Here is a 69,870-nt window from a genome sequence, read left to right as displayed (position 1 = left end):
TATTGTTCCCACCATGAAGTTAATTATCTTCCAATCTCAGCATGTGTGAAAGTGTTTTATTCCTCTGATACCATATCAGTTTGCCAACAATAACAATTTGTAACTTATTAATGAGCAATACATCACGTCTTCGAACGTTTTTGTGTATTTTTAATGTTGTGGAATGCAAATGGCCAAAGTTAGTTCCTGTTATCACTTATAGCTGTAACTATAAATTCCATAGGCATTAAATAAATGTCTTCTTACGGAAATACATTTTTTCTTTGTTAAATAACAGCATATTATCTCATCTCATTATCTCTAGCCACTTTATCCTGTTCTACAGGGTCGCAGGCAAGCTGGAGCCTATCCCAGCTGACTACGGGCAAAAGGCGGGGTACACCCTGGACAAGTTGCCAGGTCATCACAGGGCTGACACATAGATACAGACAACCATTCACACTCACGGTCAATTTAGAGTCACCAGTTAACCTAATCTGCATGTCTTTGGATTGTGGAGGAAACCAGAGCACCCGGAGGAAACCCACGCGGACAGCATGCAAACTCCGCACAGAAAGGCCCTCGTCAGCCACGGGGCTCAAACCCGGACCTTCTTGCTGTGAGGCGACAGCGCTAACTGCTACACCACCGTGCCGCCGCTTTAGATGATGGCTCTGTAAATAATAAGTATGAGCACAAACCTGTGATTTGCTTTACAGAGCTACAGTTATAGAAAATGAATCGACATATTCTGACTAATCAAAATTGAAAATTCAACAGTGTTGTGATATCAACTGTCTTTTTTAGTTGACCAGATATCATTTAAAGATTTTGAACCCTGACTAGGCCCTGGATCCTCCACACCACTGACCAGGATAAAACATCTAAAACTTATCAAAGCATCATAAAATCTAAGGGATATTTCATTTTCATGATGATACTTTTTGGGAAATCCATCCTTCAGAAATATCCCATGCTAACTTTAAGGCCCGGTCCCACAATACCTATAACTATAACTACAACTACAGTGGTGCTTGAAAGTTTGTGAACCCTTTAGAATTTTCTATATTTCTGCATAAATATGACCTAAAACATCATCGGATTTTCACACAAGTCCTAAAGGTAGATAAAGAGAACCCAGTTAAACAAATGAGACAAAAATATTATACTTGGTCATTTATTTATTTATTGAGGAAAATGATCCAATATTACATGTCTGTGAGTGGCAAAAGTATGTGAACCTCTAGGATTAGCAGTTAATTTGAAGGTGAAATTAGAGTCAGGTGTTTTCAATCAATGGGATGACAATCAGGTGTGAGTGGGCAGCCTGTTTTATTTAAAGAACAGGGATCTATCAAAGTCTGATCTTCACAACACATGTTTGTGGAAGTGTATCATGGCACGAACAAAGGAGATTTCTGAGGACCTCAGAAAAAGTGTTGCTGATGCTCATCAGGCTGGAAAACATTACAAAACCATCTCTAAAGAGTTTGGACTCCACCAATCCACAGACAGACAGACTGTGTACAAATGGAGGAAACTCAAGACCATTGTTACCCTCCCCAGGAGTGGGCGACCAACAAAGATCACTCCAAGAGCAAGGCGTGTAATAGTCGGCGAGGTCACAAAGGACCCCAGGGTAACTTCTAAGCAACTGAAGGCCTCTCTCACATTGGCTAATGTTAATGTTCATGAGTCCACCATCAGGAAAACACTGAACAACAATGGTTTGCATGGCAGGGTTGCAAGGAGAAAGCCACTGCTCTCCAAAAAGAACGTTGCTGCTTGTCTACAGTCTGCTAAAGATCATGTGGACAAGCCAGAAGGCTATTGGACAAATGTTTTGTGGACGGATGAGACCAAAATAGAACTTTTTGGTTTAAATGAGAAGCGTTATGTTTGGAGAAAGGAAAACACTGCATTCCAGCATAAGAACCTTATCCCATCTGTGAAACATGGTGGTGGTAGTATCATGGTTTGGGCCTGTTTTGCTGCATCTGGGCCAGGATGGCTTGCCATCATTGATGGAACAATGAATTCTGAATTATACCAGCGAATTCTAAAGGAAAATGTCAGGACATCTGTCCATGAACTGAATCTCAAGAGAAGGTGGGCCATGCAGCAAGACAACGGCCCTAAGCACACAAGTCGTTCTACCAAAGAATGGTTAAAGAAGAATAAAGTTAATGTTTTGGAATGGCCAAGTCAAAGTCCTGACTTTAATCCAATCAAAATGTTGTGGAAGGACCTGAAGTGAGTAGTTCATGTGAGGAAACCCACCAACATCCCAGAGTTGAAGCTGTTCTGTATGGAGGAATGGGCTAAAATTCCTCCAAGCCGGTGTGCAGGACTGATCAACAGTTACCGCAAACATTTAGTTGCAGTTATCGCTGCACAAGGGGGTCACACCAGATACTGAAAGCAAAGGTTCACATACTTTTGCCACTCACAGATATGTAATATTGGATAATTTTCTTCAATAAATAAATGAGCAAGTATAATATTTCTGTCTCATTTGTTTAACTGGGTTCTCTTTCTCTACTTTTAGGACTTGTGTGAAAATCTGATGATGTTTTAGGTCATATTTATGCAGAAATATAGAAAATTCTAAAGGGTTCACAAACTTTCAAGCACCACTGTATAATGATAATTGTAAATAAATCAGTCCCCTGCAGTTTATGTGGTTGGTGGTTACACCAGACTGATAATGATATCTATAGCCCTGGCCTGGGTTTATCAGTATCAGTGAGATTGCTTCTGGAGCAATTTTTCCAGGCCTGGACTTGATCCGATAAAACATCTATTCAATCAGGTAATGGTTTACATGTGGTGTTGTCTAAGCATGTGCTGTTTTTTCCGGGCATGCATGTACATCCTTGTTGCATCATGGAGGAGAAGCTGATAATAGAAGTGCCAAAGAATCCCATGGGAAGACAATTCCCGAACAAGACAGTGGAATTCTCCCAGGTTCTTTCTGTGCTGCAGGATTTCATGCACCCAGATTCTCCTTTTTTTCTTCTTTCAGCTTTGCCTTCTATGAAAAATGTGCATCAAAAGCAGCTCTTCCTCACTGTCACTGTCAGCCATTGTGTGCTGCTGAGTGGACTGGGTGTGTACACAAACAGCATACAACCGCTACATTTTCCCGCACAAACCAACAACTATGTACAGTTGTGGTCAGAAGTTTACATACAGTGACTTGAATGTCATCTTGGATATGAATGTCATGACAATATTTGGGCTTTCAGTAATTTCTTTGAACTGTTCTTTTTCTGTGGCAGAATGATCGTACAGCATGCATCTTTAATTAATAAAAAAAAACACTAGAATTTGGTGCACAAGTTTTTAATTTTCTTCAGGTTTTCTGAAATCAACACAGGGTCAAAATTAAACATACAGAGTCAGAAATTTACATACACTCACTTAGATTATTAATTCAGAGGTGCTGAAACTTCCAGAATGTCTCTTATCTTGACTACAGCTGGTAGCTTCTCTGTGCCTTCATAAAAAGGGTTTGTTTACAGCACTCATTGGATTGACCAATGCACAATACAATGGGAAAGTCCAAGGAGCTCGGTGCAGATCTGAGAAAGAGGATCACAGATGTACACAACTCTGGAATGTCTCTTGGAGCCATTTCTAAAAAACTGCAAATTCCAAGATCAGTTCAAACAATTCTATGCAAGTTATTGTGAGGTGTAGTCACTTTGCCAAGCCACTTTGCTTCAAGAAAACCCAAACTGTCACCCTCAGCTGAAAGGAAATTGGTTTGGATGGTCAGGAACAATCTGGGAACCACCATGGCACAGCCCTGCCATGAACTGGAAGCTGATGGATCACTGTCTACAGTTCAGTGAGTTTTACATCACCATGGACAAAGAGGCTGCTATCCAAGAAATAACCTTCAACTGACACCTTCAAGCTTAACTAAAGTTTGAAGCTGACCACACAGACAAAGAAAAAGCCTTCTGGAGGAAAGCTGTATGGTCAGATGATACAAAGATTGAGTTGTTTGGCCACAATGACCACCATGTACAGAGAGACACTGTAGCAACTGGTGGTGGTGGTAGGATCATCATGCTCTGGGGCTGTTTTGCTGCCATTGCAACTGGTTCATTGCACAAAGTGGAAGGAAGAAGGAGGATGACCTCAGAATTCTTCAGCATAAACCATCAGAAACTTGAACATGATTTGGGACTTGGGAGTTACAACAGGACAATGAACCCAAACACCCATCAGAGCTGGTTGTGGAGGATAAAGCAGGCTAATATTAGATTAGATTAGATTAGATTAGATTAGATTAGATTAGATTAGATTAGATTAGATTAGATTAGATTAGATTAGATTAGATTAGATTCAACTTTGTCATTGCACATGTCACAGGTACAAGGCAACGAAATGCAGCCACTTTGCTTCAAGAAAACCCAAACTGTCACCCTCAGCTGAAAGGAAATTAAACGAGGAAATTAAACATTAAGGAAATTAAACATTAAGCTTAAAACAAGTCCTGACTTCAACCTTGTTGAAAATATATGGACCGTGCTTATAAGTCGAGTCCGTGCCAAGAAAAAAAAAGCTAATTTAATTGAACTCTACCAATTCTACCATGAAGAGTCGTGAAATATCTAACCAGAATTCTGCCAGAAGCTTGTTCATGGTAAACGAAAATGTTTGGTCAAGGTGAATCTTGCGAAGAGACATTTTACCCAAATATTAGGTGTGCTGTATGTATAATTTTGATCCTTTGTTGATTTCAGAAAACCCAAAGAAAATTAAAACTTGTGCACCAAATTCTAGTGTTTTTTTTTTTTATTAAAGATGTATGATGTACATTCTGCCACAGAAAAAGAACAGTTCAAAGAAATTACTGAAAGCCCAAATATCACCATGACATTCATATGCAAGATGACATTCATGTCACTGTATGTAAACTTCTGACCACAACTGTATATTTATTTCAGAGTGGCAGGACTAAGCGATATTATAGTCAGGATTATAGTTATAGTCAACATTGTAGTTATAGGTATCGTTATAGTTATCGGTGTTATGGGACCGGGCCCTGACCATAAAGATCACAATGTATCTCATCTCACCTCATTATCTCTAGCCGCTTTATCCTGTTCTACAGGGTCGCAGGCAAGCTGGAGCCTATCCCAGCTGACTACGGGCGAAAGGCGGGGTACACCCTGGACAAGTCGCCAGGTCATCACAGGGTTGACACATAGACACACAACCATTCACACTCACATTCACACCTACAGTCAATTTAGAGTCACCAGTTAACCTAACCTGCATGTCTTTGGACTGTGGGGGAAACCGGAGCACCCGGAGGAAACCCACGCGGACACTGGGAGAACATGCAAACTCCGCACAGAAAGGCCCTCGTCAGCCACGGGGCTTGAACCCGGACCTTCTTGCTGTGAGGCGACAGCGCTAACCACTACACCACCGTGCCGCCCACTTTCTGCAATATAATGACAGGAAATTAGGATTCATTTTGTTGTCCAAAGTATTTAACTACGATTAAATATACATTGTGATGGGCGGCACGGTGGTGTAGTGGTTAGCACTGTTGCCTCACAGCAAGAAGGTCCGGGTTTGAGCCTCATGGCCGGTGAGGGCCTTTCTGTGAGGAGTTTGCATGTTCTCCCCGTGTCCGCGTGGGTTTCCTCCGGGTGCTCCGGTTTCCCCCACAGTCCAAAGACATGCAGGTTAGGTTAACTGGTGACTCTAAATTGACCGTAGGTGTGAATGTGAGTGTGAATGGTTGTCTGTGTCTATGTGTCAGCCCTGTGATGACCTGGCGACTTGTCCAGAGTGTACCCCGCCTCTCGCCCGTAGTCAGCTGGGATAGGCTCCAGCTTGCCTGCGACCCTGTAGAAGGATAAAGCGGCTAGAGATAATGAGATGAGATGAGATGTATTTGCTTGCAACCTTTTTGTAATAGAATTACTGTCCCTTTCTGAGTTTCCCAGATTTGTAATCAAACTCTTATTTTCAGAAAATGTAGAGTACCACAAACCACAAACTGTCCTTGGAAGAATGAGAATAGACAGTTTGATTGTGGTAGGAAGAACGTACACTTTAAATATCATGCACACCACCAGGAGCAGCTTAAGGTTAGAGAAGGAAGGCCTACAGTGGTGACACTGTTTTTTTTTTAATGTGCCCTGGACTGCGGTCTAGACTCTACCATGAGGTGTTGATGTGTTATGTGCTACTCTGTCTTAATAAATTCCGTTTGCTGATCACAGCAAGTGCCCTGATGTGGCCCCTCCCCCCATGTTTAAATTAAAAATAAAACTTCATAACAATTTATTCAGTTTAAAAGTTACGATATTGCAAAAAAAAATAGGCTTACCTGGGCACAGAAGTTGGCACTGACACCAGATATCCGCTTGTGATGTAGCTTTCTCACTGGTACACCATTTACGTTAGTAACACAGAACTATCAAATAAAGTCTTCTAATTCTAAAAAAAATGAGAAAAAAATCCCCAGGTGCTAAAGCACAGCTCCTCATTGCTCTCTCTCTCTCTGTGTGTGTGTGTGTGTGTGTGTGTGTTTTCACTGCTTCAGATGGCTTAAATACAGAGAAAGAATTTCACTATGCTGTAATGAATACTTGAAAAATGAAGGTTTCTAATTCTAAAAATTTGATCAGACATTTTCTGTAATCATGTGATTTTTACTGACAACAAAACATATGAATCAACAGACTTCACTTTTATGAAGTTTAAATCTCACTCGGCTAGGTAACGCATACGCAGTACTGACACAGATACTAGTAAACAATGGTCATTGTCATCGCAACACGATTCTTGCCATCTAAAAAGATCCCTCTTCTCAGTGAATAAAAACAAACAAAAGCATGTTACAGAAAAATACAAGGAGAAATGTAATTTTTTTGGGGAAAAAAAACAGTTTGAATACCTGGTGATAGGCAGCAAAACAGCCTCCTAGCTGGGTATGTCTGCTCACTATTTACGTGTGTGTGTGTGTGTGTGTGTTCACTGCTTCAATGATCGGACTTATTTTTTACAGCCAAATGCTTGACACTCTGGCATCTTTTGGGTTGTTTACAACAATTAAGAAGCGATGTATCCACTAGATCTCAGCCTCGGTAAGTCATGTGGAGTGTAAGCTACATCACAATCTTGGATTCTCATGTAATTTGTACTCAGACTGCGATATACAGTACTGTATGAACCTCAGAAAGAGTAACATGGCAGTGCCCAGGGACATTTTATTTTAAAAGAAAAACAATCTGCATACAGTATCTAGGTACAAATATGAACAAATGAATAATCGAACATGTCTTGTATGGATGTCAGTATAAAGGAGTTTATTTTTTGGGTTTTGTTTGGCTTTAACCTGACCATATGAACAGCAGAGTCATAATTTTTGCAATATTAGCTCCAATGTTGGTGGCACGGTGGTGTAGTGGTTAGCGCTGTCGCCTCACAGCAAGAAGGTCCGCGTTCGAGCCCCGTGGCCGGCGAGGGCCTTTCTGTGTGGAGTTTGCATGGTGTCCGCGTGGGTTTCCTCCGGGTGCTCCGGTTTCCCCCACAGTCCAAAGACATGCAGGTTAGGTTAACTGGTGACTCTAAATTGACCGTAGGTGTGAATGAGAGTGTGAATGGTTGTCTGTGTCTATGTGTCAGCCCTGTGATGACCTGGCGACTTGTCCAGGGTGTACCCCGCCTTTCACCCGTAGTCAGCTGGGATAGGCTCCAGCTTGCCTGCAACCCTGTAGAACAGGATAAAGCGGCTAGAGATAATGAGATGAGATGAGATCCAATGTCTGTAGTGAAGCCACCACAAGTCAAGGACATCTGCTGGCTGGCTGCAGTATAATGTGTAGCTCCGCCCATCCCCATGCATTTCAATGACAAAATAGCCTATTTTCTATGTCACTTTTCTCATCTAAAATGTCATTTCATCTATAGTGTCGAATTCAAACAGTTAGTTTTTCCTATGCTGATATCTGTACTTTTTAATTTTCCTGCAGAAATTAGTTTTTAAAAAGTTATTCTGATATATCATAAGAAGGCATGGATACACTTGGGAATTAAGTGATTGACAGTCTTGGCGATGTGCTTCACCTTTGTATTGGGAGAAAGGGGTGGGCCTACCAAATGGATAGGTGAACCAGACTTCGACTCTCACCGACTCTGGCCCCAGGTAGCAGTGGAAAGTCCCTACTGTGGAAACTCTGGCTCCAAATTTGACAACATGGCAGAGGAATTTTGGCTTTATTTCTATAAAACGGAAGAGCAAAGAGCAATGCATTCCATGTTTTGTTTTTTGTTTTTTACAATCGTTGGTATGAGCAATAAGTTTGCAAGTTTCCCCAAGAAACAATACACCACTGTGTGATATTTCAGCTAATATTTAGCTGGGTTTTTACAGCTTTTAAAATCATCCCCAACAAACTGAAAGTGGTCGAATAAATAAATAAATAACAAATCAACGACTATTATGCTCATGGGTTGCACAATATTTTATTGTTTAGCATACTGCCTCTCCGTTTCCTCTTCGCAGTTTATCTGTGTCATGCTTTCTCAACACAAAAAGTGAAAAACTATCACAGCTCTTTTTAACAATTTCAGCTAAATGTTGTAGTGATTATAATTACGTCTTCCCTAAATGTGATTGTTTGCTGCCGTTTGTACACCTCACTGTTAAAGAGTAGAAAATGCAATCGCAATGCCAAACAATATAGGATCTTATAAAAACTCATACACAGTCAGCAGAGTCCACCCTGCTTAATGACCAAGATCACACAGTTTATGAAGAAAACAGGAAACAGTTGTGCACTGCAAAGGAAATGTTGCGCTCCTCTTGTTCAAGGATGAGGTATTCAGATTGCAGTTGCACCAGAGTGATGTCCACATTCTGGTGTTGACATGAATGACTGTCATAATGCTACCAACTCAAGAACCAATAAACCATTTTACACATAAACAGCTGTTCCTGGAAACAGACATCAGCAGATCATCTTTACAAGATGAAGACCGTTGATGGTTAATATCATGTCTAAGTCATTGTTTATTACTTAGATTTGTGAAATGTTCAGCTAGGAGCCAAGGGGAAATGTCATGAGATCTGGAGACAAACAAGACAACAATGAAAATCGTGTTTATAGTTGAGGTTGAGGTTGCAGCATGATTTTACTCATACAGATTAATAACCAAGTTGTATAAAAAGTGATGAAGGTTAGGGTTGGCATCATGGGGTCAGTATTAGGGTAAGGTCTGGGTTTTTTTTTTCCTTTCTCTTACAAATTAGTCTCAGCCTAAGTCATTTGTCAGGTGGCATAGTAGTTAGCACTGTCACCTCACAGCAAGAAGGCTCTGGGTTCGATCCCAGTGGCTGGTGGGGGCCTTTCTGTGTGGAGTTTGCATGTTCTCTGTGTGTCTGTGTGAGTTTCCTCCGGGTGATCTGGTTTCCCCCACAGTCCAAAGACATGTGGTTAGGTTAACATGGAGTAGCCATGGCCTGAAGGTTGGGCTGAAGTGCCCTTGAGCAAGACATCTAACCCCCAACTGCTCCTTGGGTGCTGTAGCATCACTGCCTGCTGCTCTGCGTATGTGTGTGCTCATTGCTCACTTATATGTGCATGTGTGTTCATTGCTTAAGATGGGTCAAATGCAGAGGGGAAATTTCACTGTGCCTAAGTCTGTGCTTGCGTGTACTTGCCTTTGTACACTTTTCTGGCCACAAGCTTCAGAATATTAAAGGTTGCACTCTGACTGGCTCTCCATAATTCCATGTATATGCAATTCCATGTGTCAGTTTCCTCATCACTAATAACTTCATGTGTTTAAAGTTGTTAGTGATGAGTAAACCAGATAATCTCACATTTGCCAATAGGTTATAGGAAATGGTCTATATTTGGTCATTCTTTGAAAACAAGTGGTTCTTGACCTTTCTTGACAAAATGGACCAGACTCTATCAAATATATCAAACACTGATTTTATCAACAATAAACAATATAGGAAAAGATGGGAGGGGACTGTCTCTTGCAAATATTCATCTCATTATCTCTAGCCGCTTTATCCTTCTACAGGGTTGCAGGCAAGCTGGAGCCTATCCCAGCTGACTACGGGCGAAAGGCGGGGTACACCCTGGACAAATTGCCAGGTCATCACAGGGCTGACACATAGACACAGACAATCATTCACACTCACATTCACACCTACGGTCAATTTAGAGTCACCAGTTAACCTAACCTGCATGTCTTTGGACTGTGGGGGAAACCGGAGCACCCGGAGGAAACCCACGCGGACATGGGGAGAACATGCAAACTCTGCACAGAAAGGCCCTCGCCGGCCACAGGGCTCGAACCCGGCCCTTCTTGCTGTGAGGCGACAGCGCTAACCACTACACCACCGTGCTGCCCCCTTGCAAATATTGACTTTACATTAATTTCACTCCCTCTTGAAGACTCCGAGGTAAAACTGAAATAAAAATTGGACAATAAGTTAAAGCCATAGTGTGAATCACACTGAGAATCGTTTATACAATAAAAAGAGAGAAAGTACATTTCTGATGGGTTTTTTTTTATTAATTTGGAAATTTCCTAAATTCAGGCATTTTGTTACACAAATGTACACAGTTTTATTGTAGACAGACCTTTTCTTTCCTGCCTTTTTAGTTTTTCAGCAGAATCATATAAAAAGACCTACTCAACTGGAACAAACCCTGAAATTTGAAAGATAAAAGATTTAAAAAAAGATGCATAAAAGTGAATTTTAATTATTTTAAATGAAGTTTTAAATTGCCATATTTTAGACTTAAGATGTCTTTTGTTTATCTCTTATGCCTGAGAACACAGGATTTCTCAGATACCAAAACATTTCTCAGATCTCAGAAAAATAGCGCACCTGTTGGGAATGTGATGGCTTTTTGTTTGGAGACAGTGAGTGGACTGGCCACAGTTAGCATAGTTTCCTGTCTGTTAGCGCAAAGAGGTTTTAGTGGCCTCCTTCTCTTTCATAATGACACAGAGCTGGCCTTAACCCGAGTGTATTGGGGACGTCCAGTCCTTCTCACTTCTTTTTCCTAATTCCTCATTTTCTCCAACTGTGACCATGCCACAAAAGATCCATAGAAGCAGAACTATTTCTGAGGAAATTAATCCTATTTTGTGTAGTGATATCAACACATACACACAAATATTTTTATATATGGATAAGTAAATCACAGAACTATATAATCTACACAATAAATAGATTTTAATTATCAGTTAAATGGAGGCTGCAAACCTCCAAACATAATTAAAATAATATTCAAAAAAGTGTTTTAGCTTTGCTAAGGAATGAAAAGGTGTGTTAGTTGGCAAAGCCAACACAAATGACACAAATTTGCCATTTCCTGTGAATCAGACTTCACAAAAGGGAACATAACTCCATGCTGTATTTGCCATAATAAAAAGCTTCTTCATGATTGATGAGGGATCACCCACAGTGCATGATGGGAACCTCCAGTATATTCATACACAAAGAGAGTACGAAACAAAAATATCATGGTTTAATGTATAACTGAGTATTGATAGATATTTCATCTCTAAGTAATTGGTTTCCAGTATAATTCCAGTACATTCCAGTATACATAGACTGTCAGTAAAAATACTCTTATACTTATGGCCAGCAATCAAGCAGCTTTGTTATTTTGGTTTTAGCAAGTCATGGGGAAAATGCAACTCTTAATAATACAACACAGTTTCTGTCGTATTTAAATGTCCAGAAAGCACCATAAATCTCCCTGACATCCAGAAAAGCAAGAAAACAACTCAAGGTATAAATTTCCAGCAACTGTACCTGTTGCATACAAGCTGCATTTTCTTTTGCGGTATTCTTTTTCAGAAGCTTATCTCTGTGGCTTGTGTTTTTACCATCAGCCACATCAAAGGTGTGTCATTGTCCATGTGAGCATGCATATGTGAAACTGCTTGTTGTGGAATAGGTTGACCTAAGCATAGCTATGTGTGTTTTTATCTATAACAAAGCACACTTCCTGTAAGGCCCATTACTTCCTGTCATGGTCCAGTATAAGTGGTCACATCTGCTCCAACAGACAACCTAACCAGAAAAGAAAAAGGTTGCACTGTTTTAGTCATTTCTCATCTTTTCATTTCAGGACCATATCATATTCCAGTGTTATTGTGACACCTTCAGCACTGGTAAATGCATTTGTACTACAGGAATGAAGTCAGAATTATGATACTTATCCATCCATCCATTATCTGTAGCCACTTATCCTGTACAGGGTCGCAGGCAAGCTGGAGCCTATCCCAGCTAACTAATGGGCGAGAGGCGGGGTATACCCTGGACAAGTCACCAGATCATCGCAGGGCTGACACATAGAGACAAACAACCATTCACACCTACGGTCAATTTAGAGCCACCAATTAGCTGCATGTCTTTGGACTGTCGGGGAAACCAGAGCACCCAGAGGAAACCCACGCAGACATGAGGAGAACATGCAAACTCCACACAGAAAGGTCCTTGTCGGCCGCTGGACTCAAACCCAGAACCTTCTTGCTGTGAGGCAACATTGCTAACCACTACACCACCATGCCGCCCTTGATATTTAGAATAATAAAAAAAGATGACATTAGATCCTATGTTTGTAGCCCAGATTAAAAAAAAATCAATAAATTAGTCAGAGCTATGATATTCCTAACCTGTGAAACACTTCAATTGTTATAAACCCAGCTATTCGGAATTGATCATATATAGTACCAGTCAAAAGTTTGTACATGCCTACTCATTCATAGGTTTTTCTGTATGTTGACTATTTTCTACATTGCAGAACAATACCGAAGACATCGAAACTGTGAAATAACATATGGAACATATATGGAATTATGTGGTCAACAAAAAAGTGTTAAAAAAAACAAAATATGTTTCATATTTTAGATTCTTGTCAGTAATAGAGGTAGAGTAGGAGTCCATTTATGTCCCCCAAGGTACAATCTACACTAATGTGCCCCCTAGGGCTCATTATTGGACTTCAAGATAACTATGTGTACCTTTTTAGGGCCAAAAAGCAGTATATAAAGGGTACAAATAAGTACCTTAGAGGGTATTACCCCAGTAACAAGCCATTGTACCCCTAAAGGTACAATTATGTACTTTATTTTCTGACAGTGTAGCCAGCATTTACTTTGATGACGCTTTGTACATTGGCATTATCTTAACCAGCTTTATGAGGTAGTCACCTAGAATGCGTTTCAATTAACAGGTGTCTCATCAAAGTTAATTGGTGCCATTTTTTTGCATTCTTAACGCATTTGTGATCATCAAACAGTAAATAGTAAATAATAAAAATACAGTAAATAACTAAGGCATCTTGCTTCTCTGTAGCTAATGTGAGATTGGGGAAGGGGGGTGCCAGTCCTACCCATCCCTTGCAGTGGCTTGTGCAACAGATTAGGTACTTTTGAACTGTAGGAGGAAAACTACATAGACAGATGCAAACTCCATACAGAAAGGCCCCTGTCATCTGTGAGGTTCAAACCTGGAACCTTCTTGCTGTGAGGCGACAGTGCTAACCACTGCACCACCATGTAGCTCATCCACCCAGTCATTATCCATAACTGCTTATGCTGTGCAGGGTCACGGGATTATGGGCAAGAGGCAGGGTACACCCTGAACAAGTCACTAGATCATCACAGTGCTGACACATAGAGACAAGCAATCATTCACACTCATGGTCAATTTAGAGCCACCAATTAACCTAACCTGCATGTCTTTGTACTGTGGAGGAAACCGGAGCGCATCCACACAGACAACATGCGAACTCCACACAGAAAGGCCCCTGTCAGCCATGAGGTTCAAACCTGGAACCTTCTTGCTGTGAGGCAACAGTGCTAACCAATACACCACCATGCAGTTTAGTTGTATTAAATAGCCCTATTTGACAACTGTCATAATCTATATTATGTCAAGAACCACTCAACTAAGTAATGAGAAACAACAGTCCATCATTACTTTAAGACATGGAGTGTCTTTTAATGAATAAAAATTATATATATATATATATATATATATATATATATATATATATATATATATATATATATATATATATATATATATTGAATTAGAAGTTGTATCCAAACTTTTGACTGGCACTGTAGTCAGAGCTCTTTGTGTAGTAAGCTACAGTATCTGAATATATTTCCTTTTTATCCTCCGGTTTCCTTTTTATCATCTCATGATTCATTCATTCATTCATCTTCATTAACCACTTTATCCTGGTCTTGGCCTTGTGGATCCACAGCCTGTCCCAGGAACACTGGGAATGACGGAGAGACATCCTTGATGGGACACCAGTTCATTCCAAGGCACCATGCACACACATTCACAGACAGAGGCAATTTAGAGTGGCCAATCTAACTAAGTGCATATTTTTCGGAGGCTTTTAATCCTAAACTTGGGATTCTGTCTGTGGAGCTTTATATGTTCTTCCTGTGTCCCTGTGGGTTTCCTTAGGGTTCTCCTGTTTCCTCCCACCTTGCAAAATCACAGTTTGGTAAAGCTAAGTTAAATTGTTTTAGGTGTAAATGTGTATGTGAATATGTCTGTGCTTGGTGCCCTGCAGTGGACTGGTGTCCTATCTTACTGTAGTCTAGCCTCATGCCCAGCCTGGGATCCATCAGGGGAACAACCCTGACTAGGGTAAGGATGAATGAATGAATGAATGAATATTTCAGAGTATCAATGATTAACGATACCTTAAATCCACATCACAAATGGTTAAGTTGTTCCAGACCTGCAGCAGGCCCAAAGAATGTCCTGGACCCAGATAGTATCGATGACAAACCTGCTTTAACACATATCATCAAAAATTATACATGAATTGTGCTCCTTGTGCATCTTCATGACATAAACTCTGTTCCTTTTCTTTAAAAATATACTTTAAATATATATTTTAAAAATGATTTAAAAAAATACAGTAGCTTGAATTGCATTTTAATTCATCCATTCATTATCTACACTGTTAGAAATAGGGCTACAGTAGGAGTCCATTTCTGTCCCCCAGTGTACAATTTACACTTATGCACCCCCGAGGGCTCATTATTAGACTTCAAGGTAACTATGAGTACCTTTTTAAGACCAAAAAAGTACATATATGGTCCCAAGCAGTATATAAATGGGACAAATAAGTACTGTAGAGGGTACTGTCCCAGTGACCCCTAAAGGTACAATAATGTACTTTTTTTCTGAGAGTGTATACTGCTTATCCTTCAGGGTCATGGAGGAAGCTGGAGCCAATCCCAGCTGTCTTTGAGTAAGAAGAGGGGTACACCCTGGGCAGGTCGCCAATATATCACAGAGACAACCATTCATGTTCACATGTATGGGCATGATATTTAGAATAGCCAGTTGATCTAGTTTGCATATCTTTGGACTGTGGGAAGAAACCCACACAAGCACAGGGAGAAAATAAAAACTCCATACAGAAAGGTCTCAGTCGGCTACAAGGTTCAAATCCAGAACCTTCCTGCTGTGAGGTGACAGTGCTAACCACTACACCAACGTGCTGCCTATATTTTCATTCATTATGCACATAAACAATAGTGAAGCAAAAATTATAAAAACACAAAATTTGTTTTACGATTTTACAGTAGGGGCGGCACGGTGGTGTAGTGGTTAGCGCTGTCACCTCACAGCAAGAAGGTCCGGGTTCGAGCCCCGTGGCCGGCGAGGGCGTTTCTGTGCAGAGTTTGCATGTTCTCCCCATGTCCGCGTGGGTTTCCTCCGGGTGCTCCGGTTTCCCCCACAGTCCAAAGACATGCAGGTTAGGTTAACTGGTGACTCTAAATTGACCGTAGGTGTGAGTGTGAATGGTTGTCTGTGTCTATGTGTCAGCCCTGTGATGACCTGGCGACTTGTCCAGGGTGTACCCTGCCTTTCGCCCGTAGTCAGCTGGGATAGGCTCCAGCTTGCCTGCGACCCTGTAGAACAGGATAAAGCGGCTACAGATAATGAGATGAGATGAGAGATTTTACAGTAAGAATAATGATCAGTAGTCAACCACATTTGTTTACAGCAAGTGTTCACAAAAAGGTCATAACTGTAATGTTCATGCTTCTATCTCCTGTGAAGATGATATAAAAGTAGTAGCGCAATCTAACTAAAATATGAATAATAGATACTTTTAAAGATTAAATCCACCAAATTCTGAAGTTATATCTGTGTTATTACTTGTTTTATTTCATTTCGGATGATCTTCCTTCCCAGGTGCATGCTTGTCATACAGTAAATGGATCCTGGTCATGTGGGTAATTTCACCTCCCATATAAAAAGGTTTACATTAAGGGTAGATACAGTTGTGGTCAGAAGTTTACATACAGTGACATGAATGTCATCTTGGATATGAATGTCATGACAATGGGCGTTCAGTAATTTCTTTGAACTGTTCTTTTTCTGTAGCAGAATGTACAGTATACATCTTGAATTAAAAAAAAACACTAGAATTTGGTGCATAAGTTTTAATTTTCTTTGGGCTTTCTGAAACCAACACAGGGTCAAAATTATACATACATGGTCAAAAATATACATACAGCACACCTAATATTTGGGTAAAATGTCTCTTTGCAAGATTCACCTTGACCAAACATGTTTGTTTAGCATGAACAAGCTTCTGGCAGAATTCTGGTTGGATATTTCACGAGTCTTCATGGTAGAATTGGTAGAGTTCAATTAATTTTTTTTTCTTGGCATAGACTCGACTTATAAGCAAGGTCCATATATTTTCAATAGGGTTGAAGTCAGGACTTGCTTTAAGCTTAATGTTAGCCTGCTTTTTCCACCATAACCAGCTCTGATTTGTGTTAGGGTTCATTATCCTGTTGTAACTCCCAAGTCCCAAATCATGTTCAAGTTTCTGATGGTTTATGCTGAAGACTTCTAAGGTAGTCCTCCTTCTTCATTATTCCATCCACATTGTGCAATGAACCAGTTCCAATGGCAGCAAAACAGCCCCAGAGCATGATGAACCCACCACCACCAGCAGTTGGTACAGTGTTCCTTTGTACATGGTGGTCACTGTGGCCAAACAATCTTTGTATCATCTGACCATACAGCTATCCTCCAGAAGGCTTTTTCTTTGTCTATGTGGTCAGCTTCAAACTTCAGTTAAGCTTGAAGGTGTCAATTTTGGAGCAGGGGGTTATTTCTTGGAGAGCAGCCTCTTAGTCCATGGTGATGTAAAACTTACTGAACTGTAGACAGTGATCCATCAGCTTCCAATTCTTGGCAGGTCTGTGTCATAGTGATTCCCAGGTTGTTCCTGACCATCCAAACCAATTTCCTTTCAGCTGAGGGTGACAGTTTGGGCTTTCTTGAAGCAAAGCGGCTTGGCAAAGTGACTACACCTCCCAATAACTTGCATACAATTGTTTGAACTGATCTTGGAATTTGCAGTTGTTTAGAAATGGCTCCAAGAGACATTCCGGAGTTGTGTACATCTGCGATCCTCTTTCTCAGATCTGCACTGAGCTCCTTGGACTTTCCCATTGTATTACTTGTTGGTCAATCCAATGAGTGCTGTAAACAAACCCTTTTTATGAAGGCACAGAGAAGCTACCAGCTGTAGTCAGTCATGATCACTAACAGGAAGTTAAGAGACATCGGCCTTGGCAAAATAAAAGACATTTTGGAAGTTTCAGCACCTCTGAATTGATAATCTAAGTGAGTATAGGTAAATTATTTACCCTGTATGTATAATTTTGGCCCTGTGTTGATTTCAGAAAACCCAAAGAAAATTAATACTTGTGCACCAAATTCTAGTGTTTTTTATTAAAGATGTATGCTGTACATTCATTCTGCCACAGAAAAAGAACAGTTCAAAGAAATTACTGAAAGCCCAAATATTTTATGACATTCATATCCAAGATGACATTCATGTCGCTGTATGTAAACTTCTGACCACAATTGTAATCTATCATGTCATTGTATAGCTTGCTTTAAAGTAAAGACATACAAATGTTTCCAGTGCTTTATAAACTCAGAGCTAAACTTGGGCCACTTTCGGGAGTGGTAGGATTAAAAGTTTGTCTGTTTGATTGGAATCAGAGGGACTTTAGGTTTTTGGACAAGCTGAGTTGTGTGCCTCTAAAAAACATTTCTGAAGAATGAGTAAGACTCTCATGTTCGTCACAGCGTACTGTGTATATGTTGACTGACAACCACAACATAACACATATTCACACAGTGGCATGTATTCTCATCCCACAGTCGGGTACTGTTAGGCCTACAGCTCCATAGCTCCAAAAAGGTTCCTCTTTCTATCTGTGCATTGCATAAGTCATGTCAATATGACTCACAGAAACTGTGTTTTGTTCATCTGTAGCATGGAGCATATTAACCCTGTCCTACGGTATACGCCTTCTTTCACCAGGGGATAATGAGGACAAATGTAGGCTATTGATTCAGGGTTAGAATGAACACTTTGCATAGTCGGTTACTGTGTGAGTCTGCTCTGAGTTGAGCTTGTCATAAGATGCTACACAATTAAATTTTTAATTTAAATCTATATATACACGTTCACCAGCCACTTAAATAGGAACACATGTACCCCTGCTCATTCATACAATTATCCAATCAGCCAGTCACGTGGCTCATAAAATCATTCAGATACAGGTCAAGAGCTTCAGTTAATGTTCATGTCAAACATCAGAATTTGGGGGGGGGAGTGATTCCAGTAACTTTGATCATTGCTTGGTTGATGATATCAGCGGGGCTTGTGTGAGTATTTCAGAAACTGCTGATCTCCTGGGATTTTCAGACACAACAGTCTCTAGAGTTTACACACAAGGGTGAAAAACAAAAATACAAAAATACCCACTGAGTGATAACACTTTATTTTGAAGAAAGGTCAGAGGAATATGTTTCAAGCTGACAGGAGGGCTACAGTAACTCAAATGACCACTCTTTACAGCCATTGTGAGCAGAAAAGCATATCAGAACACACAATACATCAACCCTTGAGGATGATCAGCCAAAACTGCACAAGGTTCCACTCCTGTCAGCCAAGCACAGGCATCTGAGTCTCCAGTGGGTACAGGTTCACCCAAACTGAACAGTTAATACTGGAAAAACATAATCTCAGGAAGGAATCCCCATGCATCTATTAATACTATTGCTACTAAGCAACTATGCTTTATAAATATAGAACCATAACAGTTACTTCAGTTTCTCTTGTCTCTGTGTGGGGAATCTAAAAGATTGTGTCGAATCTTACAACAGAGTTTCAATATTATAGCAGGTTCTAAATAGATAATACTTTAGGAAATGAAGAACCCCTAATTAACCCTTGTAGAAGCTCGGACCTGGGTAAAGTGGTGTTTGTACATATCAAAATAGATTTTGCAGTACTGATTAACAAGTTAATTAGTTAATTAGTTTAACTAATGAACTTCTTAATTAGTACTGCAAAATCTTTGGATTGCCTTGTTCAATTTTGTAATGAACAAGGGAATCCAAAATTGTGTACTGAGATCTCATCTCATTATCTCTAGCCACTTTATCCTGTTCTACAGGGTCGCAGGCAAGCTGGAGCCTATCCCAGCTGACTACGGGCGAAAGGCGGGGTACACCCTGGACAAGTCGCCAGGTCATCATAGGGCTGACACATAGACACAGACAACCATTCACACTCATGGTTAATTTAGAGTCACCAGTTAACCTAACCTGCATGTCTTTGGACTGTGGGGGAAACCGGAGCACCTGGAGGAAACCCACACAGACAACATGCAAACTCCACACAGAAAGGCCCTCATCGGCCACGGGGCTCGAACCCGGACCTTCTTGCTGTGAGGTAACAGCGCTAACCACTACACCACCGTGCTACCCCTGTATCCTTGTTCATTACACTAGTCATTAGGTATCTAAGCCATGGGGAAGCCATGGCCTAATGGTTAGAGAAGCAGCTTTAGGACCAAAATGACACGGGTTTGATTCCCTGGACTAGCAGGAATGGTTGAAGTGCCCTTGAGCAAGGCGCCAAGCCCCCAACTGCTCTGGGTATGTTATACTGTACACTACTCTGGATAACGGTATCTTGCTAAATGCCTGTCATGTAATCTATTGGTTACCAACTAGCATCGAAGTTACTTCAGGTTTTGTTAAAGCTTTTCTTAATCTGACTAAATCTGTTGTAATCTGGAAATTTAGCAACCCAAGTGGTGGAAATGTACCAATTCAGGAGAGATCATGTTTCTCACACAAGGGATCCATCTAGTGGCCAAGTGGACAAAAAGGAGGACTTAAAATAAATACACAAGGTATTTCACCTTAAAAGCTTCTTTTTAGTCATTTAATTAGTATTTCCATTGGTGTAGATTTTATAGCTCAATATACAAAAAAGTACAGTTTTCTTTTAAAACAGGTGTTAAGTGTAAATACAATTTGTTATGTTATAACGAGACATGTTTGTTTTTCTTCTTCCCCTCCTCTCTACCACCTATCTTGCTCACAGGCGAGTCGACCAATAGGGATGTCGCTGGGTGCTTGCTGCTCCCTGGTCCACCAATAGGAATTGCTGTTTTCAGGAAAGAGGCGGGTCTTCGCAGATAAAGAGCCCCTTAGAGGCGTGTGTAGTTGTATTGTTACTGGAGTTTGTTTTTACTATTTTCTGTGTGTTACTCTGATGTACGTGTGTTTAAGCCTCGTTTTGTTGCTGGGTACCTTTTTGTTCTCTTTCCCCGCACTTTGGGCACACCTAAAGGATAAATAAATACATTTATAAGGGATAAAATTAGCTCATAAGTTTAAAGTCTTTAATTTTCTGTAAAGCTGTTTTGCGACCGTGTGTTGTTAAAAGTGCTGTACAAATAAACTGATTTTACTTGACTTGAATTTACTCATTTCTATGACTATATTTGTGTAACAATAGTCAGGAGTACCACCTGCTATAATTTTGGTTTGGTTAGGTTAGGCTAGGCAGGAGGGTAGGTTTTGTTTTGTTTTCCACTGTCTGTAGTCCTATGCAGGGTTGGGTCATTTTAAAATGACATGTTCATGTTAGCTCCACCCTAAGAACAAGTATTATTAATTTCCTCATTCAGATTTTACTCCTCCACTCACTTTATATACTATTTGTCTTTACTGATCAATGTGTACATAATCCCTTTCTTATAATATGGGTGGGGGGGTGTCAAGCATTTATTTAAAGGTGCTCTGTGTAGGATTTAGTGGCATCTAGTGGTGAGGTTGCAGATTGCAACCAACTGAATACCCATCCTTTACCTCTACCGTTCCAAGCGTGAACCTACAATGGCATCCGGTGCAATAATGTATCATTGTCAAAAAAAATCAAAGTCCTTCCCACGCTATGTGGCGCATAGGGCGGCGCCGATCTCTGTGTCCGCAGCCCTCGGCCTCTCACATAGCTAGGGTTACAGTGGAGGGCTAGTCCTCTGGTAACTGCAAGAGTTTGACTCCCCACTCGCATCTGTATTGCAGCGTGCCTTGCCAGACAGCAGTAGGTACCATTTTTATGATGGTCTTTGGTATGACCCAACCGTGAGTAGAACTCACGATCTCCCAATCGGAGATTTAATGCATCATTGTGGTCCAGTTTTATTGGAGAAATTTATTGGGGTGAGGTTTGGCTATTGCTGCAGATTTTTTTTTTTTTTGAGTGAGAAAGTCAAAGAGATGTATACTTCACAGGTTTTAAACAACTAATCATCCATCTGTCCATTATCTAAGGGAAAGGGGGGCATTAGACCCCACTACATGCATTGAAAATGCATAGAATTTATCACCAGAATGTCAGACAGTATTGCAGATTACTCAGGAGCCAATTGGAATGTGTGATAATTGTACTCAGGAAAATGAAATAGAAATTGAAAGTTGGACTCTTCTGCTATGGGCTTATTGCGCCACATATGTGGGGAATAGGCTCTACTGTTAAAAAAAAGTTAATTTGTTGGAAAATTATTGCACTTTTATCACTGGATTTGATCCCAGTTAATTTGCAATGATACGTTTGTTTGTGGCGGCACGGTGTAGTGGTTAGCGCTGTCGCCTCACAGCAAGAAGGTCCGGGTTCGAGCCTCGTGGCCGGCGAGGGCCTTTCTGTGTGGAGTTTGCATGTTCTCCCCGTGTCCGCGTGGGTTTCCTCCGGGTGCTCCGGTTTCCCCCACAGTCCAAAGACATGCAGGTTAGGTTAACTGGTGACTCTAAATTGACCGTAGGTGTGAATGTGAGTGTGAATGGTTGTCTGTGTCTATGTGTCAGCCCTGTGATGACCTGGCGACTTGTCCAGGGTGTATCCCGCCTTTCGCCCGTAGTCAGCTGGGATAGGCTCCAGCTTGCCTGCGACCCTGTAGAAGGATAAAGCGGCTAGAGATAATGAGATGAGATGAGATGTGGGGAATAGGCTCTACTGTTAAAAAAAAGTTAATTTGTTGGAAAATTATTGCACTTTTATCACTGGATTTGATCCCAGTTAATTTGCAATGATACGTTTGTTTGTGGCGGCACGGTGTAGTGGTTAGCGCTGTCGCCTCACAGCAAGAAGGTCCGGGTTCGAGCCTCGTGGCCGGCGAGGGCCTTTCTGTGTGGAGTTTGCATGTTCTCCCCGTGTCCGCGTGGGTTTCCTCCGGGTGCTCCGGTTTCCCCCACAGTCCAAAGACATGCAGGTTAGGTTAACTGGTGACTCTAAATTGACCGTAGGTGTGAATGTGAGTGTGAATGGTTGTCTGTGTCTATGTGTCAGCCCTGTGATGACCTGGCGACTTGTCCAGGGTGTACCCCGCCTTTCGCCCGTAGTCAGCTGGGATAGGCTCCAGCTTGCCTGCGACCCTGTAGAAGGATAAAGTGGCTAGAGATAATGAGATGAGATGTTTGTTTGTTCTATTACACTGGTAATAAAGCTCCATTCAATTTGCCATATAATTAAAAAAAAAGTGTGGGGCTGAATGCACCCCTTTCCCCTATACTGCCTATTCATCAGGGTCTCAGGGGAAGCTGGAGCCAATCCCAGCTGATTTTGGATGAGAAGCGAGGTACACCCTGGACAGGTTCCAACTAGTCAAGAAAGATGTTTCTGTAAATTGCACTTTTTGTGAGGAGCACAGAGAAATTTATTTTGGTTTTGCCTGCATACAAACCACCTCTGGAGTAAACTGTCCTGCTTTATTGCTGATCATCTCTAGCCTAATTTTACTTTACTTTAGGAAATATTTGGTTTCATTAATTATGATGTGAATCTCTTTTTTATGTGATTAATTTGATGATAATTTTCACCAAATTTTATATTCATAAATCACTGTAAACCTCAAACAATACATTTCTTCTGTATCTGAATGTTCTAACAAACAAAAAAAAACATTAAAACTCATAACTCTTTTAAGCTTTACAAAATTACTATAATTTTTTTTTCATTTTATTATTGTTTATTTTTATCTATTAGTTCCTTGGCATATTTAGACTAATCATACACTCAGGATATTCATGTGATGCATGTTTTGTTCAATAAAGTAAATAAATAATAACAATTAATTAACTTTAAAAAAGTTACAATTAATTATATGTCTGCAGAGCCACAGTTTCACAACAGCATTTTCATCCCAGTGGCAGCAGAAGGCTATTATTATTATTATTATTATTATTATTATTATTATTTTGATTGATTGATTGATTGATTGATTGATTGTCTCTCTTCGTGACTGTTAGGCTAATCAGTGTTTCAATTTATTTTAGGTGGGTTTCCAATAAATTGGTGATCTAAAGCTAAAGCAACGAGTATCATACACACTTTTGAATGTTTTAGTTTTCTTCTGAAAACTAAAAGCCTGGTATGTATTAAATAAAAAACGAGCATGTGTTTTTCAAAAATGTCTCAGTTTCAACATCTGATATGTTGTCTTTGTGCTATGTTCAATTACATAAATGGTTTCCATGATTTGCGAATCACCACATATTTACATTTTACACAGCCTCCTAACTTTCTTGGAAACAAGGTTGTACATACATGCTCATCAACTATTCAAAAACAATATTTTAGGTTAAATTTATGTTTGGGCGGCACGGTGGTGTAGTGGTTAGCGCTGTTGCCTCACAGCAAGAAGGTCTGGGTTTGAGCCCCGTGGCCGGCGAGGGCCTTTCTGTGCGGAGTTTACATGTTCTCCCCGTGTCCGCATGGGTTTCCTCCGGGTGCTCCGGTTTCCCCCACAGTCCAAAGACATGCAGGTTAGGTTAACTGGTGACTCTAAATTGACCGTGAATGTGAATGGTTGTCTGTGTCTATGTGTCAACCCTGTGATGACCTGGCGACTTGTCCAGGGTGTACCCCGCCTTTCGCCCGTAGTCAGCTGGGATAGGCTCCAGCTTGCCTGCGACCCTGTAGAAGGATAAAGCGGCTAGAGATAATGAGATGAGATGAGATGAGTTTACATGTTCTCCCCGTGTCCACATGGGTTTCCTCCGGGTGCTCCGGTTTCCCCCACAGTCCAAAGACATGCAGGTTAGGTTAACTGGTGACTCTAAATTGACCGTGAATGAGAATGGTTGTCTGTGTCTATGTGTCAACCCTGTGATGACCTGGCGACTTGTCCAGGGTGTACCCCGCCTTTCGCCCGTAGTCAGCTGGGATAGGCTCCAGCTTGCCTGCGACCCTGTAGAACAGGATAAAGCGGCTAGAGATAATGAGATGAGATTTATGCTTTTTTTTCTTCAGTTTACTGAATCCGTGAATGCCCACAACCTTTAAATGTTATTCTCTGTTGCATTACAGCACATTATATTAATTATCTAAATGCTAGCCAATTAAAAGCAAGCAATGGAAATAACTTAAATATACAGAAGATACATCACTGAAAGGTATTAATTTGAAATTGAAGGACTTTGAAGTAACAGAATTTACAACCCCAATTCCAAAAAAGTTGGGACAAAGTACAAATTGTAAATAAAAACGGAATGCAATGATGTGGAAGTTTCAAAATTCCATATTTTATTCAGAATAGAACATAGATGACATATCAAATGTTTAAACGGAGAAAATGTATCATTTAAAGAGAAAAATTAGGTGATTTTAAATTTCATGACAACAACACATCTCAAAAAAGTTGGGACAAGGCCATGTTTACCACTGTGAGACATCCCCTTTTCTCTTTACAACAGTCTGTAAACGTCTGGGGACTGAGGAGACAAGTTGCTCAAGTTTAGGGATAGGAATGTTAACCCATTCTTGTCTAATGTAGGATTCTAGTTGCTCAACTGTCTTAGGTCTTTTTTGTCGTATCTTCCATTTTATGATGCGCCAAATGTTTTCTATGGGTGAAAGATCTGGACTGCAGGCTGGCCAGTTCAGTGCCCGGACGCTTCTTCTACGCAGCCATGATGCTGTAATATCAATTATTATCTGATGCTGTAATATCAATGTAAATATCAAATATCAGTATGTGGTTTGGCATTGTCCTGTTGGAAAATGCAAGGTCTTCCCTGAAAGAGACATCGTCTGGATGGGAGCATATGTTGCTCTAGAACCTGGATATACCTTTCAGCATTGATGGTGTCTTTCCAGATGTGTAAGCTGCCCATGCCACACGCACTAATGCAACCCCATACCATCAGAGATGCAGGCTTCTGAACTGAGCGCTGATAACAACTTGGGTCGTCCTTCTCCTCTTTAGTCCGAATGACACGGCGTCCCTGATTTCCATAAAGAACTTCAAATTTTGATTCGTCTGACCACAGAACAGTTTTCCACTTTGCCACAGTCCATTTTAAATGAGCCTTGGCCCAGAGAAGACGTCTGCGCTTCTGGATCATGTTTAGATACGGCTTCTTCTTTGAACTATAGAGTTTTAGCTGGCAACGGCGGATGGCACGGTGAATTGTGTTCACAGATAATGTTCTCTGGAAATATTCCTGAGCCCATTTTGTGATTTCCAATACAGAAGCATGCCTGTATGTGATGCAGTGTCGTCTAAGGGCCCGAAGATCACGGGCACCCGGTATGGTTTTCCAGCCTTGACCCTTACGCACAGAGATTCTTCCAGATTCTTTGAATCTTTTGATGATATTATGCACTGTAGATGATGATATGTTCAAACTCTTTGCAATTTTACACTGTCAAACTCCTTTCTGATATTGCTCCACTATTTGTCGGTGCAGAATTAGGGGGATTGGTGATCCTCTCCCCATCTTTACTTCTGAGAGCCGCTGCCACTCCAAGATGCTCTTTTTATACCCAGTCATGTTAATGACCTCTTGCCAATTGACCTAATGAGTTGCAATTTGGTCCTCCAGCTGTTCCTTTTTTGTACCTTTAACTTTTCCAGCCTCTTATTGCCCCTGTCCCAACATTTTTGAGATGTGTTGCTGTCATGAAATTTCAAATGAGCCAATATTTGGTATGAAATTTCAAAATGTCTCACTTTCGACATTTGATATGTTGTCTGTGTCCTATTGTGAATACAATATCAGTTTTTGAGATTTGTAAATTATTGCATTCCATTTTTATTTACAACTTGTACTTTGTCCCAACTTTTTTGGAATTGGGGGTGTAAATGAAATAAGAGAATTTCATGATGAGCATAAATGTGTTCATTTATAATTCACTTTCTTCTTTGTACTTTAAAGACCAATTAAAACAGTACATTAGTCACCATACAAGAATAATAATAAAATCGTATTGCCCTGATAGATCAGAAAAGTAATTTATTAGGTCTCTAATTACAGTGACATCTGTAATTAGTACCAGATTACACAAAGTAATCTTGCCAACATTGATGCTGGAGCAGTTCTGCAATCTCACAAAGACAGCTAGGGAAGTTGTCCTGGCTCCAGAAACCATGTTCATGCAATCAAGTTTATGTTCTTAGGCCCAGGTATTATACACAAGTAGATCTGTATGTGTCAGCTCTGCGATGACCTGGCGACTTGTCCAGGGTGTACCCCACCTCTCACCCATAGTCAGCTGAGATAGGCTCCAGCTTGCCTGTGACCCTGCAGGACAGGATAAGGATGGATGGATGTTAAATTCTCTACTCAGGATTGATTAGTAGTGACTTTAGTATGGAGGTACAGTGAGAATGGAAGCCATTTTTATCTGTAGACTTGACCTACAATCATGATCCAACACAGCTGGAGAAACAACTGACCCAAAAGCCTATTATACAATATACAGTAGATATCTAAAGCATGTTAAATTCTCAGGCGGCATGGTGGTGTAGTGGTTAGCACTGTCGCCTCACAGCAAGAAGGTCCTGAGTTCGAGCCCAGCAGCTGGTGAGGGCCTTTCTGTGTAGAGTTTGCATGTTCTCCCCATGTCAGGTTAGGTTAATTGGTAGCTCTAAATTGACCGTGAATGGTTGTTTGTCTTTATGTGTCAGCCCTGTGATGACCTGGCAACTTGTCCAGGGTGTACCCCGCCTCTCACCCATAGTCAGCTGGGATAGGCTCCAGCTTGCCTGCGACCCTGTAGGACAGGATAAGGATGGATGGATGTTAAATTCTCTACTCACGATTGATTAGTAGTGACTTTAGTATGGAGGTACAGTGAGAATGGAAGCCATTTTTATCTGTAGACTTGACCTACAATTATGATCCAACACAGCTGGAGAAACAACTGACCCAAAAGCCTATTATACAATATACAGTAGATATCTAAAGCATGTTAAATTCTCAGGCGGCATGGTGGTGTAGTGGTTAGCACTGTCGCCTCACAGCAAGAAGGTCCTGGGTTCGAGCCCAGCAGCCGGTGAGGGCCTTTCTGTGTAGAGTTTGCATGTTCTCCCCATGTTAGGTTAATTGGTAGCTCTAAATTGACCGTGAATGGTTGTTTGTCTCTATGTGTCAGCCCTGTGATGACCTGGTAACTTGTCCAGGGTGTACCCTGCCTCTTGCCCATAGTCAGCTGGGATAGGCTCCAACTTGCCTGTAGGACAGGATAAGGATGGATGGATGTTAAATTCTTGGCTCAGGTTTGATTAGTAGTCACTTTAGTATGGAGGTACAGTGAGAATGGAAGCCATTTTCATCTGTAGACTTGACCTACAATTATGATCCAACACAGCTGGAGAAACAACTTACCCAAAAGCCTATTATACAATATACAGTAGATATCTAAAGCATGTTAAATTCTCAGGTGGCATGGTGGTGTAGTGGTTAGCACTGTCACCTCACAGCAAGAAGGTCCTGGGTTCGAGCCCAGCAGCCGGTGAGGGCCTTTCTGTGTAGAGTTTGCATGTTCTCCCCATGTTAGGTTAATTGGTGGCTCTAAAGTGAATGGTTGTTTGTCTTTATGTGTCAGCCCTGTGATGACCTGGCGACTTGTCCAGGATGTACCCCGCCTCTCACCCACAGTCAGCTGGGATAGGCTCCAGCTTGCCTGTAGGACAGGATAAGGATGGATGGATGGATGTTAAATTCTTGGCTCAGGTTTGATTAGTAGTCACTTTAGTATGGAGGTACAGTGAGAATGGAAGCCATTTTCATCTGTAGACCTACAATTATGATCCAACACAGCTGGAGAAACAGTCTGTAAGCACATGATGATGAATCCAGATGTTTGGTGTCTCAGTGGACTCTCATCCAATGAGCTTCCACTCTGAAGCCGGAAATAACTCCATCGGTTCATGCTCCGCCCACTTTGTAGTTTTACACAGAGTTTCCGGTTTGTCGGACGTGATTTCCGGTCGGTGAGACGTGGCTTGGGGTAGGATATTCAATAAGACAGTTATCGCTGTCTGTCTCTCTCTCACTTCTAGCTGCGACTCAGCTGTTTTGGATGGCAGGGACAAGCCGGAGCAAGCATTTCAGCAATCTCGACAGGGTAAGATAAGGAAAAACTGTGCTTCTTTCAAAATTATTATTATTATCATCACCATGGCATCATTTCTGAAAAGCAGTAACGGTTGTTTTTCTCCCATCCTCAGAGTCAGATTTATCATGCTGAGGAGATAGTTTGAGTCCTTTTAAATAGTTTGTTTACTGCTATTTCTAAATAAACTAGCCTTAGCAAAGTTTTAAACACTGCCGTAAACAGAAACGCAGAATTTACAGACTTGCTAATTTTATCTCTCGTGCTGAAGTAAAACTGTCGTAAAGCAGTTCAGGCGTCCAAAACATTTCAAGAGAAATATCACTGCAGTTTGGCACTAAACACACTCCAGTGTGCACTCTAAAGTTAGCTATAGTTTACATTCTTGAATCATGTTCATGTTTTGCTCAAACTCTAACTGACTTCATCCACTGCACTGCTCAAAACTCAGGCTGTCTGGACCACAGACCAGAGAAATGCACTTTGCACTGTCTGTACAAGCCTCCAGGCTAATTAGGTTGCATTTTTAATTACTATTATTCATGTATTGTGTTAAAAGGACTGAAACGAACTCCACTAAACGCCCACCCATGTGTCGAGGCCAGGGTGGGCTCAACCTAAACTTCTGGAGTTTTTTGGGATGGAGTGCGCATGCGCACATTGGAAACAGCCTGTCACTGTTGAGAGTGATGGAGCTTTTTTTCCACTGCATGCATTTTCTACCAGGCTTCCAGATCAGACGTGGACAAAGCACTCAACTTCATTACCTACAGTACACTACCGTTCAAAAGTTTGTGGTCACCCAGACAATTTTGTGTTTTCCATGAAAAGTCACACTTTTATTTCCCACCATAAGTTGTAAAATGAATAGAAAATATAGTCAAGACATTTTTCTGGCCATTTTGAGCATTTAATCGACCCCACAAATGTGATGCTCCAGAAACTCAATCTGCTCAAAGGAAGGTCAGTTTTATAGCTTCTCTAAAGAGCTCAACTGTTTTCAGCTGTGCTAACATGATTGTACAAGGGTTTTCTAATCATCCATTAGCCTTCTGAGGCAATGAGCAAACACATTGTACCATTAGAACACTGGAGTGAGAGTTGCTGGAAATGGGCCTCTATACACCTATGGAGATATTGCACCAAAAACCAGACATTTGCAGCTAGAATAGTCATTTACCACATTAGCAATGTATAGAGTGGATTTCTGATTAGTTTAAAGTGATCTTCATTGAAAAGAACAGTGCTTTTCTTTCAAAAATAAGGACATTTCAAAGTGACCCCAAACTTTTGAACAGTAGTGTAAAGGCCTCTGCATGCTCTTGCGACAAGGCTTTCGCAGATAGCTTTTCGCAGACAGTTGTAATTTATCGTTGAGCGGGGAGTAATAGGCGTGCGCGATGTTATTCACCGCCACAACGCAAGGGGGCGCGAAGTCGCTAGGAGTAGTTGGTGGGTGTGGCTAGTGGAGTGTTTATCCTGCGGTTACTTATAATGACTAGAACTGGAGTCGTATAGATGTACGTACTTCCTCACTTCCTCGATCAACCGCTCTTCGTGCTGCTCCATCTTCGCTCGTGTTTTTAAAAATGGCGGTCGTGAAAACAAAACAAACCGGGAAAGTAGGGAAGCGGAAGTGCGTGTACAGCGAATGTAGAGTGGACCAATCGGAGCCCTCTTGTCTGCGACGCTGTCTGCGAGGCTTCTGCGGTGGTCACAATTTTTGGGAGGTGCGCGCAGAGCGTCTGCGAAGGTGGGGGGGGCTACGCAGACACCATCTGCGACGCCATCTGTGAGGACTGCGTTGTCAGCATAAATTGGCCTTTAGTCAGAGTACAGATCCCACTGGTCAAAAGTGACTCCGATACAAGTGAAACTTGTCCAGTCAAATATTTACTGAAGTTAAAGTACTTGCTTTTAAAAATACTTAAGTATTAAAAGTACATTTTCTGTCAACACATCATTGTATTATTGCCACAACTCTTACAAAACCTAACGCCGCTACCAAGGCCGGAAATGTGAATTCGCAAGCTGTGCCATCATGGTGGTTTAACGTTAAAGTGCATATCCTGGACCAAATTCTTTTTCTTTTTTTTTATATGAAAGAATGTCCCTTCACACACTCATCCAGAAGGGTAATTTTGCACAAGGCCATCTGTCTCCAGCAGAAAAAAAAAAAAAATAACAAAACGCGTCTGGAAAAATCCCAAGGGAGTCTGGAGCCAGATTTGTGACATCCTGTGCGGAAGTGCCAACAGGCTGCGCGAGCTTGCACGGTTTCAGTGCACAGCCTGTGTAGACCAAGTTTAGCAGCTAGCGATTTTGCATTGAAATATGGAATTGTCACCTGAGCGCAATGTTACTTCACCTTTGGATGAAGAATGTAATGTTGCTACACCCTCCTACGATACATCTGAAGAAAGCACAACTTTATTCATCACACACTTGTGGAATTTCCTCTCTGCATTTAACCCATCTGAAGCAGTGAACACACACACGTACCCAGAGCAGTGGGCAGCCATGCTAACAGCGCCCAGGGAGCAGTTGGGAGTTAGGTGCCTCGCTCAAGGGCACCTCAGTCCAAGGCCATCCCATATTAACCTAATCTGCACGTCTTTGGATTGTGGGGGAAAACGGAGCACCCGGAGGAAACCCACGCAGACACAGGGAGAACATGCAAACTCCACACAGAAAGGCACTCACCGGCTGCTGGGTTCGAACCCAGAACCTTCTTGGTGTGAGATGACCATGCTAACCACTACACCACCGCGCTGCCCACCATTTTAAAAATTACGTGAGAACGTTGAAGAAATTTGCAGAAAACCACCAGGTCGTTTTCTCATAAACAAACCAGCGCTGACGTAGGATTCAGAAGGAGGCGTCCTGCACGTGACGTCATGAAAATCCATGTTTCCCAGGAAATCCAAATGCCATGTTTTTTCAGAGGCGGACCAATTCGCCTCAAATGGCTTGATTTCAACTGAATTTTTCTGGTATTGCACAAGGTAAAAAAAATTGCAGAGAATGCAGAATGTTACAGATATTTGACCAAAGTTTAACATAAAATAGGAGAATTACATTGATCTTGCTCCTGAATTTACCTGTGATATGCACTTTAAGCTAGCTAGTCAGTGATGTGCCACCTGACATGCTAGCAAACTCTTTTTGAGCTTGAAATCATATTGGGTAGCTAACGCTACTAGAAAAGAGAGATTTCTACATTCTGTTTATTTGGCAAGATTATGCTAAAACATATTTCTGAAAGGACTTCAGATAAGTTAACATTATTAATGTTAGTGTAACTTCGTTTTTACATGCAACTAAGAGTGTCAAAGTTAACTAGCTATGTGTAAATATTAGCTGTGGACAAGGTGATGGTAACTTGGTGGGCAAATCCATAGAAAGTCATTTGACTAACCAGACTGCATAGTTACTGTATTGCAATGTTATCGCTAGCTCTAAAAGCACAGACAACTTCATTGCAAGTTTTCTCTTGGAATAAAACCTTTTACATACCTCAATATGCTTCCACAGTTGGATGGCGAGTTTTTGTAGGCCATGATGTGGTTCGTTTTCGGCAAACGAAACTAATCCTTTCAGAAAACTGAAATATTGGTTCTAGGTATAGCCATGAGTGCGTGCATTCCCCTGAAGAACCGCCTCCTTTCCTTTCATTCTGCCGTCAACTGATCGTGTTCAAATAACACATCTGAGAAATAATTGAACTTGATTTTATGCAGTCTATGGACGTGATGTGACCCTAGTGATTACTAATAGGCTGTCATATACCCCTTTTCCACCAAATCAGTTTCAGGGCTGGTTCGGGGCCAGTGTGGTGCTGGTTCACAACTTGTTCAACTTGCGAGCCAGCTGAGAACCAGTTTGCTTTTCCATAGCTCACGGTGCGAAGCGGAGCCACGTCAGTTACGGCGCTGTATACGTCAGTTACGGCGCTACGTTTACATAAACCTTGGCGCGAATATCAAAGCAAAAACAACACGGAAGAAGCAGCAACAACAATAATAATGGATGACTTCGCGTTTGTACAGCTGCTGCTTCTCGTCGCTTAAAAATGGCGATTTTTCGCGGTCTTATTGTTGTTGGTCTTAACAACTCCGCCCCCCGCTGACATAAGCGGTTCTTTCCTCTGGCCCAGCAGAGAGTTGGTGCTAGCCTGGAACCGTTTTTTCTGGCCCCAGAGCCAGTTCTTTGTCAGTGGAAACAGAAAACCCGGTTCCAAACTAAGCACTGGCCCCGAACCAGCCCTGGAACTGCTTTGGTGGAAAAGGGGCATGAGTGTCCCCTGCGAAAAAACCATCATGTTTTAGAAAAAAGAAAAAAATATCCACTTTCAAAGCTGCGTCATAGTAACGAGGACCTTGATAGAAATGTAGTGGCGTAAAAAGTACGATATTTGTCTTTTCAAATGTAGTGAAGTTAGTCACAAGTTTCCAAAAAAAAAACCCACTCAAGTAAAGTACAGGTACTCAAAGTGTACTTAAGTAAATGTACTTCGTTATTGTCCACCTCTGTTACAGATATAACGGTAACAGTGCCAGCGGCAGGGGGGTTGCCCCCCCAAGTTACGATGGGAGTCCTTTGACTATTTACAAGGAATAAAAGGAGAGAGTAGTGTGAATAAACAGGTTTCTCATTTGAAAGAGCTTTCTCCACCTTGCAAAGGGTGTTGACATACCTTCGGTCTTTGATGACCGAACAGTGACTTAACTACTGTACACTGCTACATGTACATAAAGATATCATGAACGCCATGGACTTGACCCTTATTGCTGCTGCCTTCTCGGCTTTCAATGACGCTACTTTGGTTCCTTCAATTAAGCAAGGTGCATTTGAACGTTGTATGTGTATTTACTCACATGTAAACACAGTAGAAAGTACCAAACCCATGGTAAGTGGGTGTTCTCAACGATACTAAGTAGGCGTAATTATGTTGTAGTGTCGTTGGTTCTGTTTCATATAGGAAAAAAAAAAACCACAGACAAAATGTACTCTAATAGAGACATTAAACTTAGCTTTACTCCACCAAAATTTGCCTCTCAAAATGCAGGAAATGGCGTATTAGAGGGTTAAAAAATTCCTAAATTTCCTGGGGGCATGCCCCCAGACCCCCCTAGATTTGGTGCGCCTTCGGGGCTCGACACATCACCCCGTCATCCAAAACTTCCTGCCGCTGCCTCTGGGTAACAATAACATATGACAATTTTTTTGGGGGGGGGACCCCCCCCACAATATATGCTATGGGAATATGATAAAAGCAAAGTTTCTGTACATCTTTTAGTGTATGTAGTAGGTATATACCAAGCCAACATTTACCATTTTCGATATAATTTTTCAATCTAAGTTTATTCCGATACCAGAGTCTGATCAGTGCTGTCGTCGAGTCCGCTTGGTGCGTGCGCTGTCCGGAGCATGCCCAAGAGTCTATCTGATGCACACGCCAAGGCACGCAGGTGTGACACTCTTGCACAAAATTCGTACAAAAATTAATGTAGATATAAATATTTTATGGCATGTTACAAAAAATAAAGAAAAAATCCGAGTCCTCGTTTCAATTTACGAGTCTGAATGCAGTTAATGTAAGAGACCAAGTCACAAGTCCTTAAAATCAGGGCACGAGTCGGACTCAAGTCCGAGTCCTGGACTCGGATACTACAAGCCTGCGTCTGTCCCATCTCTTTTTGTTTGTAAAAATATCTAAGCAAGACACCAGATGTGCAGTCGAGGTATGCATTTTCCCCTGTGTTCAAAGCCAAAATTTGTGTCCTATCACCCAGTATGACACTTATAAATACATGAATTATGTAAATTGTCAGTGGGCGGCACGGTGGTGTAGTGGTTAGCACTGTTGCCTCACAGCAAGAAGGTTCCGGGTTCGAACCTCATGGCTGACGGGGGGCCTTTCTATGTGGAGTTTGCATGCTCTCCCTGTGTCTGCATGGGTTTTCTCTAGGTGCTCCGGTTTCCTCCACAGTTCAAAGACATGCAGACTGGGTAAAATACTCAGCCACTGGGGTTGCACAAGTCAGTGCATACTTTATGTTGGTCCCAAGCCCAGATAGGTTGGGAGGGTTGTCAGGAAGGGCATCCAGTGTAAAAATATACACCAAATCAAATATGCAGAACAGAACCATCGTGTGTTGACTGCTAACAGGAGCAGCCGAAAGAAGAAGATACAGATTGTCAGTGGATCAGTTTGTACAATTTTCCAAATGCAAATAAATGTATATGTACAGCTGATGTAAGGAATGCATATTGTAATTCTGAGATGAAAGCATTCAAGCCAATCTAACTCCCCTTCTTTGTCATATCAATTTTTGTGTGTGAAGATTCCTTTCTGCATTGCAGCACCCTGCATGTTGATCAGGAGCACTCTGCAGAAGTCTGGCCTCATGAGCGCTGGACCTGGGAGGCCCGTTTGGGCTTTGGCTGCTCTTCTGATCGGTGCTGCCTTGCTGGCTGTCACTTCGACATCCTCTTCCGGTGGGAAGAAAGTGACTCAGACGGCCCTGGCTCATGCGACAGCGGCTGCTGCCGGCCCAGGTACCTGGTGCGCCGAGGAGATGCTGGGCTTCCACAGCCTCACCAAGCTGTTGTCCAGAGAGGGTGCAGATATTTGGTTCTGCTCCCTTGTGGGCTCTATTGCTGTGGGGCTCAGTGGAATCTTCCCCCTCCTGGTGATCCCTATTGAGGCAGGAGCAGCACTGAAAACTGAGGGTAAGACACGCCTGTAATATCGTTCTGTTCTCGTGAGTGTTCTGTCACATGTCCAACTTGGAAGTGTGCTCCAATCCAAGGAAGGTCCAAGGGTTCAGCTGTTGCAAGCTTCAGGACAGGATGAAGCCTGAAACAATCAGAGAGCATAGTGTGAGGAACAGTTAATGTTTACAAGAACAGTTTTCCATTATTAGGGCTATGAATGATCTAAATGGTCTGTGAGTCTTTTCCACTGTGCAGTTTGTGCCTGGCTTTCGAATGCTGGAACTTAACTGGAAACTTTCACTGTCAAAGAAAGAAGTGTCTCTGTTATGCTGGAGTCGTAATATATTACACTGGATTTTGATGGTCGAAAATTCAAACACACTTGGGAGTTTCAGTAGTTACTGAGCTACCAGTGTTTCTAATAATTTATAGAAGGACTATAGTTGCTCAGTGCTCCTTGGAGTTGTGTGTGTGTGTGGCCCTGAGCTAATTATTAACTGGAGTAAGCAGATGTCACATTGTAGCTGTGTATGTAGTCCTGTGATTTCAGATTATTTGAGCGTCAATACAGAGTTATCCTGCGACGTGGCCAGACACAGCCATGGATGACGGACCCATTAAAGTGCATATTCTGGACCAATTTCGTTTTTTTTTTTTTTTTTTTTTATATGAAAGTATGTCCCTTCACACACTCATCCAGAAGGGTAATTTTGCACAAGGCCATCTGTCTACAGCAGAAAAAAATAAAATAACAAAACGCGTCTGGAAAAATGCCAAGGGAGTTTGGAGCCAGATTCGTGACGTCACCTGCGGAAGCGCCAGCAGGCTGCCCGAGCTTGCACGGTTTCAGTGCACAGCCTGTGTAGACCAAGCGCTCCCATTTCTCTCTCATTGCCCGGTCTTTTGGGAAACGATGAGTACTAATCCCTAGTCTGGCTAACGCGACAAAGCTCTACGAGCTATTGGTCTGGCCAAGATATTAAGCCCAACCGTTTCCCAGAGCCCGTGGTTGACCCGCCTCCCTGAAATGCCTCAGTTTGCTACTGGTCGAAGCCAGAAAAGGCTGTGACGAAGCTTAAACCAATCACATCACTCTTTCCTCTGACGTATGCGACGCGACGGGGCTAACTGGTAGATTAAACTCTTACCGAAGCCGGTCGGGAGCAAGGCGAAAACGTCCGTCCTTTCAATAAATACCTCCAGGGCTGCTCTTTGCTCTGTTTTCAATGAGAACTTCCTGTTGAATGCTTTCAATACAGCATCTATGCGTAATGGATGCGGAAGCATGAATGAAGCACTTCCGGCATAGATTCTGTAAACAATCTTTGGCTTCCGGTCGCAGTTCTACTACGTCAGTGCCTTGAACACGCCTCTACCCGGGGCCGTTGGAGATGCTCAAAGTTGATTGGTTCCCGATTTTTCGGGAGCTTGGAAGAGCTGTAGATAGCTTGCCTGGCCAGACTAAGCTCGCAACAGGCCCTCGTGTTGCGTCACGCTTAGGATGGGCGGGCCCAGGCTAACTAATCCCATCAAGATTGGTGTTGCTACACCCTCCTACGATACATCTGTTAACCATTTTAATAATTACGCGATAACATTGAAGAAATTTGCAGAAAACCACCAGGTCGTTTTCTCATAAACAAACCAGCGCTGACGTAGGATTCAGAAGGAGGCGTCCCGCACGCGACGTCATGAAAATCAATGTTTGCCGGGAAATCCAAATGCTAAGTTTTTTCAGAGGCGGACCAATTCGCCTCAAATGGCTTGATTTCGACTGACTTTTTCTGGTATTGCGCAAGGTAAAAAAAATTGTAGAGAAAGCAGAATGTTACAGATATTTGACCAAAGTTTAATATAAAATAGGAGAATTACATTGATCTTGCTCCTGAATTTACCCGTGATATGCACTTTAACCAAAGCTGAACTCCGTCAGAAAATATTTTGAGCAGAGCCTTTAAGCAATTCTTTCCACACCTGTCAAGGCTTGTCCGAATATCCACTTGTGCTCGGCATTCATAACAAAATGCTCAAGAAGTCATAAAGCAAACACTCCAACCGTGCTCTTGCTGCTCTGTTGATTTTAAAGCTGTAACTGCTTTTGATTGGAGCTGTATAAATATACTTTCCTAGTCTGGTTCCAGAGAGGAAATGGTATGAGTCAAGTTGGAATGTCTGAATTTGACCTGTTCAAAATGGAATACGGTGGGTAGGAATTTGGTTAAAGCCCTATTAATTATGGTGTATTGGGTGTGTCCTGTGCTGCAGGGGATGAAAGATGGCACATGCTTTAAGGAACAGATTTAACTTCCTTAATCCTGTTTAAAAAAAAAAAAAAAAAAGGATAGCAGTAGATGATAGAATATTGTGATTTTTCTGCGTGCTACAGATGTTAACCAAAAGAACGCTTTTAGGGTAGTTCTCATTTGCATGGCCCTTAGAAAAGCAGTTAATTGAATGTGGATCTCCGACGGCACCAGTCGGAGTTCTTGAGCAAGTATGGAAAAGTACGCGTTTTCTTTGTCCAAAGTAAGGACAGAGTTTGTCAGAGCTTGACAGAGTTTGTCTGGAGAGATTATCTCGTTCTCTGGAATAACACCGTTTTCCTATTGCGTCACATTTTTATGATGCATTTATTGACCTTTTTTAAAAAGAGCCAAAGGACCATTTATTGTAAATTTAATTGCCAGGAAAAAGTCTTAAAGCTCTCTGGAATGTTGTTTTTTTTTTTTTTTTTTTTTTTTTTAAATATATATACAAGAAAGTGGCATGGTCCCTGAATGTTAGTTGATGAGGACAGGACAGACTTTTTTTTTTTTTTTAATGAAAGAATGTATGTATTTGTCAACTGACATTATAGCTAGAGATGGGGAAAGTTTCACATCCCCTATAGTTGGGGGGGGGGGGGGGGGGAGTTATGCTGAAATGTGAATATATCAGAAATGCAACAGCAATTAAAAACACAGTGTATAGAATTGTTGGTCAAGGGTTTTTTGTTTTTTTTTGGGGGGGGGGAGGGTTTGTTCGTTTTGTTTTTTTTGTTTGTTTTTTTTGGCATCGTCGTCAAGCCTTTCCATGTCTGGACCTGTTTTGAAGAAAGTCCGTGTATGATGTATAGCCGTGTTGGACCATATTTATATCATTTTTGCTAAGCCGTCCTGCATGTATGTACACTTTTGCACTTGACATTAAACAAGAAAGTAAGATGAAGTAACGAGCAGAACGAATGTCCTGTTGTTTTTGGGGAATTATCACAGTGATCTTCTCAGGATTGAATTCTTATGTGCATAATAATGTGTTTATTCTGATCTTCCCTGACTTGATTTTTTTTTTTTTAAACTGTTATGATCGTGTTAAACAGCTTGAGCTTCTTAATGTCGTTAAGTAAGAATGTAGGAATGTGTTAAACCAAATGTTCATGTCTCCTGTCATTTTCCAGCTGGTTGCCAGAACTTAAAGAAGCTGCTGAGTTTTGCAATCGGAGGTCTCCTTGGCGACGTCTTCCTTCACCTCCTCCCTGAAGCCTGGGCTCACACATCCAGCAATAGTAAATAAATGTTCTCTCTCTTTATTATTATTTATGATGCTGGTCACTTCAATTCGAGCTTTTTGCTTTGTGTTCTTCTGCATTTATGTGATGTCCTGCTTTTTTCTCCACCCAGACATGGTTTTGAAATTCATCTATTCATCCACCTGTTCTTTCATCTTTCATTCATGTGGATGTCTTTTGTTGTGCCTTTATAATAAAAGGTTTATTCATGAAGGGGCTGTTTCTAAAACAGTGTAAGAAGGATACTCTGGTTTGACTGGTATTTTATCTGCCAGGCTTTCCAGACAGTTCAGGAACAATTTTATTTTTAATTTTTTAAAAATGAATAGATAAAAAAAGGATGTACTTTATTGAAAATTGGGTGCTACAGCAGCAAAGGGCACAAAGGTATAACATTCAACATGATTAACAGTTAACACAGTGCAAAGACACATCAGTAATAAGGTGCAGAAGGACGATAACAGAATGGGTGCAAAACTACAGTAAGGTTTTATAAATCTGTTTTCTGCTGATTTTATCTAAAAAAAAAAAGTGCTTTTGGTTCTCCTCAACTTATTTGGTTTTTTTTTTTTTTGCTTCGTGTCCTTGGTCACACTTGGTACATGCTCTGTTGTAAGAATTTATTGTGGTATTGGTATTATGTAGCCCATGTCTCACCATCTATCTGCACATGTTTCTGATCTCATTATCGGTGTTTTTTTTTCTGGGGGGGGTTGCTTAGACCAGAGAGAGAAACACTACCGCACCCAAGGCTTGTGGGTGGTTATGGGATTGTTGTCCTTCCTTCTGCTGGAGAAGATGTTTCCAGACGAGGACGGCAGCACTGTAAACCATGCAAACAGTGTAAGTCTTCCATGTGCAATAATCCTACACGGTTAATAAAAATGTATTCCAGTGCTGTTGAATTCTCAAATCTGAATGTGCAGAAGGTGTTGATGTCTATAGCAGATAGTCATGTAGAAGGTGCAATCAAAAAGTTCCAGGACTGTTCCTGTTGCAAACAAACGGAGGGCTGCGAGGTCATGTGCGTGCAGAAGGAGTGAGCAGTAACTCATGTGAGCCAGTATGCCGTGTGTCATCACACTGTCAACATCAGGACCGGTGTTGCACACGGTTTTGTGATTTGCGATCAGCAACAGAGACCCTTTGAAATGCTTGCGCTCCATCCAGCCAGGCAATGATTTATATTCGTATAAGAGATGTGTGCGGGTGTGGTCGTCTTGCTTTTTATCCCCCGCCCAAACAAAGTTTAGCGGGGGATATAGAAACGGGTTCTGTCCGTCTGGTCATGTTTTCGTTTCCGGGCCATATCTTTAATACTTTGTAAACATATCAAGCACGTGAACTGGTGCCTTTTGATATTTTGGATTTTTTTGGGGAAAAAAAAAAAAAAGTATTTTTCAAAATTTTACAAAAATAGATTTTGACTTGGTTTCTAAGAGCAATGTTCATTTCCGGAGCATGCATTCAAAACTATTCATGATACGGATTTGAAACTTGGTATTCATGTTAACAAGGTGATGTAGATGTGCCTTTTCATACTGAAAAATTTAAATTTCTCAAGTTTTTTATGTTTCCATGGAAACAATTTCAGACTTAGTCTCTCAGGTTAGTCTTAGGGGTAGGTTTTGTTTCTGGAGCAGAACTTGAAAACTGAGTGGTGTGGTCTTGAAAGTTGGTATATGTGTTGATTAATGTATATGTGCCTTTTGATACTAAGAAATGTGAGAAATTTAAATTTTTAGCTCACCTGGACCAAAGGTCTGGTGGATTTATTATGCCATGGGCTGCTGAGGTCAGTGTAAAGAGGTAGGGTTGGTTTCCTGCAGTAGGACTTGAAAAATGTGACAATATCTTGAAACTTGGTACATAGGGCGGGGGATACAGATATGACTGTCTTGTTTTTCCTGTTTTTTACTTGTATGGTTTCAAAGCGGTGATTTAAATGACCCGGAGTTTGTTGGCGCTTTAATTTTCAGATGTGTTGCATTAAAAACCTCATGAAATGATCCCTTCTACAGAAAGTAGTCTTTGTTCCCTTGTACATTTCTGTTCTGCCTGATGATGTGGTCTTGTCTTGGTTTTAATTTATATTCATACTTGGTAGAGTTGGCCTTGTGCAACATATTTCTGAGCCTCATGGTGGCACCATATCAGTAAAGATCAATGCTCACTATCTACTAAACAGCGTTATGCATCGTGTGTACAGGACTGCTTTAGTAAGAGCATATGTTAAAGCAATGTGTGGTAAAATCACTTCAGTGGATCTTGTGCTGAAAAGGAATTCCTTTTTTAAGGTTCAGAATAATTCACAATTTCAGAGAATTCAGTTTAAAAGTTTGCATCATCCGCCTTTGAGTGTGATGTATTTAAATAATATTGACTGGCGTTGAGTGGTAGATCAGATATATTCTGTTCAGCTGGCATGAGATTGAACTAGTTAAAGACTTTATTATTAACACATTCCTTTTGGGTGTTCAACACATCTTTCTCTTTCAAAATTCTCTCAATCTTCCATATATAACGAAGCAAACCTGGCAGCCATGTTTGTTTACAAATCGTCAGTCGCTCGCTAGCGCAGAAGTTTTCCATCTCCAACGTGTGACGTCATGTCTTGACAACCATGCAATATCGTAAACCATATTCAACGCTCCTTCTCCATTGGGTAGAGTGATGTAAAACACGCAGGATAAGCGATATGATAATATTGCATGCTATCAAATCAAATGAATGAAACCTGCTAGAAGGGAAGAGAACGCCGTTTTTATTCCATCGAAAGTGTGTCCTGTATGTATAATAATCTATAATAACTTGGGCTCATCCTTTGCTGATGTATAAACTGCTTCCATCCTCTCTTGATATTCACTGAAGAGCTGGTTGGATTCTTTCTGTTGTAATATATTAGCCTCTCTTTTCTTGCCAGGGTTAGCATTAGCAGACCCTAATTTTACCAGATGTAATACAAAACCTTCTTCCCACTGGGACTGGAAACCTAGAGTCAAGTCAACAGATAAATTTCAAACTGTCTCGTTAATTTTTTTTTTTTTTTTGCCTTTCCGCCCAAGAATACACACATGGTTCTGTTTACTAGATAGGAAGGTTTTTATCCACTTAGAAAACGTAGGGAACTGTTTCTGCGCTTTATTTGTAATGGTGTGATCTGCATTGTAAACCATTATAAAACCTAAAAAGGGGAGGAAGAATGTAATGCACTCTTTCCAGTTGCCAGTACAAAATAGACACTGCTCAACCAGTCTATTTCTATCCTGGTTTCTAAGGCCCCAGGTGTGATGCCCTTGAATGTCTTCTGTGTTAGTGATGTGATGTACGGTACATTTCACTCTCTTCACTCTCGTTTCCAGACATGTGAAGTCTTTGAACTGTCAATCATAACCAGACAGTCAGTTGATTTTGGGTTGCATTGTTTCTGTGAACCCTGAGCTTTTCTACTCCTTCACTGGCTGGTTCAGTCCACTATAATTTGATATATTCCAATTGAAGATGCACCTTTGGGACAGTTTGGGAATAACTGACTTAATCAATATCTGCATATGCTGTAGCCAAGCTGCTGTTTGCATTAGCTCTGCTGACTGGCTCTAGTTCTACGCTATAATAACACAAGCCCTGCATAGTTTGGGAGAGGTTAATCTCCGAGAGAATGAAAGGCAAGTAAACTGCAGATGCTGTTCTGTCAAAACGATGACTTTGTAAGCCACAGAACTTTTTTTTTTTTTTTCCAAAACTGATGTAAAATGGTCTCTGAAGCATCAAGAAAAGTATTTCAAAACATCAGTGTGAACTCCTCTGGAAGAATGTTTGGATCCAGTTGATAAATCTTTAAAGCTGTACTGCCTTTCAGATTTTAAGTGTCGGTCATAAAAAGAATTTTCCCCGACACCCAATTATTTTTGTTTAGTGGACCGAAAGCTACTGAATTCGAATCACAGACTTGCAATTTTGTTAGTTGTTTTTTTTTAAATGGAACAATTTAATGAATTTAGGGCCACGTTGGCCATAAATTCTCTGCTATTTTTTCCTCTTTCACCATGACGCAATTCAAGATACATCATGCATCACATGGTGGGCTGCCCCCGTTCGCACAAGGTATTGTGGGGTACAAATTTGAAACAGGAGAGAAAAATGGAGGACGTGAGTGTGCGAATGAAACATGAAAGACCGACTACAGTAACTCAAAGCGAGAAGAAAAGATGTCATGTTGCGAAGGAAAGGAAACGCAGGACCAAACTAATAAATGTCGGAAGTCAACGAGCACCTCTGTGTGATCAGCTGTTCGTTTAGCGACAGAATGATGGAACCGTCAGTGCACGCTCAAAGGTAAACCTGTGCATGCGCACATGGACTTTCTGTCTGCTTGACTGCATGAAGCGAGCCATTTCATGCATGTTATTTGCTCAGGAATCCCCTCAAATTAAATAACTTCCCAGTCACAGAATGGCCTGGATGTGTGGTGTGGTTTTTTTTTTTTAAAGATATTACAGGAATAAACATATCGCAATGACCAAATTTCAGAGGGAAGTAAACATCACCAATTTTATGAAATCGAAAGGCCGTCTACTTTTAATCTAAACTCAAGTTGATCAAAATCTTAAACATTTGAGTTTGTTCATATATCATCAATTCTGCAGAAATATTAGCTTTTCTGTTGAATTAATACAGCTGTGTAAGCACCATGGAAATGCTGCATCTTTTTAAAACAGACTTTCTCTTCAACTGATGACCACTGGTTTGAAACCTGAGAAAGAAGGCAGGTTGAGTTGGATAATTAGCACAGCAAGTGATTGTGTGAAGCTCTTGATATCGGTACGTGTGGTGTGCGCACGTTTGTTTCTGTATCATTCTGAAATCTAGACAAACGTCCATGATGTTTAGAGGCTACTGAGAGTCCCTTATTTCCAGTGGTTTACTTTCAGGGCATTGCATCAGGCCCAGGTCAATACCTACCCTGTTTTATAGCTTCTGCAGAGCACTAAAGAAAATAGATGCTGAAAGACTTGAGCCTTTTTTCTTTTTTTTTTTTCTCTCTTTTGCTCAGTGCTGTCTGATTGTGCTACAGACACAGGGCTAGGCTGGATTATCTATTTCCTTGCCAAACGTCCAAGATCAAAGTGTTACGCTCTCTAATATTTGCTCCTTCTCTCTATATTTAATATACCATTTCTTGTCTTGGCTGCCTTTTCATGTTGGATTTGCATTGGTTGTCAGGGCAGGATGAGGATGCAAGGCTTTATCACATGCAGGAAGAAAAGTGGATTCGGAGCATTTCTCCGAAACTGCAGTCTTCTAGCACTAATGGTTCTTCTGGAATATGGGCATCCTAATCGAGCGTCTTGGTTTTTGTCGTTTCTGTGCTACTTGTGTTTTCTATTGCTGTTCGAGATCTGAAGGTCATGTGGTGCTACGGGCCCAGAAAAGACCAGTGAGAGAGATTGACAACTAAGGCTGTGAAACTGGTTATAAATAGAGTCCAACAGGAAGCAGCTGCAGCCAGTCCTGTACCAGCAGACGCAAAAGCCGTCTGAAGTCAGTAGAGCAGCTCAGCAACCACAGGCAAAAAGAGAGAAAAACCCCACCAGAGAGGAAACCTCTAATTTTGCTATTCCACCGAGGTGAAAAATCCAGTGGCCTCTGAAATTCTCAGACCGAACACGTCAATGTTTATAGGGTAATCTCAGTCGCTTGGTTCCAGACAGACAACACTCAAGCTCATTTAAATGACCTCTGTCGTTTTGTAGAGGGGGAAAAAAACAGTTCATAACCTCAGCCATCACAGGAAGCTTTGGTTTCTTTTTAAATAGTAATTTGGAGAAGTTTCTTTTTGTGTCCGTTTGAAAATCCTAAATTAGCACTTTGGATTTACCATAACTGACCACTTTTTTTTTTTTTTTTAAGGATTCTGTTAAATTCGCCAAAGAAACTGTGTGAGATATATAATTACAACCCCCCCATTGCTCCTTTCTAGATTTTAGTAGTGTATAATCTCACATGCAGAGGGAAGCAGATGTTTTTTTGGCTAATGAAGGCTTGAAATGTGGGGAGGGGAGGGGGAAGTCGTCTTTTGGTTCTCATGGTATAAAATTTCCAGTTCTGTTGTGGCAGTTTCTCACTTCTCCATTACAGTTGTGAGGAAGTTTTTGAGACGATCTGGATTCATGCCATGATTCCTAATGTGATCTTTATCAAACCGTGTTCTTTAACATCTTCAGGGCTCTACAATTCCATTCCTGAGGGGAAAAGTCACCTATTGTTTGTTGATTTTAGCTGCTCAAACACACGAGATGGCCAGTTAATTTCCAAATTCGGTAGCTGTGTTGGAGCAAAGAGGGAACCAAAAAAAAAAATTTAAATTGAGACCTTTCCATTATTGTGACTTTGGATTGCATTACATTTTAGCCATTCATGGATATCAGCCATTCATACTGAATTCCAGAAAATTCAGTGTTTTTGTAACCATGTACTGTATCTGTCTTTCTCTTTCTTCTCCTCCTTTTTAGTCCTCTTCAGCAAGCCACCAGTGTGACTGTTTTACATCTTCAGAAATAAACGGCTTATGTTCCAACAATAATTCCAACTCCAAGCCAAGAACTGACATCAGCTTACAGCCTGGACGAGAGAAGATAAAGGTTAGTTGGAACTTGTGGTTTGAGAGACAAAGTCTTTACTCTTGGGACATTCTGGAGGGATTTTAAGGATTTTCACATGAATTTTGTGGAAGACAAAAAGCAGTATTCCTTCTGTTGGAGGCTAAAATGCACAAGTGAAACTTGAAGTGCTTTTGTTTAAAATTGACGTTTTGTTATACATTAAATCATAAGGTTGTTTTTTTTTTAACTTGTGTTAATTGCCAAAGCTATAATTTACAAAGTGTTTCTTTTCATTAACTAATGAATGAACTTATTTTGTCCAGACGAGTGGCTATCTGAACCTTCTGGCCAACTGCATTGACAACTTCACCCATGGCCTGGCAGTAGCAGGGAGCTTCCTAGTCAGCAGGAAGGTAGGAGAGTTGAGCGATTAGTGTCACACTGACGCCCGTTTGGACTCATTAATACCTGCTGTGAGCCGCTTGAACAATTAGGTCTACTGTAATTAATAAGCCACGTTCCAGTTTTTCCTCAAGATTCCACTCAGGCTAATTTCTGCTATGTTATTAAGCCATTTAAATGTCATCAAGATTGACTTGCATGTTCCAGCGCTTATTAGATGTTGACATGCTTGATAATCTGGACAGTGAACAAGTTGCTATAGTTCCGAAACAAGAGCATGCACTTTTGGCGTTCCAAAACGGATAATTTGATCAATTGAGAGTTAAAGGACAATCCTGTTGGGTTTAGTCTATGACACATCACATACTGAACAAGCAGTTCCCTTGTTTCCCAGTTTAACTTGGCAATTTCCCCATGTCCTATGTCTCTTCTGGCTCACTCGGTTTGGAAGTGCAAAGGCCAGATCCCACCTCTTCCAAAGAACATGAAGCCTTACTGTTTAAGCTGCGTTCTTCTGAAAGCTCTTCCACACGTCTAGTGCCTTAGTCTTCTAAGAGCCTCATTTCTCCTCTGCACCCATATAGATGTCTGACAGATATATTCTATGTTTAATTTTCTACATTGTGTACATGAAGATTAGAGGATAGAAGATGGCTGTAAAAGGGTGCTGTGCTCTTCGTATCGGCTGTGTAGTATTAATAGGATAGCTGCATGTAGGAAAGGTCCAGGTGGAGAACCATAAGGCTCACAGCTTGTCTGCTGTGGGAGTTTGAGAGTGTGACATCCAGTTTATTTCCTCTCAGATACACACACATTCTTATTTTGTATATGAAACAGGCAAGAGTGCTCTTAATGAAAATGTATATGTCTATATTTCAGCTTTTGCTAAATGTGATCTGGGCTTTCAACTGATGAGTCATCTCCAGAGTTATTATTAATAATTAATTATTTCAACCCCACCCCCAAATCTATTTGTATACATGTAGCTTTTATTTTATTTGATAAAATGGGAGTGCTGATCATTTTGAAACCAGGTTTTTGTACAAAAAAGGTATTATACAAGAAAACTCAACATTTTCAAAAGTTGGTAAAACCTAAGACTATACAGCCTTCTTGTATATGTATAAACTGAAAGGAGATACGCAGAACCTTTTATTTTTAAATACATTTCTGAGTGGATAGTATCTCCATTCTTGACTCTTGTATGCTGCATAAATGGGAATAAAAATATATATAAAAATATATATTTTCTCATTATCTCTAGCCGCTTTATCCTGTTCTACAGGGTCGCAGGCAAGCTGGAGCCTATCCCAGCTGACTACGGGCGAAAGGCGGGGTACACCCTGGACAAGTCGCCAGGTCATCACAGGGCTGACACATAGACACAGACAACCATTCACACCTACAGTCAATTTAGAGTCACCAGTTAACCTAACCTGCATGTCTTTGGACTGTGGGGGGGAAACCGGAGCACCCGGAGGAAACCTACGGGGAGAACATGCAAACTCCACACAGAAAGGCCCTTGCCGGCCACGGGGCTCGAACCCGGACCTTCTTGCTGTGAGGTGACAGTGCTAACCACTACACCACCGTGCCGCCCAATATATATTTTTGGGAGTTAAAATCGACCCCAGAGTTGGCATTCGAGCCACCCCGCTGAGCCAGCCAGCCCTGAGTGTGTGACGTCGCTGCAGGAATCCGTTTTAAGGCCGAGGCCTTTTACAGCTACAGACCAAAGTCATATAAATAAAAAAAATTTATGGTGAAAAGTAAGAAATACCGTTACCGACTTGCTCAACTAAGACTGATTTGACTTCATTGATTGTGGGTTGACTCTCATTAAAACAGGATAGGTGTTATAACTCATGCAACGTACATGCGTGCATTTCCACTGATAAAACGTAAAAGGCTAATTAAATATTCAGATGAACTGAGACACTCATTCTGAAGCAAATTAAGTAATCTTATACCGGTAACTTAAACACACAATACAAGTTACATGTATTAATCTAAATGCAGGTAAAAACGAATTGTTTTTGTTGTTTTGTATCCAAATGAGAGTCGGAGCTTTACCCGTCTGTGTTCTCGCTTCTTGAAAGCCGATCTTGTGGCCGATTGTTTCGAAACAATCTGACTTTTAGTTGTTCGTTCAGTTCTCCGTTCATTCGCTGCTTCTACATAAGGGCGAGATATTGCTGCTGAGGCAAGCATATCCAGCAGAGAAATCAGACGGCTGGTCCACTCATTCTCCATTTTCTCCATACTGAGTACTCCGCCGTTACTGCTCGGCTCAGGCAATTGCTAAAACCCAGGACGGGATGTTGCCGGTTTTAGCAGCAACCCTGGGGAGGTCACTGCCCAAGCGATTATATCACGTCCTGTTCTGTCCTGGGTTTTACCAACAACCCTCGGCTCACTCCAGGAGAACTGGTGCAACTGAATTTACTTTCCTTTTAATAAATAAATACTTTCCTTTTCTTGTAGTTTTCTTTTCCTTTAATTGTTGGTACTGCCCCCTCTTTCAATACAGGCTTTATAGCCAACGCTCCTCAACAGATACGAGCTTATACGAGATTTCTCATACAAGCCTTCAGTAAAATGTGCAGAGGAGAGACCACTTCGTAGGTGCCCAATGTGCCCATGAACTTCTGGCAAGATGCGTCCAGATCTTTGCAGTTTGAATATTCTTGGGCCATGAATGCAACGTAAATCCACCTTCTGTTGTGTTGCTGCACCCGCCAGCAACACCTCTATGTGGCATGGCGATTAAATTAGCTCAAAATGGAGGCTCGGAGTTGCAGTCAGCTCTGCGTTTTAGTATAGCGGAAATGGCGATGAGACCAATCAACTTCCTACTGTGATGTCACGGATGTCAAGGTCATTCACTCAGACCGCTACCTATATAAATCACTTTAATCGTAAAAATTACTATATCAGGTTTATTGTTAACGCTTAAAACTCTTCCTGTGCCATTCTTGAGGTCTCAAGGCATTTATAAACACAGTGAGGCCATGGTTCTGCATATCTGCTTTAAAATATCACTCATGTGTGTGTGGTTCACTTTTACTCCTTTCCTTGAAGGCGTTTTATATAAAGTTTATAGATTAACCAATAGACAAATTTATTAATGCATGTCTCTCCATTCATGTTTCAATGTGCATCAGAGCTGATGGCTTTTTTTTTTCTCTCTCTCTCTCTCTCGTCTCTGACAGGTTGGCTTTCTGACGACTTTTGCAATCCTCCTGCATGAGATCCCCCATGAGGTGAGTCTCTCTCTTTTTCTCTCTCTTTGTCACTCTCCTTTGATGTTAAGTGCACTCGAAATGCAGGGCCCAGTGCTTGGAGTGATAGCAGCACCACACCATCATTCTTTGTGCAGTGCACTTCGTTAAAATGAATCAATAACTAATTATTTGAATGATTAGGCACTTGAGAAGCACGGTTTTGAAAAATTTCTGTGTTGTCTCGTGTGTGTGAAGACTAGCTTTTAAGGCAAAGACTCTTGCCTCTTCTAGACATTGCCAAGTAAAGGTAGTGTAGGTTTTAAGGCCTTGAAGAACTGTGTATAGTGAAGCCCTTTGTGTTTTGTGTGTAAAGGTGGGAGATTTTGCTATTCTGCTACGTGCTGGGTTCGATCGCCGGAGTGCAGCATGCATGCAGTTATCCACGGCACTGGGTGGAGTTCTAGGGGCATGTTTTGCTCTTTCTGCTCAATCACAGCAAGGCACAGGTGAGACACTGCACTATGCACATGTTGGACAGAAGATAATCTACAATACAGCATTTGTTGTTTAATTTAAATAATGCATGATGGTGCAGTGGGGCGGCACGGTGGTGTAGTGGTTAGCGCTGTCGCCTCACAGCAAGAAGGTCCGGGTTCGAGCCCCGTGGCCGGCGAAGGCCTTTCTGTGTGGAGTTTGCATGTTCTCCCCGTGTCCACGTGGGTTTCCTCCGGGTGCTCCGGTTTCCCCCACAGTCCAAAGACATGCAGGTTAGGTTAACTGGTGACTCTAAATTGAGCGTAGGTGTGAATGTGAGTGTGAATGGTTGTCTGTGTCTATGTGTCAGCCCTGTGATGACCTGGCGACTTGTCTAGAGTGTACCCCGCCTTTCGCCCGTAGTCAGCTGGGATAGGCTCCAGCTTGCCTGCGACCCTGTAGAACAGGATGATGAGATGATGGTGCGGTAGTTAGTTAGTGGTTGCGTCACAGCAAGAAGGTTTTGGGTTCAATCTTTGCAGCTGACTGGGGCTGTGTGTAGTTTGGATGTTTTCATCATGCCTGTGTTGTGCTCCAGTTTCCTCCCACAGTCCAAAGACGTGTGGATTAGGTCAAGTGGTTACTCTAAATTGCCCCAAGGTGTGAATGTGGGTGGGAATGGCTGTCTGTCTTTCTGTGTTAGCCCTGCGATACACTGGCGACCTGCCCAGGGTGTGCCCCGCCTCTCATCTGAAGTCAGCTGGGATTGGCTCCAGCTTTGTGACCCTGACAGATAAGCATGATGGCTGGCTGGATGGATGTAGTTGCAATATGGTTTCCTCATCAAATCAGCAGGGGTGATAGCGTTCCGGCGCCGCGCCAGATTTCCGGCGTACCGTGGCTGGGGGAAAAAAAAAAATCTAGTTCGCCCATTGTCCTGTCATTCTGAGATGCGCAGATAGACAGTAAAGGGAATTCCGAATTCCCTTTACTGTCTATCTGCGCATCTCAGAATGACACAGGACAATGGGCGAACTAGATTTTTTTTTTTTTTCCCCCAGCCACGGTACGGCGGCGCGGCACCGGAACGCTATCACCCCTGAATCAGTCAAATTAAAGTCCTTCCCACGCCATGGGGTGGCGCCAATCTCCATTTCCGTAGTCCTCGGCCTCTCGCCTATTACATACGGTAGCTAGGGTTACAGTGGGGGGGTCTAGTCCTCTGGTAACCGCGAGAGTTTGACTCCCCACTTGCATCTGTATTGCAGCGTGCCTTGCCAGACGGCAGTAGGTACCATTTTTATGATGGTCTTTGCTATGGCCCGACTGTGAATAGAACACATGCTCTCCTGAAAGGCAAACACTGGGCCAACTCGTGGTATGGTTTCCTCATAAGCTGTGATTATTAAGAAAATAAACTACAGAAACAGCGTTTATTCCATGAAATCAAGTTGTACATGAGGTAGGTATTGACCTGGGCCTGATGCAATGCCCTGAAAGTAAACCACTGGGGGGAGGAACGCTTAGTAGCCTCTAAACATCATGGAAGTTTATCCAGGTTTGTGAATGATACAGTGGTGCTTGAAAGTTTGTGAACCCTTTAGAATTTTCTATATTTCTGCATAAATGTAACCTAACACAACATCAGATTTTCACACAAGTCCTAAAAGTAGATAAAGAGAACCTGGTTAAAGAAATGAGACAAAAATATTATACTTGGTCATTTATTTAAATTGAAATCAGAGTCTGGTGTTTTCAGTCAATGGAATGACAATCAGGTGTGAGTGGGCACCCTGTTTTATTTAAAGAACAGGGATCTATCAAAGTCTGATCTTCACAACACATGTTTGTGCAAGTGTATCATGGCATGAACAAAGGAGATTTCTGAGGACCTCAGAAAAAGCGTTGTTGATGCTCATCTGGCTGGAAAAGGTTACAAAACCGTCTCTAAAGAGTTTGGACTCCACCAATCCACAGTCAGACAGATTGTGTACAAATGGAAGAAATTCAAGATCATTGTTACCCTCCCCAGGAGTGGTCGACCAGCAAAGATCACTCCAAGAGTAAGGCGTGTAATAGTCGGCGAGGTCACAAAGGACCCTAGGGTAACTGCTAAGCAACTGAAGGCCTCTCTCACATTGGCTAATGTTAATGAGTCCACCATCAGGAAAACACTGAACAACAATGGTGTCCATGGCAGGGCTGCAAGGAGAAAGCCAGTCTCAGGTTTTCGAGTAGAGTTTTTATTTCGTGCTTGGTTGGTTCAGCAGCATGCTCCGCCATTTTGTTTTTCTCTACTCATGGTATATGAGCTGATAGCCTAGTAGTAGAGTAGCTCATCAGAGCGCTTGATCACTCATATCCAGTGAATGTGGATAAGAATGAAGGGGGGGTGGATTTTATTTATTTACTAACTAATCCCCTCACCGCCATGCATTACTGAAAGAATCCTTCAACTAACTTGGTTGGTTCTATTTGCCAATCTATTTACCAATTACAAATTTAAACCACCATGACCCTGGGCAGGATAAAGCCATTACTGAAAGTAGACAATGCATCATGCAAGCACCTTATATGCCCTACACTCATATTAAAGTGGCCTTTCTTCATCCCAGTAGCTTAATGTCTAACTGATCGCGTCCACCTGCAAGGAAATTAAATAAACAAATGCCTGCTTCTCTAACTTTTTTCCCATGGGATCCCTGTCTTGACATGCATCTTTTTAGATCAAGCTGCAGAAATTCTTCACTGGGACTGCATCCAGACCATGTTCCACTATTTAACAGCCTCTGTTTTAGGTGTTCTCAACACTGATGCTGTAGTGGCCTTATGCATATTATTTCTTGCTCTTCTCTCCTGAAGACAATGCCACAGCCTGGATCCTGCCCTTCTGCTCTGGAGGCTTTCTCTATATTGCATTGGTCAATGTGGTACCTGATCTTCTGGAGGAGACCAGCTTCAGGTATTGGACTCATCTGGGGCATTTCATGATAAAGATTTTAATTCTGTAGCAAAGTATGCTTTAAAGTGCATATCATGGGTAAATTAGGAGCAAGATCAATGTAATTCTCCTGTTTTATATTAAACTTTGGTCAAATATCTGTAACATTCTGCATTCTCTGCAATTTTTTTTTTTTATCTTGTGCAATACCATAAAAATTCATTTGAAATCAAGCCATTTGAGGCGAATTGGTCCGCCTCTGAAAAAACTTGCATTTGGATTTCCTGGGAAACATTGATTTTCATGACGTCGCGTGCGGGACGCCTCCTTCTGAATCCTACGTCAGAGCTGGTTTGTTTATGAGAAAACGACCTGGTGGTTTTCTGCAAATTTCTTCAACGTTATCACGTAATTATTAAAATGGTTAACAGATGTATCGTAGGAGGGTGTAGCAACACCAATCATGATGGGATTAGTACTCATCGTTTTCCAAAAGACCGGGCAATGAGAGAGAAATGGGAGCGCTTGGTCTACACAAGCTGTGCACTTAAACCGTGCAAAGCTCGCGCAGCCTGCTGGCGCTTCCGCAGATAACGTCACGATTCTGGCTCCAGACTCCCTTGGGATTTTTCCAGACGCGTTTTGTTGTTTATTTTTTTTTTTCTGCTGTAGACAGATGGCTTTATGCAGAATTACCCTTCTGGATGAGTGTGTGAAGGGACATACTTTCATATTTAAAAAAAACAAAACAAAATTGGTCCAGAATATGCACTTTAAGAGTATTACGTTATCTTCAGATGTAGCTTCCAGTGTTTCTTTTAATATTAGTTTTCTGTATACAATGCTGTGTGTTTTTTGTCATGAAGTTATTGTTAGAAGTAGTTTAAAGACCACTCATCATGGAAATGATCTATGGCCAGAGGTAACCTAGTGTGTTGCCGGTCACCCTCTGCACACCGTCATCAGCAACCAGAGGAGCCTGTTCAGTGACGGAATGCTCCTTCCCAAGTGCAGGACGAACAGACTTAAAAACTCCTTTGTCCCTCACACCATCAGACTGTACAACTCCTCTCGGGGGGGGGTAACAGGAGGACGGGAAGGAGCAGTAGCCTAGCCTGACAAAAAGCAATACTGGACAATGTGCAATACCTCTCCTGCTGGACTTTTTTCCCCCCATATCTTATTCTTTTCTATATTTGTATATGTAAATACTTAATTTAATTTATCTAGAAGTTTCCTCTATTTTCTATTCTCTGTTTATCCTGTAATGATGATGCTGGAATTTTAATTTTCCTGAGGGAACCCTCCCAAAGGGATCAATAAAGTTCTATATAATATAATATGTAACACGAACGTTTTGCTCTGATTTCCTCAGACATTCTTTACTCCAGATCCTGTTGATCTTTTGTGGTGTCGGCGTCATGGCACTGCTTTCTGCTATAGCGGACTAGCCAGAGGACAACGCTGCTCTCGCTTATAGACTTTCTGAATGAAAAACTGACCTCTACCAGGTTGGAGAAATGATGGACAATGTACTCCAGTGTTTAAGCTTTAAAAATGTTTTGAGACTGACCCAAAGGGATGTTCAGACTATCAGGTTTGTGAGTGGTGTCATATGTATATGTGTAAAAAAAAAAATTTCTTTTGTCTTGGACCTATACACAGGCACTTTGATCAGAAATGTAGCTGACAAACACCAGAGCAAATGGTGGGAAAGGAATGTACAAAAAGACCAAATTACAACGTTTGGCTTGTTCCAGTGAGTAAACAATTGGGCAAAGATAGATGTACAGTGAACATATTAATGGCTGTTGGGTCACTGTGTATAATCCTGTCAAATATTTAGCTGAACATTGCATGACTTGATGTTTAGTAGTACGCCCATAAAGCTATGCATTTTGATAACAGAAATGAGGAGTATGCTATTTAGCTCAAATTTCCCAAATGTTAGTTGGCCTGATTTTGCTCTGGTTTTTGGCAGAGTATCCTGATTTTCTGCTGTTCTGTCAATTCTCTCAAACTCGTGCTCGAATTTAATGAGCAGCCTTGGGTCTTCATGGTAAAGCCACCCACGGACACTACAGGCGTAATTTATTCACAAACCTCCCCACAGACAGTCATAACAGGTGCACTAACTTTTCCTTTCCAAGTATTATTATACCGCTTTAAATTGTGCATTTTTAAGCATGCTGCTTTACTTTTTTGTACAGTGTTATTTTTCCACTAATTTTATGTTCCACTACACCACTTGGGATTAGCTCTGGATTAAAGCAAATGTAACAATGCAAACTTTATTTAGCCGATTAATGTTTTAGAGCCTTAGTGTTGTCCATTACGCGTTACTGGTTTATTCCTTCTCTCATGGCCTTTGGATTTTAAGAGGTCTTGACGACTAAAGCTGACTGAGCGTACATGAAGTGTCCAAAATGAGATTAATCACTTATTTCTCGCAAAAGATGTGGCTTTTTTTTTTTTTTTTTAAACTTACTGTCACATTGTATAATTTTCCCCAAGTATGAAAATCACTGTAAAACAGAATGTTACTGAAAGTGATGTCAGTCATCAGGTCAGAGTATTGTTTCATAAATGTGTGTATATATATTTTTTAAAAATGATATTTATTGTCTGTAAAAGGTCATGTATGAGAAGGAACAAAGTTTTTAACACTTCCAGCACTGTTCTTGAAATAAGAGCTGAAATGTCTGTAGTTTTATTTGTTAATATACTTTCCCCCTTAAAAAAAATGTCGTGTTTGTGTTTTCACTTTTGCCTTTCTGATGGACTAAAACTGAATGATTTACAATAGTATTTTGTACTAGAAAATAGATTTGTCACATGTACACTCGAGCACAGCGAAATATCTCCTCTGCGTTTAACCCATCTGAAGCAGTGAACACACAAAGTGAGCATTGAGCACACACACATACCCAGAGCAGTGGGCGGCTATGCAACAGTGCCCAGTTGGAGGTTAGATGCCTTGCTCGAGGGCACTTCAGCCATGGTACAGACGGAAGGGAAAGTCCTCTCACGTTTTTCCTGCCAGTTCTGGGAATCGAACCTGTGACCCTTTTGGCCCAAGGCGGCTTCTCTAACATTCAGGCCACGGCTGCCTATTAGTTTATGTACTCTGGGGTTAAATCGGGATTTAGTTGGTGGGGAAAGCCCTTTCTCCTCTCATCCCTTTTTTCATTCAGTTGTCTGGTCAGGGTCACAGTGGATCCGGAGCCTATCCCAGGCACACAAGTTTTTTTGACAGGAATACGCTCTAGATAGAATGCCAGTCTGTTGCACGGCAACATGTGAGCACACATTAACACTTTGGGGCAATTTGCAGTCACAAAGAAACATGCAAGTATGATTTTGGGATGTTGGATAAAACTGGAAAACCTGGGGGGGGGACCATCCAGACACCAGGAGAATGTGGGAGCTGTGAGGCAGCAGCACGACATCACATCATCCCTAGTTTAAAAGCAGTAGTTATACTATGGTGCTCATAACATTTCAGGGAAATTAATTAATTAATCAATTATTTTTATATATATATATATATATATATATATATATATTATTATTTTTTTTTTTTTTTTAGTTCCGTTCCAATTTAACCCTAGAGAAAGACTATAATAAATTGACACCTTGGAATTTTAAGGTTCTCTCTACCTGTTTTGGCACATAACTTTGTATTATTCATAAAATTATTAGATATTTGCATGCCAGGAAATTGAAATAAGAAATTTTAATCAAAGTATTGCTCATAAGTATGAACACAAAGTTGAAATAAGTTTAAAAATTGCTAAATTGTCAACAGAACCTTATACTTTCAATATCTGAAAGTGTTACAGTTCCAAGGTCTTCTGTAATACACTATGGCCAAAAGTTTGTGGATACCTGACAATCACACCTGTACGGTATGTGCTTGAACATCCTATTCCAGATTTATTCCCCTTCGCTGTTTATAATAAGCTCGACTCTTCTAGGAAGGCTTTCTACTGTAGTGTTGAGCGTGGCTGTGGGGATTTGTGGTCATTCAGCAACAAGAGCATTAGTGAGGTCAGGCACTGAAGTTGGGTGAGGAGGCTTGGGGTGCAGTCGGCGTCCCAGTTCATTCCAAAGGTGTTCAGGGAGGTTGAGGTCAAGGTTCTGTGTGGAACGCTCAGGTTCTTCCACCCCAATCTTGGCAAACCTTGTCTTCATGGAGTTTGCTTTTGGCACAGGGACATTGTCCTGCTGGAACAGGTTTGAGCCTTTTCGTTTCAGTGAAGGGAAAATGTAATGCCAAAAACATTCTGGATAATTGCATGCTTCCATCTTTGACAAGTTTGGAGAAGAACTACACATGGTTGTCATGGTCAGATCAGTGGCAAATTTGCAAACCACAAAAGCTTCTCATATGAATAAGCTTGATATCGGATACATTTGCAACCTTCATAATACTGAAGCTGCACTGTCAGAAATAGGGGTACAGTAGGAGTTTATTTCTGTCCCCAAGGTACAATCTACACTAACGTAACCTTTAGGGCTCATTATTGGACCTCAAGGTACCTATGTGTACCTTTTTAGGGCCAAAAAGGTACATGTATGTTCCCAAGCAGTATATAGAGTACAAATAAGTACCTTAGAAGGTAATGCCCCAGTACAATGATGAGCTATTATACCCCTAAAAGTACAATAATCATCATCATTTGGCTGCTCCCAATTAGGGTTCGCCACAGCGGCTCTTTCGTCTTCATTGCTCCCTGTCTTCCGCATCCTTCTCTACCACACCTGCCACTTTCATGTCCTCTCTCGTCACATCCATGCATCTCCTCTTTGGCCTTCCTCATTTTTGTGTGCCTGGCAGCTCCATCCTCAACATTCTCCTTCCAACATGCTCTGCGTCTCTTCTCAGGATGTGCCCATACCATCTCAGTCTCATCTCTCTTAGCTTAATTCCCAAGCTCCTGTCCCTCTGATGTGCTCGTTCCTTATCCTGTCCAACCTTGTCACTCCCGTCACAAACCTTAACGTCCTCAACTCCGCCACCTCCAATTTTGCCTCCTGTCTCTTCGTTAAGGGTACGGTCTCCAATCCATACATCACAGCTGGTCTCGCTACTGTCTTAAACAGCTTTCCTTTCACTTTTGCTGGGACTTTCCTATCACAAATGACTCCCGAAATCCTTCTCCAACTGCTCCACCCTGCCTGCTCTCTCTCTCTCTCTCTCTCTCTCTCTCTCTCTCTCTCTCTCTCTCTCTCTCTCACCTCACTATTGCACCCCTAAAAGTACAATAATGTGCCATATTTGCTGAGTGTGTGGGGTAGTGAATTGTCCAATAATAAATTTTACATTTACATCATCTAGTGATGATCCTTATCCAGTATTACTTACAGGTATACTTCTTAGTCGCTATCAAAAGGCGTCTTCGTAGGACGTTCAATAGACCAAACTGTAAGAAACCCCCAAAGCTGCTGCCCTGTTACAGAGGATTCACAGCTTTAAAAACAGTACCAGGTGTGTGTTTGTGTACCCGGGCTACATACTTGCACTACTAACTTGCAATAATGTGCTGCACTGGTGTAGTGCTGTGGCATTTCGCTCCCTGCACAGTCTGGCTCTGAACTGTCATATGGGAAGTGAGAGGGTGGTATTGATCGTGCGCTCACACTTGTCCAATTTCGACACAGTCTGTTTGGCAAAGCGATGGTTGCCATAACGACTCCCCGGCTGGTTGCCTTCCTTTGTCAGCTGCCCAGGAGTGGCTTGCTGCGTTTGCGGGAAACTGCCTGTAACTTTCAAAGATGGGCTGCAGTCTAACAAAGCAGTCTAATTGCAGTCATTCAGAGCCGGCAGCAGAGTTAACTGCATCCACTGCTGTCTAAAATGATCCATTTCTTTCTACATGATCATCTCCCACATCGATCATTCTCCACTACCTCTGGGAATCCAACTACTGTTGATCTGCTAGTGGGCATCTTTTGTTTCAAGACTTTATGGACTTTTTCTCTGTTCATCTCAAGGTTTTATTTGTGGGTACTATTCAGCTTGGATCAGGGTCGAGGGAAGAGTTTTATCTTGGATTTAACTTAAGATGCTTTTACACCAACAAGATCCCATGGAAAATTTGTGCAAATTCAAATAAACAAAAGGTGATGCGATTTGTATTTCATTCAATTTTATGTGAATAAAAGGTATAAACACTAACCTTAACGGTTTAGATATTACCATCATAACATCTTGTACAAATTAAGTATTTGCAAATTGTTCAAATCTTCAGGTGCGAGACTACTTTGAGGCCAGGATTAAACTTATGCTTGTTGTAATTAGGAGTACTGAGAAATAAAATGGGACGATGTTACATTAAGTAATGTGAAAGTACAAAATAAATGGGACTTTGTTTCAGAAAACAAATGCATGTAAGGAATAAAACACTTTGAGAGAGGCTATTTAACAGTTATTCCATGAAATCGAGTCGTACGTGAGCTGATCGCCAATGAGGCGTGTAACGCCGAGTCGACTAAGCCACGTATGACGGGATTGAGTGGAATAACTGTTTTATTCTATCCACATTCACTGGATTTTGAGAAACGGAGGATTTTTATTTTTATTATAGTTAACGACTATATTCTTTTAGCTATTTCTGTTTTTTTTAAAATACTTGAAGAATTTTTGCCGTTTTCTTTTCGAGTTGAGTTTTTATTTCGTCCTCGGTTGGTTCAGCAACACGCTCCGCCATTTTGTCTTTCTCTACTCACGGCATATGAGCTGATAGCCTAGTAGTAGAGTAGCCAATCAGAGCGCGCGATTGTTCACATCCAGTGAATGTGGGTAGAATATCAGATGTGAGAATTATATGATGGTGTGATTTGTTACCACCGTAACTGATTATTTTCCTATCACGGCAGTTCAGTGTTTTATTCCTCTTATACCATACATATTTGCACATTTACTGTAGCTTTTTGTTAATGAAAGGACATGTCCTTTTTATTTTTATACTTACTCTCCGTAACATTGCATGTGAACATGTTGGTTCTTGTTATTTCTGTCTCCAACTCAATAAGACCAAAAAAAACCAACTCACAGCTCATGATCACAGAGAAGTCCTCTGTCTTGACATTCCTGTGGTGGAAAACACTGAGTTACAAAGGACTGGCCCTGGAGACTCTTGTTAAATGTCTCCTCACAGAAGACTTCACCATATCAACAACTGCGTGCTTTTATTTGTGATTATGCATCCATCCATTATCTCTAGCCGCTTTATCCTGTTCTACAGGGTCGCAGGCAAGCTGGAGCCTATCCCAGCTGACTCCGGGCGAAAGGTGGGGTACACCCTGGACAAGTCGCCAGGTCATCACAGGGCTGACACACAGACACAGACAACCATTCACACTCACATTCACACCTACGGTCAATTTAGAGTCACCAGTTAACCTAACCTGCATGTCTTTGGACTGTGGGGGAACCCGGAGCACCCGGAGGAAACCCACATGGACACGGGGAGAACATGCAAACTCCACACAGAAAGGCCCTTGCCGGCCACGGGGCTCGAACCCGGACCTTCTTGCTGTGAGGCGACAGCGCTAACACTACACCACCGTGCCACCCATATATATATATATATATATATATATAAATCCATTTATTATTAGATTATGTGGACCATGTAATCCCTTTGAATTAGCTGTTATGTATAAACATGTGATTTTCATTACAGCCAGAACAACTGGCAGAGCTGCTGCTGTTATAAATTAATGAACACCTTCTGACCGATCAGATTCGGGAGCAGAGCTGTGGTATAAAATTAACCCGATGAGCTATGATCTGGCTCAAAACGTGGCTCATAATCATTTATGAGAATGGTCACAAGTTTAGTCACTGTCCTTTTTCTTCTTCTGAGAACTAATCTGTGGTATTAACATGTTAGCAGTGTATAGAGTGAAGGGAGTATCTATAAAATTACTAACAAACCTGCATTCTGGACAGTAATGGATTTTTTTCACACAATACTTTTCTTCAGAGGTCATGGCTTAAACCAATATTAATTTTTTTTAAAATCTAGTTTTACGGGCGGCACGGTGGTGTAGTGGTTAGCGCTGTCACCTCACAGCAAGAAGGTCCGGGTTCGAGCCCCGTAGCCGATGAGGGCCTTTCTGTGTGGAGTTTGCATGTTGTCCGCGTGGGTTTCCTCCGGGTGCTCCGGTTTCCCCCACAGTCCAAAGACATGCAGGTTAGGTTAACTGGTGACTCTAAATTGACCGTAGGTGTGAATGTGAGTGTGAATGGTTGTCTGTGTCTATGTGTCAGCCCTGTGATGACCTGGCGACTTGTCCAGGGTGTACCCCGCCTTTCGCCCGTAGTCAGCTGGGATAGGCTCCAGCTTGCCTGCGACCCTGTAGAACAGGATAAAGCGGCTAGAGATAATGAGATATAAACAACTATTGCACCTTTAACTGGATTCCATTTCTAATGCAGTTATGAATGCTTCCGCAAAGCTTGTGTTTGAGCGTTGTGCTTGTACTCCTTCCAGTGAAAGTGATTTTTCTGGACTTTTAAAACAGCTGGTTTTAAATGTTGTATTACTCGCCTCAAAATAAACATGAGCAAACATAAGATTTGTGTTGTGAAGAGCAGTGAGCTGTCAAGATGGTCCATGACTAATGAAGCAGATTGATGGATGAGTCTTAAAATGAGACAAAAATAGAAGGTGGATAATTAATTATTAAATTTGCACATGGAGAATATGATCTGTGGATAACGCAGACAGCAGGACACAAGTAGACTAAAATTGAGGGAGAAGAAGAGTAAAAGAGGTGCACAGTTATAAATGCAAACATAGCATGTTATTTTTGTCTTCTTGTTCTGAAACACAAGTCTCTATTTTCAGCTCACGTGTTGGCCATGTAATACTTCAGTGTTAGGGGATCTTTTTTCAACAATACTTTCTGGCATTGCGCAAATTTAATAGGTTCTGGGTTGTTGTTTTTTTTGGGAACATATGAAAAGATAAAGCACCTCATAGGTAGGCTGTCAGAAGCATCTTCTGCTGCGAGTTGAATGAATTTTCCCTGAACAGTTGCATTATTTCCCTTGTGTCAGTTCAAGTGTCCTGTGAAAGGGAAACAAAACAATAGCTAGACAAGGAGAGAGCTGAGCTGTATGTGTGTTCATGTTGGTATGTGTCTCTGGGTGAGACTGTAGTAGAACATATAAAAAAAAGGGGGGGGGGGAAATAAAACATCCCTTTTGAGTTGTCTCAACCGCGCCTCCTGTTTCCTCATTCCAACTCAAACAGGAGAGTGTCACAGTGTGTTTGGGAAATTTTGAGAGTTCAACGCTGAAACTAAAGTTTCTTCAGTTTGTCCTTCTGGGGGAAGCTTTAAAGATTTTAATCTTTAAAGGTTTGTATCTATACAACAGTGATTACCTCTTAGAGAGGGATCCAAGTACAACCCCGATTCCGACAAAGTATAAATTGTAAATAAAAACGGAATGCAATGATGTGGAAGTTTCAAAATTCCATATTTTATTCAGAATAGAACATCGATGACATATCAGATGTTTAAACTGAGAAAATGTATCATTTAAAAAAAATTAGGTGATTTTAAATTTCATGACAACAACACATCTCAAAAAAGTTGGGACAAGGCCATGTTTACCACTGTGAGACATCCCCTTTTCTCTTTACAACAGTCTGTAAACGTCTGGGGACTGAGGAGACAAGTTGCTCAAGTTTAGGGATAGGAATGTTAACCCATTCTTGTCTAATGTAGGATTCTAGTTGCTCAACTGTCTTCGGTCTTTTTTGTCGTATCTTCCATTTTATGATGCGCCAAATGTTTTCTATGGGTGAAAGATCTGGACTGCAGGCTGGCCAGTTCAGTACCTGGACCCTTCTTCTACACAGCCATGATGCTGTAATTGATGCAGTATGTGGTTTGGCATTGTCATGTTGGAAAATGCAAGGTCTTCCCTGAAAGAGATGTCATCTGGATGGGAGCATATGTTGCTCTAGAACCTGAATATACCTTTCAGCATTGATGGTGTCTTTCCAGATGTGTAAGCTGCCCATGCCACATGCACTAATGCAACCCTGTACCATCAGAGATGCAGGCTTCTGAACTGAGCGCTGATAACAACTTGGGTCATCCTTCTCCTCTTTAGTCTGAATGACACGGCGTCCCTGATTTCCATAAAGAACTTCAAATTTTGATTCGCCTGACCACAGAACAGTTTTCCACTTTGCCACAGTCCATTTTAAATGAGCCTTGGCCCAGAGAAGACGTCTGCGCTTCTGGATCATGTTTAGATACGGCTTCTTCTTTGAACTATAGAGTTTTAGCTGGCAACGGCAGATGGCACAGTGAATTGTGTTCACAGATAATGTTCTCTGGAAATATTCCTGAGCCCATTTTGTGATTTCCAATACAGAAGCATGCTTGTATGTGATGCAGTGCCGTCTAAGGGCCTGAAGATCACGGGCACCCAGTATGGTTTTCCGGCCTTGACCCTTACGCACAGAGATTCTTCCAGATTCTCTGAATCTTTTGATGATATTATGCACTGTAGATGATGATATGTTCAAACTCTTTGCAATTTTACACTGTCGAACTCCTTTCTGATATTGCTCCACTATTTGTCGGTGCAGAATTAGGGGGATTGGTGATCCTCTTCCCATCTTTACTTCTGAGAGCCGCTGCCACTCCAAGATGCTCTTTTTATACCCAGTCATGTTAATGACCTATTGCCAGTTGACCTAATGAGTTGCAATTTGGTCCTCCAGCTGTTCCTTTTTTGTACCTTTAACTTTTCCAGCCTCTTATTGCCCCTGTCCCAACTTTTTTGAGATGTGTTGCTGTCATGAAATTTCAAATGAGCCAATATTTGGCATGAAATTTCAAAATGTCTCACTTTCGACATTTGATATGTTGTCTATGTTCTATTGTGAAGACAATATCAGTTTTTGAGATTTGTAAATTATTGCATTCCGTTTTTATTTACAATTTGTACTTTGTCCCAACTTTTTTGGAATCGGGGTTGTAGAACCTCTTGAAGAAGCCAGGAACTATCCAAAAGAACCCACATTTTGTGCCCTATTAAGAGTAGTCATGTGATCTTGTCAATACGGTGATGCAGATGTGGCCAGTCCAAATGCAAACAGGAAGATTCCCAGACCAAAAGCATTAAAAGGAGAAACATACAGTGGTGCTTGAAAGTTTGTGAACCCTTTAGAATTTTCTATATTTCTGCATAAATGACCTGAAATGTCATCAGATTTTCACACAAGTCCTAAAAGTAGATAAAGAGAGCCCAGTTAAACAAAATGAGGCAAAAATATTATACTTGGTCATTTATTTATTGAGGAAAATGGTCCAATATTACATATCTGTGAGTGGCAAAAGTATGTGAACCTTTGCGTTCAGTATCTGGTGTGACCCCCTTGTGCAGCAATAACTGCAACTAAACGTTTCCGGTAACTGTTGATCAGTCCTGCACACCGGCTTGGAGGAATTTTAGCCCATTCCTCTGTACAGAACAGCTTCAACTCTGGGATGTTGGTGGGTTTCCTCACATGAACTGCTCGCTTCAGGTCCTTCCACAACATTTCCATTGGATTAAGGTCAGGACTTTGACTTGGCCATTCCAAAACATTAACTTTATTCTTCTTTAACCATTCTTTGGTAGAATGACTTGTATGCTTAGGGTCGTTGTCTTGCTGCATGACCCACCTTCTCTTGAGATTCAGTTCATGGACAAATGTCCTGACATTTTCCTTTAGAATTCGCTGGTATAATTCAGAATTCATTGTTCCATCAATGATGGCAAGCCATCCTGGCCCAGATGCAACATAACAGGCCCAAACCATGATACTACCACCACCATGTTTCACAGATGGGATAAGGTTCTTATGCTGGAATGCAGTGTTTTCCTTTCTCCAAACATAACGCTTCTCATTTAAACCAAAAAGTTCTGTTTTGGTCTCATCCATCCACATAACATTTTTCCAGTAGACTTCTGGTCTGTCCATTTGCTCTTTAGCAAACTGCAGACGAGCAGCAATGTTCTTTTTGGAGAGCAGTGGCTTTCTCCTTGCAACCCTGCCATGCACACCATTGTTGTTCAGTGTTCTCCTGATGATGGACTCATAAACATTAGCCAATGTGAGAGAGGCCTTCAGTTGCTTAGAAGTTACCCTGGGGTCCTTTGTGACCTCGCCGACTATTACACGTCTTGCTCTTGGAGTGATCTTTGTTGGTCGACCACTCCTGGGGAGGGTAACAATGGTTTTGAATTTCCTCCATCTGTACACAATCTGTCTGACTGTGGATTGCTGGAGTCCAAACTCTTTAGAGATGGTTTTGTAACCTTTTCCAGCCGGATGAGCATCAACAACGCTTTTTCTGAGGTCCTCAGAAATCTCCTTTGTTCGTGCCATGATACACTTCCACAAACATGTGTTGTGAAGATCAGACTTTGATAGATCCCTGTTCTTTAAATAAAACAGGGTGCCCACTCGCACCTGATTGTCATCCCATTGATTGAAAACACCTGACTCTAATTTCACCTTCAAATTAACTGCTAATCCTAGAGGCTCACATACTTTTGCCACTCACAGATATGTAATATTGGATCATTTTCCTCAATAAATAAATAAATGACCAAGTATAATATTTTTGTCTCATTTGTTTAACTGGGTTCTCTTTATCTACTTTTAGGACTTGTGTGAAAATCTGATGTTGTTTTAGGTTACATTTATGCAGAAATATAGAAAATTCTAAAGGGTTCACAAACCTTCAAGCACCACTGTAAGGTTTTGCTAACTTTAATCTTGATGCTATACATTTTACAGAAATAGAGCCCACTTCCTAATAGTGTGTATGACACAGCCATGTAGAGCAATTGATATTACACTGTTATACATAATCATTTATGTTTGGCAGTGTGTCCTTGGTATTCTCATCTCATCTCATTATCTCTAGCCGCTTTATCCTTCTACAGGGTCGCAGGCAAGCTGGAGCCTATCCCAGCTGACTACGGGCGAAAGGCGGGGTACACCCTGGACAAGTCGCCAGGTCATCACAGGGCTGACACATAGACACAGACAACCATTCACACTCACATTCACACCTACGCTCAATTTAGAGTCACCAGTTAACCTAACCTGCATGTCTTTGGACTGTGGGGGAAACCGGAGCACCCGGAGGAAACCCACGCGGACATGGGGAGAACATGCAAACTCCACACAGAAAGGCCCTCGCCGGCCCCAGGGCTCGAACCCAGGACCTTCTTGCTGTGAGGCGACAGCGCTAACCACTACACCACCGTGCCGCCCGTCCTTGGTATTCTGGGAAAGTTAATCAAATTATCCATTGATACAGCTTGTTAAACAAAATGGGATTACATTATTGAGGAACAAACTGCATGTTTTCTGTACTGCACACATGAAGGTCTCTGATCAGTTACAAATTGCCAAATACAGAAAGGGAAAAATGCTTTGGCACAGAGAGCACAAAGTGGTAAGTCTTCTCTGAGTAAAGTCGTAAAAAAAAAAAAAAGGATTCCTCAAGGGTTCATTGGAAAATTAAGGGTTGTTAGTCTTCTGCTAACATTCCCATTCATGTGCAGCTGTGCATACATGTCTAAAGAATGTTCCTAAAACCTGAATAATATCGCCATATCCCACATGTCTTAATTGGAAAATCCTAAATTCAGAATTATGGCCAAATTTGGGATATCCAAATACAGAATATGCTGTTTACATGACCCATATCTCATCTCATTATCTCTAGCCGCTTTATCCTTCTACAGGGTCGCAGGCAAGCTGGAGCCTATCCCAGCTAACTACGGGCGAAAGGCGGGGTACATCCTGGACAAGTCGCCAGGTCATCACAGGGCTGACACATAGACACAGACAACCATTCACACTCACATTCACACCTACGGTCAATTTAGAGTCACCAGTTAACCTAACCTGCATGTCTTTGGACTGTGGGGGAAACCGGAGCACCCGGAGGAAACCCACGCAGACACGGGGAGAACATGCAAACTCCGCACAGAAAGGCCCTCGCCGGCCCTGGGGCTCGGACCCAGGACCTTCTTGCTGTGAGGCGACAGCGCTAACCACTACACCACCGTGCCACCCCATGACCCATATCAAATTCAAAATATTGTCATATTCGGAATAATCATGGAATGTTCGTGTGCATGTATAAAACTGACAACAAGAACTCTTTAGGAGACTAAGAACCCTTAACTATCCAACCTTGAAGAACGCATGAACAGTGTTGTTCAAGTGTTCTAAAAGTTCTTAGTCTCTTAACGGTTTCCAAATCCTGTTCTGATATGGAAACACTTATCGGGTTCTACATAGAACCTTGAAGGATTTCCTCGGAGCAACAATGGTCAAATCTTTAAGAGTTTGAGAAATTCTTCAGCAGTGTTTTTATATCGGAAGGGATTCCAAAAAGGACTCTCATTAAGGGTTTGATGGCTTCTCGCTCTACCGGTTAAAGGGTTCTATCTAAACTTTGTATGGGTGTGTGATTGGACATCAGAAAGCTTCTCTGGGGTTATTGGATTGGTAACAATAATCGTAACGAGCAATAAAATGTGTCTAACCTTGTAGCTTTGTTTTTCTTCAGGCGATTATTTCCTTCTCGCAGAAGCCCCAAAGGAAGGAGGGAGGGAGAGAAAGAGAGAGAGAGAGAGAACTCCACCCTCCAACAGCTTTTCGGCACTGCTCCCAGCATCCTCTCCTTTCTGCTTTTCTCTCTAAAGCCCTAACTGATATTTGGATAAACGCACATCTGGCGGTTCTCTCCTCATCACTAACATCTGCACATCGCGGCCTCGGGGTCCGGCATGTCGGTGTCGAGGAAGCACGAGAGCTTCTTTTGAGCGTCCGCTTCATTTGTGCCGCGCGCCCGTCTCGCCGTTAGTCCAACCGAGAAAGATGGCCGCCGCCGCCAAGCTGCTGACCAGCGCGGGCCTGCTGCTGGCGTTCGGTTCACTCTGCCTGCTCGCCATGGCCATCTGCACCGACTACTGGTACGAGACGGACGCGCGGCGGCACCGTGAGCGCTGCAAGAGCTACGCGAGCAACCGGAACGACCCGGGCTACATCTCCATCTCGAACCGCAACCTGCCTCTCCGGATGCCTCCAGAAACCGGTGCTGGAGGTTTGACCAGAGAGAAGCGGTACCTCGCTGCTCCACTGGCGGCTATGGAGTTGCACTGCAGCCGCCGGTTCAATTCCACCGTGTCGGGTTTGTGGAGGAAGTGTTACCGCAACGGCTTCGACCTGGAGACCGACGAGCTCATTTACAGAGGTGAGGCTCTCACTGAGCTGCCGGTGTTTCTGTGTTTCCATCGGGGGGGAAAAAATAAATCAGGAGTTTGAAGCATCCTATGTGCAGAAATAGCCTCGAGAAACTTCAGAAAAACAGTTGCTTAGTCGACAGTGGAGAAGCTTTTGTGTTTTTACTGATGTCAGAAAATACAAAAGGGTGTGTATTAAAAATGGTGTCTGTTTTTTTTAAATTAGATAAAGGAATTTTTGGTGTTCGCCCATCCATCCATCCATCCATCCATCCATCCATCCATCCAGGCTGTAATTTACTATGTTTTGGAAATGTGTGCACTTCTCTCTCCTAAACATCCTGCTCTCGGTTATTAACCCCCCACCCCCAAGCTATCCTAGAGCTCAGACAGACTGATTCTGAGAGTTATATTAAAACTACATTTGACTACATTTTTCGCAACGTTTTATACAATGACAGTAAAGTCGTTGGCGTTTGAATCCTCTGTCCATGGTGCTGAATCACAACTGCACTCTTTACTATTAAACCACAGTAAGGGGAAGAACCCTTCAGCACTTCACTTCCGTTGTACAGGGTGCATTTGCATCAGCTAGAAATCCGCCATGATATAATGAATTATAATGGGGTTAATGTGCAGAGGGGGTGTAAGAGAAGCAAAGAGTGAATTATTTATAAGCTTACGGGCAGGAAGGATTGGAGGGTTTGGGGATACAAGGGAACAGCTTTCAACCCAGACCTTATGCAGAAAGGTGTTTTAGCAGCCTGGAATATAGCTTAGTAAAGCCAGAATTGTAATTTAAATTCAGGAATCCACTGAGGGGCAGAAAAAACTGTGGATATTATAAACAAAGGCATCCAAGAATGCTATGTAAGTCAGAAAACAAGTGTCTCGTGCCTTTTTTTTTCCTTTACAATACTAACCAACTAGGGTGGCACGGTGGTGCAGTGGTTAGCGCTGTCGCCTCACAGCAAGAAGGTCCGGGTTCGAGCCCCGTGGCTGACGAGGGCCTTTCTGTGCGGAGTTTGCATGTTCTCCTCGTGTCCGCGTGGGTTTCCTCTGCGTGCTCCGGTTTCCTCCACAGTCCAAAGACATGCAGGTTAGGTTAACTGGTGACTCTAAATTGACCGTAGGTGTGAATGTGAGTGTGAATGGTTGTCTGTGTCTATGTGTCAGCCCTGTGATGACCTGGCGACTTGTCCAGGGTGTACCCCGCCTTTCGCCCGTAGTCAGCTGGGATAGGCTCCAGCTTGCCTGCGACCCTGTAGAACAGGATAAAGCGGCTAGAGATAATGAGATGAGATGAGATACTAACCAACTATATTTTACAGAGTAAATGTCAGTCTGCTCTTAACAAATATACATTTCATGCAATTTTGCCCGTATTTTTTGTTTGTTTGTTTGTTTGTTTTTTAAGTTAACACAGATCTTTAGCCTTTGGTCAATATGTTTGGCTCTGCCTTTGCACAAGTTCTCTTGCATCTTGGCTGCCAGACCACTTGACTTCATATTCATCAATAATTTGTTCATTGGATTTCCCTTGTGCATTTAAGTGGCTGTATAGATGCCATGAATGATAAAGCAGTGATGAAGCACTCTGTCTGTCCAGTGCATCTGAAAGAGAGCCAGCAGCCAGGATTGCATTTCTGTCTTCTTTATGGCTCAGACTACATCTGTCTTTCTCAGTCACTCCATGGCTATGAACTATTTGGCTTTGACTTTAAAACACGTGAGGTAAGGTGTCTGGGTCAGTTTTACAGTGCACTGCTGTTTGATGTTTTTCATGTCTGTAATGATATTCAGTTGCTTGTGCAGATGAGAAAAATGAGTATGATGATGATGATGGTGACATCAGATTATATCATCAGTGTCAGCGTTAATCTGTGTTGTTCATAA

The 69,870-nt window shown here is 41.7% G+C and overlaps 2 protein-coding genes across 2 annotated transcripts in view; both read left to right on the top strand.

Annotated features, from left to right (window-relative positions):
• Positions 1–28,655: 28,655 nt before the first annotated feature.
• slc39a13 (solute carrier family 39 member 13) lies at positions 28,656–55,403 on the top strand. Its single transcript, XM_060911272.1, has 10 exons — positions 28,656–28,784; positions 35,139–35,507; positions 38,929–39,036; positions 39,761–39,882; positions 45,552–45,680; positions 45,965–46,054; positions 49,256–49,306; positions 49,641–49,773; positions 52,604–52,703; positions 54,058–55,403. Exons 2-10 carry the CDS (start codon positions 35,147–35,149, stop codon positions 54,131–54,133), a joined length of 1,170 nt encoding a protein of 389 aa, XP_060767255.1. The 5' UTR covers positions 28,656–28,784; positions 35,139–35,146; the 3' UTR covers positions 54,134–55,403.
• Positions 55,404–67,533: 12,130 nt separating this feature from the next.
• tmem276b (transmembrane protein 276b) overlaps positions 67,534–69,870 on the top strand; it is a 16,821-nt gene continuing 14,484 nt past the window's right edge. Inside the window, exon 1 of the mRNA XM_060911063.1 lies at positions 67,534–67,985. Within this exon, the coding sequence (XP_060767046.1) occupies positions 67,610–67,985 (376 nt within the window). The 5' untranslated portion in view covers positions 67,534–67,609. The remainder of the gene's footprint in view (positions 67,986–69,870) is intronic.

The sequence above is a fragment of the Neoarius graeffei genome, chromosome 27 (genome assembly GCF_027579695.1).
Source record: "Neoarius graeffei isolate fNeoGra1 chromosome 27, fNeoGra1.pri, whole genome shotgun sequence".
Lineage (NCBI taxonomy): Eukaryota > Metazoa > Chordata > Actinopteri > Siluriformes > Ariidae > Neoarius > Neoarius graeffei.
The sequence above is the reverse complement of the archived record's forward strand: the minus strand, read 5'-3'. Positions and strand labels throughout refer to the sequence as shown.

Bases quoted from the DNA above. Each gene is read 5' to 3' on its own strand.
- slc39a13 (XM_060911272.1), top strand. From the start codon at position 35,147: ATGTTGATCAGGAGCACTCTGCAGAAGTCTGGCCTCATGAGCGCTGGA. The intron at 35,508-38,928 runs GTAAGACACGCC...GTCATTTTCCAG, and splicing joins AGCAGCACTGAAAACTGAGG to CTGGTTGCCAGAACTTAAAG. The intron at 52,704-54,057 runs GTATTGGACTCA...TGATTTCCTCAG, and splicing joins CTGGAGGAGACCAGCTTCAG to ACATTCTTTACTCCAGATCC.